The sequence below is a fragment of the Marmota monax genome, unplaced genomic scaffold, assembly GCF_021218885.2.
Source record: "Marmota monax isolate L192 unplaced genomic scaffold, Marmota_monax_Labrador192_F-V1.1 WCK01_AAM20220418_F8-fsc00865, whole genome shotgun sequence".
Taxonomy (NCBI): Eukaryota; Metazoa; Chordata; class Mammalia; order Rodentia; family Sciuridae; genus Marmota; species Marmota monax.
The window spans coordinates 1-72,089 of record NW_026693965.1 but is presented as its reverse complement, the minus strand read 5'-3'; the positions used below and the strand labels follow the sequence as shown (position 1 = coordinate 72,089).

Here is a 72,089-nt window from a genome sequence, read left to right as displayed (position 1 = left end):
ATATTGAGTTACTCTATTCATATAATTTTAAAATTAGAACTTAAAAATATATATCTTTCTCTATTATAAAAGTGGTACTGTTTCTCCAACGTTAGTTTGGTGAACCGTATGAAATAATTTACAAATAGATTAATATACAAGTTTCTATTGTCCTCTGCCAACAAAGACCAATATGAACATTTCATTTTACTTCTGCTCAACAATCCTTTCTAGAAAATTATACTCTCTTTGTAATTACTTATGAATTTAAATTCATAAGTAAACATCTACCCATTAAATATATATATATAATTTAGTCACAATTAATAATCAATAATATTTTCCATACACAGACAATTAATACATGCTTTTATCATTCAATGAATTATTTTTATTCATATATGATCAAATATAAACACATAATGTTATTCATTGAGCTTATAATAAAAACTAACCCTTTCATTATGTAAATAATGTCATGAATACTAAACAATAAAAATGATGAAAACATGGAGGACTGTAGAGGTGGCGTGGATGAATATGTGCAGAAGACATGAAAAGTGTGAGACTCAGTACCCATATTCTGCTTCAGACCAGAGATATAGGAAAGCCCACCCTGTGGGGTTATGTCTATTTGCTTCCTCCATGATGGGTTAAACAATCAATGAAGTCAAAGAACACATCCAACCAAAAGACAGCATGCTCACTTGCCTACTGTGAAGAATGTTGGCCCCAATAAAGAGGATCATAGCCCACTTCATATAGAGAAGAAAGAATAGAATCATAAATAGACTTTCACTTTTTAAAACATACAATTACTTTTGTTTGGAGAGGTAAGAAAGAATAATAAGATAGTTATCCATTAAATAAAAACAGATGGTAAAGAATAAAGATCATTCCAGTAAGGAAGAAAAGAGGAAAAAAAAACCTAGAGACTTCTTTGAAAGAACATAGGAAATTCATTTTAATTGGTATATTCACTCATACATATACCTGTACTGAATTAGACAAAATTCTATGTAGCATTGAAGCTAAGGGTTACTAAATGACCAAAATTTTTAATAAACTCTTTGGAGCTCATACATGAAAGTGAGGGCTTGGATGAGGGGAAAAAAATAAGGAGTCTAAAATTCCCACATGGAATAAGGGCCTCTGGACACATTTGGATCACTGTTCCTTCAAAGCTCACACTACAGTGAGCCTCCTAATATCACAATGAAGCCCAACAAAACACTCAGAAGTGGATGAAGTTTAAAATTGAAAGATTATGCTTAAACACACACACACACACACACACACACACACACAATATACAAGCATACACATGGACATGGGGAAGTTTACTATAATACTTGAGATTTCAATAAAAAACATTTCAAGTCCTTTTCAATACACACTTTTATTGCACAAACACTCTTCTTCCTCAGGGTCATGCAGGATGCGAATCTGCTACCTGATTTTATGGTCTACAGATGCTAAACCTGATTATACTTTACTATATAATTACTCAATTATTGTGTCTACAATGTATCTTTCCTCTTCAAGGAAAGCAAAGATTTCACTGTTTTTTTTTTCACTAGTATGTTTTAGCTTTTAGGAATTTGATGGAAATTGAGAAGGCCAATTCTTAAATATATGTTGGGCCCTTTTGTACTTATAATATATTCTGGAGGAACACAAGGCACGTTCACATCCCAAACCCATTCTTAGGATTTACATTTTATGTAAAAAATGTTAAATGTGACATATCTTTTTCAGTATTCGTTGCAGAGCACATTTCACATCTTTATTCCTCAAGCTATAGATCAAGGGATTTAACATGGGGATAACTAGAGTGTAAAATATGGAAGCCATTTTAACAGAGATGAACGAGTGCCTGGAATTGGGCTGGACATACATAAATATCAAAGTCCCATAGAATACCATGACCACTGTCAGGTGGGATCCACAGGTGGAGAAAGCCTTTCGCCTGCCCTCAGCAGACTTCATCCTGAGAATGGCTAGGAGGATGAGCACGTAAGACACAACAATGACCAGAAGAGAGGAAATTGAATTACTATATGTTAAAATCATAAATATCACTTCAATTTCATGTGTGTTTGAGCAGAGCAAAGATAATAAAGGAAGACCATCACAGTAGAAATGACTGATAACATTGTATCCACAGAATGATAACGTAAATATCTTTATGGTGACCAGAAGAGACACAAATGTGCTGTAGAGATAGGGGAATGCTACCAGTATATAACATACCCTCTGGGACATAATGACCGTGTAGAGGAGAGGGTTGTAGATGGCCTCATAGCGGTCATAGGCCATTGCAGACAGAATAAAAAGCTCACTACCAATGAACAAAATGAAGAATGCTAGTTGTGTAGCACATAAATAATATGAGATTTCATTTCGATTCACCACAAAACTTACCATCATTTTGGGGCCTACAACTGTAGAATAACCAAGATCTGTAATACTCAGGTGTCTCAGAAAAAAATACATGGGTGTTTGTAGGCTGTGGTCCACCTTGGTGAGGATGATCATGCCCAAGTTTCCCAGCACTGAGATTACATAGATGACGAGGAACAGCCCAAACAGTGGAGCCTGCAGCTCAGGGCGATCTGTGATGCCCTTCAGAATGAACTCCTGAACCACTGTGAGATTGTGTTTCTCCATCCCGGTGTGTTAGAAAGCCTACATTTGATAGACACAGTAGGAAAGTCACCATGTTTTAACAATCATCCTATGAAGACTAATTATGCAAATCTAGTGTAAATAAGATATATCCAAATTTTCTAATTTAGAATTGTTGAAAATGAATCAATATTTACACATATAAATACGCATAGATAGAGATAAACACAGAGGTGGAGCAGTGGTTCTCATGTAGGATGAATTTACTCATAAAAGAGCATTTTTAATTGCTGCATATTTTGATTGTCCCAACTGGGTGATGAACTGCTACTGACCTCTAATGGTTAGTGGTTGTTTAAGCTGCTCAATATGCTATATCCAATATCCAGCCAAAGAAATATCTATGTCAATAACTTTATTGCAAATTCAGAAAAATTAACAAATGGATACCCAGGGAATAAAAAGATAGGGATACAGATTCACATAAATAGGTAGAGTTTACAAAGTAAAAATGAATTAAGTTTAAATATTATTATGATATTTGGTGTTAGATAAATTGATGATTATTACACTATTAAGTATTCTGATTTTCATTTCTATCATTATATTTGTATGGTGACATTTAATAAGTACGTTCAAAAATATTACTTAATACATAGTCTAATAATGTGCTTTTTAATGACAAATTTCAAAATTTCAAATGATTTCCTAATACAAAACGTAGTCCCATACATCCTAATATTTCAAGTAGGTAGAGGTGGAACTGCTAACTTCCTTGATAGATATTGGCCAGATGCATGAATAAAAAGTCTATAATAGATTACACTGCAAATATTTTGACATGAATAAACAAAACAGGAGTTCTATGTATGTAGATACAGTTCATATAATATATTAACTCAGTGTATACAGAGTTTAATTTTGGGCAATAATATGTCTAAAATTCTTATTATCACATATATGACAAACATGATCTTGCAGTGTATTTCAAAGGATGAACTATGATTAAGTGATTTAATATGTCCATGCTATTTCAGAATACTTCTCAAATATCATTTTGCTTTTATTTTTAAGTGGTATCAGTAACCTACCTGTGATAAGTTTTCTTTACACATTTTTGTGTACAGTCTTCTCTACAGGAGTTCCACTTCTTTTCAAAAGCTAGAATGAAGAATAGGTAAGAATAAGTCAAGTAGAATACAATATATGTGAATTTTTCCATTCTCTACAATGGAAAGTCATAAAATTCTCTTCTAATACAGGAAACTATCTCAGAGAAAAAAAATATTTCAAAAAATTTAAAATATATTTTTAAAAGTTATATATAATATAAAACATTTATTGTTGTGTATAATATCACAGAAACATATTTAAATAAACTGAAGATGAGATATACATGGATTCCTCTTATGTTTTAGAATCTTATTTGCAATATCTTCATGAGAACTTCTTGTGAATATGACAGCACATTATCCAAATAACATCTGCATAACCAAACAAAATGTATATGATAGTCCAGAGATTTAAAAACCCAGCATAGTGATATATGAATAGCATATTTAAGGCAAAATAATTAATATATCTTTAAAAATTGATAACTAATATTCTCTAAATAAGAAAAAATAAAATGAATTACATTCTAGAGTAAAAATAGTAGTGTAAGCTGTCTGTGTGCAAGCTATAAGTAAACAAAAATATTCATACAACTGTCTGTGTGCAAGCTACAAGCAAACAAAAAAAAATCATACAATTTGCAAAATTATATATAAAGCCAGCTTATATTTACATACAATTTGGTCTTAAATTATATAAATTATTATTTATATGATTGTGGCTTCCTGTTATCCTACCACAGTCCTTCTAGAACTCTTTCTCATATTAAATATAACAAAATACACATCAGATTATCATACTAAAGAAGTCCATTTGATAAATGCAATAATAATATTTCAATATCATTTTTATTGTTTTGCTGTGATTTGGTGTGAAATCATGAAGTACTACAAAGATTTGTGCAGATGATAAGTAACTATCCATAATGCTGCAATGCAAAAAAAATACAGAGATGTTTCCTCCCCTTTGTTTTGGAGTTCAACAGAAATAACTGAATTGTTTCCTCATAGTTTACTAATCTATGTTCATACTCAAGTGTACTTAAAGTTATACTCTGAAAAAAACCTTTAGTTAAATTCCCATAGAAAAGAAAAATCCTTTTATATGACTATCAAATTGGATACATAAAAGTCTCCTGATAACAAAAAAAGTATTTTTATATCTCTATATGAAGGGAAACTCTTCCTTATCAAAAGATTGAACATTCATACAATTGTGCACATAACTTTAAATGCTAATTATGTAAAGAGGATCCCAAATGAGTAGAGGCACTAAATACCTACATATTCAGAAGGACATTAGGATGAAAGAGTGAATCCTTGCTATTTCCAGTTTTGTTTTTAAAATGGGTCTCCTTTTATATGCTTCATCTGCTCTCACTTTTTCATCTGTTAAACATGAGAATCTATGCCCACAAAATTCAATGCTATCTAAGCACACACAATGTGCATGTTTCAAAAATGCTTATAAGCATTTACCCATTCAAGTTGGGTGAAAATATTCCATAATTAGTGTGAAAAATAAGGGAGAAAGATCCCATGGCTATTAAGACATTATGGAGTAGAAGAAAGTGCAGAAATCAAATCAAAAACGTTCACTTATATTAGAGGCAGCAGCTATCGTAAAAATGTGCTCATCTCTGTGGAGACAGGTGAAATAAGCACTTCATTAAACTACCATTGATACTTATAATGAAACCCCTCTCTAGATTCTCCTGTGTATTCCTTAACATGGCATTTTTGTAGAAAATTTTTTTAATTTCTTTTTAGTGTAGAGATTCTCCCTTAGGAGATACCAAGCAATTTGTGATTATCCCTAAAGAACTTGAAACGCTAATGAAATGTCTGCAGGTTGTTGGATAATTATCAGGGATAAATTTATACAAATTTGACTTCACTTGTTTTTGCATTATTGTAGGATCCTACAAACATTGTTTGCATATTAGGATCACAAAGAGATATGAGCACTCTTATGTTCATTGCAGTATAATTTGAAAGAGTCAAATGTGTCAATATATACTGAAGGACAAACACATAAGTCAAATGTTGTCTATGCAACATTCAGACTTAAAAAATTATATAGTTCATAGTGTGATAAAAGGATAAACCAAGAGAACATTAAATAAAACAAACCAGTCACAAAAGAAAAAACTGTTTGCCCTATCTAAAGTTCCTCCATACCTCCCATGCTCCTCCCCATCTCCATAATGAATCAGCATCCTTATGTCAACAAAAACATTTGGCCTTTGGTTCTTTGATATTGGATTACTTTTTGTAGTATTATATAATTTAACTCCATTCATTTACCTATGAATGATTTTATTCTATTTTAATGATACATTGTGTATTTATACCAAAGCTTCCCTATTCATTCATAAACTGAAGGGCATCTGGATTGGTTCCACAATTTAGCTATTATGAATTGTGCTGCTATAAACATTGATATGGATGTGTCCCTGTAGTATGCTTTTTTAAGTCTTTTGGATATAAACCAAGAAGTGGGATAGCTTTGCCAAATGGAGGTTCCTTCCAAGTTTTCCAAGGATTCTCCAAACTGCTTTCCAGATTGGCTGCACCAATTTGCAGTCCCACGATCAATGTATAAGTGTGCCTTGTTCCCCGCACATCTTTGCCAACACTTACTGTTGTTTGTATTATTGATAGCTTCCAATCTGACTGGAGTGAGATGAGATTTTAAAGTAGTTTTGATTTTCATTTCTCTAATTGCTAGAGATGTTGAACATTTTTCCATATATTTGTTGATTAATTATAAATCCTCTTCTGCGAAGTGTCTGTTCAGTTCCTTGGCCCCCAAACTAAAATACTAGGAATAAACTTAATGAAAGAGGTGAAAGACCTCTACAATGAAAACTACAACATGCAAAAGAAAGAAATTAAATAAAACCTTAGAAGATGGAAAGATCTACCTTATTCTTAGATAGACAGAATTAATATTGTCAAAATGACCATACTACCAAAAGCACTATACAGATTCAATGCAATCTCAATCAAAATCCCACTGACATTCCTTATACAATTGTTTAAAAAAATCATGAAATTCATCTGGAAAAATAAAAGACCCAGAATACCCAAAGCAATTCTTAGCAAAAAGATTGAAGCTGGTGGCATTATTATTCCAGACCTTACGCTATTCTACAGAGCAATAGTAACAAAAACAGCATGGTATTGGCACCAAAATAGACTGGTAGACCAATAGTACAGAAGAAAGGACACAGAGACTAACCCACATAACTACAGTTGTCTTATATTAAACAAAGTTGCCAAAAACGTACATTTGAAAAAAATATAGCTTCTTCAACAAATGGTGCTGGGAAAACTGGAAATACACAAGTAACAAAATGAAATTATATCTCTATCACCATCACAAAACTCAACTCAAAGTGAATCGAAGACTTAGAAATTAAACCAGAGGCCTTGTGCCTAGTGTAGGAAAAAATAGGCACAAATCTCCATCCTGTTGGATAAGAACTTCCTTAGTTAGACTCCTATAGTGCAAGAATTAAACCAAAAATTAATAAATGGGATTGAATCAAACTAAAGAGCTTCTTCTCAGCAAAAGAAATAATCAGTGAGGTGAGTAGAGAGCCTAGAGAATGGGATCAAATCTTTACCATAGGCATATCAGATAGAGCACTAATCTCTAAGATATATAAATCACTCAAAAACCTTAACACCAAAAAAAACCAAAAAACAAAAACAAAACAAAAGAAACAAAAACAAAAACAAATAACCAAATCAATAAATGGAGTTCGTTTCTTTTCTATTTCATGGAATAATTTGAGAAGTATTGGTTTTAATTCTTCTTCGAAAATCTTGTAGAACTCAGCTGAGAATCCATCTGATCCTGGGCTCTTTTCACTGCTAGGCTTTTGATGCCATTTTTCGTTTCTTTGCTGGAAATTGATCTATTTAAACTTTCTATCTCCTCCTGATTCAATTTGGGTAGGATATATGTGTATATAAATTTGCCAATGTCTTCATGATTTTTTAAATTTTATTTCAGTATGTATTTTCTAAATAGTTTCTGGTTATAATTTGTATTTCAATAGTGTCCATGGTGACTTTTTCTTTTTCATCATGAATTTTAGTATTTTGAGCTCTCTGTCTACCTCTCTCTCTCTCTCTCTCACACACACACACACACAGAGAGAGAGAGAGAGAGAGAGAGAGAGAGAGAGAGAGAGCTTGGTTAAGTGTTTATCAATTTGATTTATTTTTCAAAATATCAGCTTTTTTCTCATTGATTTTTTTGATTTTTTTAAATATAATTTCATTGTTTTTGGTTCCGATTTTATTTGTTTACTGTTCTTTACTGCTTTGGGTGTTGACTAACTCTTCTTTTTGGCTTTGAGATGTAATGCTAGTATACTTACTTGGTGACTTTTTTTTTTTTAATAAATCAGCTCAATGCATTGAACTTTCTTCTTAGAATCACCTTCATAGTGTCCCAGAATTTTTGATATGTTTTTTCGCTATTCTCATTTAGCACTAAGTATTTTTTTATTTCATCCCTGATTTCTTCTGCTATCCATTGGTCATTCAAAAGTGCATAATTTAGTCTCCAGGCATTACATTAGTTTTTATTTTTCTTATTTTATCATTGATTTCTAATTTCATTCCATTATAACCTGTTAGAATACAAGGAATTATCATGAATTTTTGTACTTACTAAGGGTTGCTTTGTGGCCTAAGATATGTTTTATTTTAGAGAAGGATCCATGTTCTGTTGAGAAGAAAGTGTATTTGGTCATTGATGGATGAAATATTATATATATATATATATATATATATATATATATATATATATATTCTAAATAATTAATTGAACTTTAATTTTTACAGCTCTTTTATTTAGCTTTTGTTTGTAGAATCTATCTAGTGATGAAAGAATTATGTTAAAGTTATTCAGTATTATTTTTTATGTTCTATTTGATCTTGAAATTGAGTAGGGTTTGTTTGATATATAGTTATGATTGTTATGTCTTTTTCATATATATATATATATTTCCCTTAAACAATATGAAATATCCTGATTTGTCCCTTTAGATTATCTTTTACTTGATGTTCACTTTATCTGATATGAGGTTAGAAACCCCTGTTTATTTATGAAATCCATCTAAATGATATTTTTTTACCTTCAGTTTGTGGATAACTTTGCCTATGATGTGAGTCTCTTGGAGACAGAATATTGTTGGGTCTTGTTTTTCTTAATCCAATCTGCAAGTGTATGTACTGTGATTGATGGGCTTAGGCCATTCACTCTCAGAGTTATTACTGAGAAATAATTTTTACTCCCTGAATTTTATTTATTTATGGTTTTTAGTTTGAATTAATTTCTCCTATGTTTGCCTATTCTTTTAGTGTAGTTCCTCCCTTTGGTGGTTGTCAACTTTATTTTTCATTTCCTATTCATGAAATATCTTATTGAGTATGTTTTATAGGGTGAAATTTCTATTTGTGGATTCTTTTACCTTTTTTAAATCATTGGAAGTTTTTATTTCTTCATTAAATATGAAGCTTAATTTTTCCAGGTGTAGCATTATTTTCATCCAGAGCTTGTTATATATTACTTCAAGACCTCCTAGCTTTGAGAGTCTGAGTTCAGAAATCAGCTGAGACATAGATTGATTCTAACGGTGAAATGTCACTTTTCTCTGTCAGTCTTTAAAATCTTATCCTTTTTCTTTATGTTAAGCATTTTCATAATAATGTGCCTTGGTGTGGGTTTGTTGTAATTTTGTATATTTGGGGTCTTGTATGTCTCCTATATTTGAACTTACATTTCAGACTTTAGGTTTGGAAAATTTTCCGATCTCATTTTATTGAAAAGTTTGTGCATCCCTTTGGTTTATATATCGGAACATCCATCTATCCTGATACATCTTAAGTTTTGTCTTTTCATGTTATCCCATATGTCTTAGAATTTCTGTTTATGGTTTCTTAACATTTTTCCCCTATGGTCAACAAACATTATTTTCAAAATTGTATATTTTGTCTTCCAAATGGTCTAGTATGCTGGTGATGCTTTCCAGTGAAATTTTACTTTGGTTCATTGATTCCTTCATTTAGAAGATTTTTGACTTATTTTTCTTCAGGATCTCTATCACCTTAAAGAAGTGATCTTTCAATTTTTTATATTTTCTCTCTGATTTCAATTATTATATCATCTTTTTCATCATAGATTAATTTAAATGAACTTTCTGAATTCCATTTCTGACATTCCCAGTACTGTAGTGTCAGTGGAGTGTGTTGCTTAAGTATTCTGTGTTGTTTTGCGTGGTTGTTTCCTTCTTTCTTCATATTGTTTATGGGTCTATCCATCTATCTGGATGGGTCTGAAGCTGTAGCATTTCTACTTTATGATTTTATAGTGTCCCTCTATGTTATTGGTACCTCACAGATTGAGAGGGGAGCTCAATAATAGCAAAAATTTATGTAAATAATATGCAGCAGTCGCTTTAGTACTTAGTTCCTATTTTTATATTGACAGTGTTAATTGATACAATATGTAGAAATTGTAGGATTAGGAATTTCCATCAGTAAAAACTGTAAATATTATTGAATTATGTCTGACATAAAATCAAACAGTAAGTGTTGTCTACGACTTCTACTATATTAATTGTTGTTGTGGCATTGGTGGTATGGGTAAATGTAATAGATATTAATTAGTATTAGGAGGTGTTAAGGATAGACTTGATTATGAGGGATAAGAAGAAATAGGGCAGTATAAAAATATCTGTAATTTCAAAAAGAAGGTGAATAAGGCACATTCATAAGGTGAATAAGGCTATAGTGTTAATGAGAAACAAGAATATAAAGGAGGAGGAGAGAGAGAATATAATTTGGCTGTCAGAAATAGAAAAGAAAGAGAGAGAGAGAGAGAGAGAGAGACATGGAAGATAGAGTAGTGACCAATACTACATAAACAAAATAAAAATATGCTAATTAAAACCCTAACTCTCAAAATATAGGACTTGAGAAAAATAACACCTTCCTCCCCCCCCAAAAAAAAATAAACCAAACCAAACCAAACAAACAAAGGCTAGAAATTTAAAAAAAAAACAACAATAACAAATGTGTATATATATATATATATATATATATATATATATATATATATATATACACATAGATGTCCTTTGAATCAATCAGCACACATTCAAATAAAACAAAAAACAAATATAGACTATGTAATGTACAACCACAGATATGAAAAATTGTGCTATATATACTTTATGAATTGAAATGCATTTTGCTGTTATATATAACAAATTAGAATAAATTTTTATAGAATTGTTTAAATTAATACATATTATAAGTAGAAAAACAAAAGAAAACCAAAACCGAAATATTCAGTGAGCATAAATGTTCATTGTCAGTGCCCAACTGACTTTTTTCATTTCTTGTTGAGGTGTGAAGTAAGAGTGGAAATATGGGACACAAGCTGATGATTCTTTTTTCTTATGTAACCCAGTTAATATTTGGTGATTAAGGTTTCCCAACTTCCCTTCCTGGGAGACTGCTGTAGGCAGCCCATGCTGCAAGTTGGTTAGCATATCCCCTGGCTGGGGCAGGTGAGCCTGGCAGTGAAGGGGCTGTTGAGCAGACTGAGCTACAGCCAGTACAGCCACTTTTTGGGAGGGTCTAGCCAGCCTAGTCCAAGTGGGCCCAGAAGTGAAATCTTGAGCTGGGTGAATGTTAAGGCAAAGAAATTGGCTGGTTCAGGTGGGCCTGGCTTCAAAGTGGTGGGCCAGGTAGATGGGGCGGTGGTTGGCTGACAGTGTAGCTGGTATGTCCAATGGACCTAGTCATCCTGGGCAAGGAGCATCAGAGGCAGGTGTTGAGGCTTGTGGGCTGGCAGTGAAACTGTGGCCTGGACTGGGCAGGCTTGGTGGTGAAGTGGCAGCCTGGCGGTTGAGCTATGAGCCTGCAGCTTCGTGATGGACTGAATAGGGTGCCAGAGGGTTGGTTGACTTGAGCCTGGGGGTTAGGGGGTCTGGGTGGGTGCCAAACTTCCAGATCCGGTAGGCATCAAGGACTGGGAGACCCAGTAGGTGGTGGATTGGGGAGGGCATCAGGGACTGGGCTAGTAGCAAGGACCCCATGGGTGCTGGCTAGGTTGGGCTCCAATAACCCACTGGGAGTGTTTCTCTGAGACCCATCAGCTGGGCATGTTGAGAGCCCAAGGCCCTCAAATCCACCCTTGCAACTTCTTAACCTTCTGTAGCTGACCTTGTTATCCACTGCAACCTGCAGGACTTACAAGGTTGAGAAGAGCCAAATTCTCTCTAGTCTCTCTAACTTGTATTCTTGCTGGGTGAAATGCTCTCAGTTTCTGATTTTCCATGAATTTGTTAGGCCTAGTAAATCTTTGCTAGGCTCAGATAGATTTTTGAAGACCTGGCTGCAAACTCATGGATCTGGGTTTCCAGTTCCTGTTGATGCTGCTGCACTTTAGTCTCAATATTGCTCCTGTATCTGCTATCTGCAGAGGATTGATATACTCATGCAATATGTATTTGTAGATCTGTTTAATGAGTTGAACAGTCTCTAATTGGCTAGGGAAGTCTGTCCCACTCACCGCCATATTTTTCCCTTTAAACCTTGGGGGAGAAGCAGTATTCCCACTGCTTGAGTTCTGGGTAGCCAAGTTGGAGAAATTCTGCCTCACACTAATACCGCCATCTTGCCCCTGTCCTCTGAATGCTTTATATAAAATATTCAGAATATAAAAATTCTTAAAGATGGAAAACTTGTTGCCAGGAGGTGAAGGACATTAAAAAAATAATAACATGTATTTATATAAGCTTAAGTATTGGATTATTTGGGGGAGTTTCACAAAAAAGCCTAGAGCCATAGAAAAACTGAGTATTGAAATTATATCAATATGACAGGCTGAATCCTAGACGTTTCTGGTTCAGTCAATGGCTAGACTAGACAGAGATGAGGGTTGCATAATTTTGCAAATGTAATGATTGCTCTTGAGTCATTCCCTTTAAAACAGTTGATTTATGACACATAAATTTTACCTTAAGAATTTTCAAATGAACTCTAAATTTTCTCATGTTTGTTATCTGTTTTTTTAGTGAATAGCTTGTTTATATATTTTATCATACACATGTATTCCTGATAATGATATGTGTCTAATCCCATGCAATAATTGTTTTTTAATTAGTTGAAGGTAATTTGGGGTTTATTAAAACTTCAATTCTGACATATTCAAAATAGATTATATCCACAAATTACTCAATTTATATATATTAAAGATATATATTTAAACTATATATTATATTATTATATATTATGTATTTAACATACATAATGCATATAGAATCTATGCTATATGCATTATGTATGTTAAATATATAATATATAATATTATATATATATATATATATATATATATATATATATATATAATTAACCTGATGGTATTATAATAACTAGAGTTCTGATAAATATTAACACTATTAATCTGTGTTTTGTAAAGTAAAACATACTTGTTTTTCATAGTAAAAATTACATAAGAGTTAAACTGTCTTTGTATATTCACATTAGTCCATTTTTATTCACTTTTACTACAAAATATCATATTTTATTTAATTGATACTCTTTCTTAAAACTTCTTCCTATGATTCTTGGTTGTAATCCAAGTTAATTTACTTCTTTACCAGAAGCTATCATTATCTACACATTTCATTCACAAGCACCATTGGTTATCAATAAAATTATGTTCTTATACAAAATATGCTTACAGATGATTGCTATTTGAATGGTAAGCAGAGTGAATAGGAATTTTAAAATTTAAGTAAACCTTAGGTTTTATTTTTCTAAATTTTTAAAGAAAAATGAACAAATCTTAATCCTACTTGTAAATTTTAATATCTTTCTCTAAGGAACTGGTAAAACAGTAATTGATTAAACATTAATTGACAGAAAAACTAAATAACTAGTCAGTGAGGATATTAAAGAAAATTGGAACACTGTTGGCACTTCATTTGGAAAGTGCATGAACTATTGCATACATGGCATAGGTTAAGGGCATCTGAGTGGCAAACCACTCCCCCATGCTAGGCATGTGAGAAGCAAACCACTTACCTTGTTGGCACAGGCCTGGGCATGAGGCTTCATGTTGCAGTCCCTGCCCTTGCTCCATGGTCCATTCCAAGATTGGTCGCTGCAGGCAAAGTTGGCCAGAAATTGCATTGGTGGCTGCCTATAATCTGCTTAGCTACTGCCTGAGTATATATACATGGTAATGGCGCAATAAAATCAGACCTGCTTCCCGCTTGATCTCAGGAGGACTTGATTAGCAACTCCACAGCCACACTCTCCTCTACCTTGTTCTGTGGACCTCCTTGCTGGACAAGAGAGAATTCATGTAACTTCAACCTAATCAATATGCATAAAAATATGTAAAAGTCTATAAAGCAATTCTTTTAAAATTCATAAAGATAATGATATGCCTCATAAAGTCTTAATAAATCTTAACAATGAAAATTGGAAAAAAGATAATGTGACATACTACCTAACATCTTAATTTGCAAATTTCTTTTTTCTTTGGATCAGTTTTGGTATATCCATGTTAATTAATTTAGTGTTCATTATTCTGATTTTTGTGAATATTTGAGGTCATTTGTAACTTACACATTAAATTCAAAGTCTCCATTACCCTTCCACTAGAGGAATAGAAATAGTTCAAATACTTCATCTTCTCACCATTACTTTAAAATCACAAACTCTTAATTTTGTGTCAATTTTATGGGAAAGAGTGTTTCATATGATTTTACATTTGTAATTTTTATAAAAAATGTAAATTGAATAAAATACACAAAATAAATTTAAGTACATACTTTATGCATGAAAATTTTTTTTCTTTGAAAATTTTTGTATGCATACTTTGTCCAGCAAACTTGTCATCTGTAACAGCCTCACAGAGTAATAGGGTCATAAGGAAACAACAAAAGCTGAATATGGACCAAGTTTGGAGAGAATCCCATAATGATGGATGGAGATACAGTTCTGGGTAGAGACAAATTTGCCATTCTGTTATTTATTCTATGAGTGGCGAATTTTATTTATTTTTTAAAAATCTTAACTTTTAAAAAATGTTAGTATAATCTTGAAAAATATTAATTTCTAGTCTTTGTATTCTGTGAGGAATTAAAAATGGATTTTATACCTGTGCTGTGGATTATATGATAAAATAGGAAGAAATTCACTCTCATGAGTCGGCCCAAGGATGACTCCCATAATTTGAGCCTGTTCCCTGTCTGTCTGAGCCTCAGGCTGTATAAGTAGATTCCTGTGTAGACCGAAGAATGGAGCAGATTACTTCAAACCCGCAACTCGATACTAACAACTCCATGGAATATAATGTGAGCTTATTAGAAAAGTTGTTACTCTTTCTACTAGGTCATGTTTGATTAAACTAGTTAGATATAAATATTTTTTTTTTGGTACTGGGGATTGAACCCAGGGTTACTTAACCACTTAGCCACATTCCTAATCCTTTTGGTATTTTATTTAGAGACAGGGTCTCACTGAGTTGCTAAGTGCCTCACTACGTTGCTGAGACTGACTTTGAACTCTTAATCCTCCTGCCTCTGCCTCCTAAACCACTGAGATTACAGGTGCTCACTACCACACGTGACTAAATAAAACATTTTTTAATAAATGTGATGATGTGGCCTAATAATTTGAATTAGCTGGAGATTAAGGAAAATGGGATATAGCAATTTAAATAAAGATTACATAAATATATGCCTGTGCCAGTGTTTTGTGTGTATCTGTAAATATCAGAATTCATGTAAAACTATGTACGAATACACACATATTTTTACAGGAACATTGTGAAAGGCAAAATAAAACCACACTCATAATTTTCTCATTATCACCAAGCTAGCAACAAAAATAGATGCTGATTCTGCAGAGAACAAATCCTGGTCTGTAAGAAAGAAACTTCAAGGAAAATAACATTTCTTTTGGTGTGCCATTGAACTCTATCTAGTCTCAGATAGACAAACATCAACACAAATCTTTTTCTCAAGTGTCATATGCCCCTTAAAGCAATTTTTGAATTTTGAAATCTGAGTAGCAAAGGCGGATTAAAAGGATAGGGACTTGTCATCTTCTGATGGCTCAGAGGTTTTCTTATGGCTGATAAATGATACTGTGGGGAAATCCAGCATCAAGAATAAACAAACAAATGATTTTAAAAAATTGTAAAGGAAGATCTGCTTTAACAGACCAAAAAAAAAAATAAATAAATAAAAAAAAACACACCCAAAATATTAAATCCTTCTTTTACAGGAAATAAATTAATTGAATCACCACCCATTTATTTACCCTCCTCCCAATACAAGCTCAGCAGAGATTAGCTGTTTGAGTGTCTACGCACAGATGCACTTTGCTGTCCTTTTCTGAAACAACTGCCACATCCACCTGTGCATCTGCCAAGATGAAAAGAAATTTACAGTAGGCTGTTGCCATTTTATCCAAAAGTCATTCTCCTGTGTCCTTCATCTTGACCAGACTCATGATGTCTTGTCCCATTGCGCTGAGCAAGTCCAGAGTGTGGAAAAGCAAAAAGAATAGGGTTGGGTGTCAGAACACCTGGCTCAGGTGAGAGAGCTCTTCACTACAGGAGGTATTTAGGTGACAGGCAGAGATGATACGGATGAAACCTAGGGTATCTTCAGCCATCAGAGCCAATGGATCTATGGCAAAGGGTACCTCAGAGGGAAGGAGACCTCAGAACTTCCTCCCTGGTAGTGGTCCCTGACTGGTTTCTAATCCTTCTGCCTTTGGTCACTGGTATTGAGGTGACTACCAAGGATCTGTTTTTGTCGCTACTTTTGCAAATATGAGCAAATTACTAGCCTCATGTTTGTCTTCTTTCTTTCTTTTTTTCTTTCTTTCTTTCTTTCTTTCTTTTTCTCTCTCTTTTTGTTTGTTTTTTTATTTGATATTTTTATTTGATATTCAATGGCTATTAAAGTACACTAATGGGGATTCTGAAAATGGTTAACAAGTAAATACAGTAAATGCTTTCTGTGAAGGAATCAGACAAAATAACAGTTCTGCATGGGACAATGGAGTGGGAAAGGTGTAGGAAATTACCAGAAGGCAACTCAGAGAGCTAGCAACCAGGTGAAAGCAACAGATATTGGGTTTGGGAACAGAAAGGGAACTAACAATAAGAATAAACTGCAGAAGCACCAGGTCTGTGGGATCCTTCGGGGGAGGGAATATCCCCTTATTGACATGCAGGAACTTTGACGCAGTTTGACGCAGAAAAAAAATGCTTAGATACTGTGAAGTGTGCTGGTGCAGGAGAGAGACTTGGCACTTCCCAGCATATTTAATAAAAATGGGGATGCTGTACCAGCAGCATAAAGAGACTGGATTTTCTGAACAGGAGATTAAAAATCCCTGCATTTTCCTTTCTTTTTCTTTTTTCTCTATTTATGTATCTGTGTATTAATGAATGTATGTATGAAATGTTTGCCACACTGGGGACTGAACCCAGGGCCCCTCATGTGCCAGTCAAGTGTTCTAACACTTAGTACATCCCCAGCCCTGATTTTGTAGTTTTGATTGTCTTTTTCTTGTTTTGCTTTCTTTTTGTGTCCTCAAAACCCAATGGCCACTTATGCTCTGCTTTTTACTGGATCAGTGGGGGCCCAAACTGAGTCAATCGGGGTACAGGAGTGAGACTGGCATGGATTTAGGGGCAACTTTGGTTGATGATGGGAGCCACAGCTGCTGGCCTGCATATCTGTAGAGCACAGAACACTCAATGTTGTTTCCTTTTGAAATTCGTGGTCCCACTCTAAGATAAGGAATAAGGCCAACATTGAGCAGAACAGGGCCAGGTCAGTGATGGGCGGAAGCTGCTACCACAGCATCCTACTGCTGGCAAAGGCTCAGGCCCATACCCAGAGTGTCTGGAGTATCTCCTGATGGGACCTGAACACTCCCACCTACCTCCCCCCAGCAAATCTACACACCAAGTTCCTTGGAATAAGGGAGTAGTACGACCTTAACTGGTGAGGATTAGAGGCTTGACCAACAGCTCCTGCCGGAGATTAACCTCCACCTCCAAATATAAAAATGCAGCCTTAAGGAGGGCACATTCTGGTCTGAAATAGACAGGATCCCTCAAAATGTGCTGGCATGCAAGGATGAAGCAGAACTCTGCATGACATCTTCCCTAACATGTTTTCTTGGTTTGGCTCCGAGCTGAGAGCTAACAAACAATACTGTATTCCAAATTGTGTTCCAAAAGCATCCTCACAGCAGGGGGAATTCTGAAATTGAAACCGTGGAAAGAAGTATTTGCTTTTCAAAATTAGATATTGAAACTTTTATCTTTCTCTCTATAAAAGGGTATAATTATTTATTAAAGTTAATTTGTGGAAACATAAAATATTTTAATTAGACGTGTAAAACTTGTAGTGAATTAATGTTTGATTGAGTTTCTGTCTAGCATATTTTCTAGGAAATTAAAATATTTTTAAACCAATTTCTCTAGGTTTGTATATAATTTTATCATAATAAATAGAATTGTATAAACTCTTCAGTAATATTCATCCTTAAATGATTATATGTGTGTGTATGTATGCTGTTATCATTTCAATAAAGTTTTCATTCATATTTAATTGGCGAAGATAATTTTATTATATGATGGTATACTAAGAAAACAGATCAGTCTCTATATTATGTAAGTAAAATAATATGAATGTTAATAAATAAAATGAAAACATAAAGATCATTTTTTTAGAGGATGATGCAGCATAGTTCAGAGCTGGGGAAACAGGTTTTCCTAACATACATGAGGACCTGGGTCCAATCCCCAGCACCACCAAAAAGAAAAAAGTAAAAATAAATACAGCATAGTTCAAATTATAGGATTGTCTGTTTGTCTCCTTCAAATTTGATTACCATCAATATAGTCAAAGAATATTCATATCCCAAAAATAGTACACTGTCACATGGAGCAAATATAAGGCAAATCAGCCACAACAAAGAACATTAACCTTAATTTATCATAGAGTAGGTACCTTGAGTAAGAATAAAATACGGACAGGCTATGACTTTTAAAGAAGAATTTTCCTTTTCATTTAGAGAGGTAGGGAGAGTTACCATCCCTTAGAAAAAAATAGGTAGTTAGGAATTAAGATTAACCCAGTAAGGAATGAGTGAATAAATGAACAAAGAAAAAAAGAAAGACAGACTGATCTTGGCAGCTTCTATGGAAGAATTTTATAAATTCATCTTAAATGGTGCATCTACTCATATATATTTAAGGGCTGGATTAGACAAAACTAGGTGCACTGCTGAATCTATGGGTTACTAAATGGTCAAATAAATTGGTTTAATAGGTCCTCTCAGGCTCATATGTGAAAGTAAGGGTACAGATGAGAAAAGGGAATGACTCTAAGACTCTAAGTGGAGGAGTGGCATTTGTGCATATTCTTAGGACATGTGAATCCTTGTGTTACATGAGCCTCTCTATACTACAATTAAGTTGAACATGTCTATAGATGTGTATAAAGCCTAACAGAACAATTGTGCTTACCCCAAGGGACAACAGGTTCACAAACACAAACATGGGTACTAAACACTATAATAGTTAAGGCTATAAATATGGCTAGCTCAACTCCTAACTGTACATGTTATTCTTTTTTTTATTCTCACACAGCATACACTCTATAGTATAGAGATGATAAACCAATTATATTATACTGATGAATTGCTTCAATTATCATACTACAAATTAATCTCCCCCTTAAAGAAGGCAGTGTTTTTCATCATTTTGTTCTCTTATGAGTTCATAGCATTTAGAAATTTGAGAAGGACTAAGAAGGTCAATCTCTTAGGGCATATTTTTGCTTGCTATGCTATTTTGGAGAAACACAGCACAAGTTTCCATACGAACCTGATGTGTATGACTCATATTGTATGTAGTTTTTAGGAAAAACATTGCATAACTTTTTCCAGGTCCTCTGTAGGGCATATTTTACATCTTTGTTCCTCAAGCTATAGATCAATGGATTTAACATGGGGATAATTATGGTGTAAAATATGGAAGCCACTTTATCAGTGTCAAAAGAGTGACTAGACTTAGAAAGCCAGCTGTGTAGCACACAAATAATAGGAGATTGTATTCTGATCCACAACAAAACATACCAACATTTTGGGGCCCACAACTGTAGAATAACCAAGATCTGTAGTAGCCAGGTGTCTGAGAAAAAAGTACATGGGTGTTTGCAGGCTCTGGTCCACCTTGGTGAGGATGATCATGCCCAAGTTGCCCAGCACTGAGATCACGTAGATGATGAGGAACAGCCCAAATAATGGAGCCTGCAGCTCAGAGCGTGATGTGATGCCTTTCAGAATGAACTCCTGCACCACTGTCAGATTGTATTTTTCTATCTGTTTTTGTTAGAAAGCCTATTCTGGATAAATGCAGTATCAAGGTCAATTGATTACAAATATTTGCAAGAGATTAACTTTTTTTTATGCAAACCTAGGGTAAATAAGCTATGTCCAAACTTTCATATTGAAAAAATTCAAAAAAAATGTGTCTTTACAAATAAAAAATATAAAGAAAGGAATCAGAGATCAACTACTCATTCTCATCTAGGGTAATTTTCTTACTAATGATAATTTTGTGATATCTAGAGATATTTTGTCACAATTGTGAAGGAAACTGCTAGGTTAGAGATCAGGTAAACTACTGAGCATTCTGCCTAAATCAGTGTCTAGATCAACAATTTCATTCTGAGGTTCTAAAACCTTGATAGATAGAGGTAGTAGATAGATACATAAATAGATAGACTTTCTGTAGAAAATGGATAGATACATAGAGCTTGAAATACAGATACAGTTATGTGGATACATAAAGCAAAAATGATAACAGCTTAAACATTTTAAAACTTTGGGCATATAATTACGAATAATAATTGTATTGTTTTTATTTTTATTTGCAATTCTATAATTACAATCACATAATTACAATTATATTTAATTTAATGACATGCCCTCTATGAGGATTACATAGTAAAAACTTCTACAAATTTCATAAATGAATACAACTTTCTATTTTGACATAATCTTATAAAATCTACATACTGCTATTTAAAACTGAAACCCTTAAACTAGTCAGTGTATACAAATATAAAAACTATAAAAATATTACTAGAAGTTATCTTTATATATGTATAAAGAAATATATGTGTGTATACATACTGTCCAAGATATATGTGAGCATATTGATTACAAAGATTATTTTGAAAAAAATATTTTAACTATTATTCTCTTGTACAAAAAAAACAGCCTTTAAAAAGCAAGGTTGTTGAGAATGAAGGGTGATTAAGTGATTCCATGTGTCTACGCTACCTTGAAATATTTCTCAAAGATAGTTACCTAATGTCTTTGTTGTATTGTGGTTTATATATACGATATATACTGTTTATAGGTACTACTGTTATAAAAAGTACATTATATTTATACAATAAATACAATATAACTGTACATTTACATTATAAATTTATAATGTAAATTGTAAATATACTGTCATTTAAAATGTAAATTGTAAATATACTGTCATTTAAAATGTAAATTGTTTATATACTGTCATATATATTCATATATATATATATATATATATATATATATATATATATATATACACATATATATTTAAAATTGTACCTACCTGAAAGAGGTTTCTATTATATACGTAAATTAGCATTCTTGTGCACAGGGACTTCACTTCTTCTCCAGGACTAAAATAATGAATAGATGAGGAACATGTGACATAGGATGAATATACAAAACATCCAAACTCTATTCCATGACCCCATACTTACTAAAACTGGACAGTGTGCTGTTGGTTTGGATTATCTATCTTCTATTTTTCATAACAATTTCAGAAATATTTTAGTGTAAGTCACCTTGATGTAAATTGACTTAAAATGTTAATATTCTCCTGCACCACTGTCCTTATAATTAAGATACCCTTACTTCTTTGTAACAGATTCTTAGTATTTTATGCAAAAATCTGGGTGAAAATGAGGTAATCTAAACAAATTAGTAGAAAGTCATTGGCACTGGTTTTATACAAGGAAGACTCATAAAATTTTCTTTTGAGAAAGAAATACTATATTTCAATGAAAAAAAAGGTTGAAATCATTTTGTAATAAATTTTATAAAGCTCTACAATGTTTAAACATTTAATATGATATATAATACCATCAAAACAATAAAAAGTGACATGGATGAATTGACGGATGTCATTTGAAATATTACTGTCCATTAAATTCATAGAAATTTTTTCAAATCTGATCAAAATTTTTTCAAACCTCTTTCAAATATGGTAATGCATACAAATGTGCATATAGGCAAATGAAAGCTATCTGAGCATCTCTAAAAGACTGGAGATGGACAGGTATAGCATAGGAGCAGATGCATGACATTCAAAGAAAAAAATACTACTGGAATAAAATACTGTGAGCACCAATGTTTTCTAAATAAAAAAGATAGAAATGACACCTTAAATAGTGAAAATTGTCATGACATCTATCTACAAGTGAGGTTCAAGGACATGGAATCATATAATTTGACAACATTAATTATAAACAGATTTCATGCCATGGACAATTAACTTACATAAAATATTGCTTAGATTCACGTGACTACCTGACATCTTACCCTGCTACAAATACACAATATTACTAAATTAAACTTATGAAATATTTTAAACGAAAGATTAAAGGGCTATTTTCAATAAATTCAATAAGAAATAGAGTAATTCTTGTTTTCTGTTGTTAAGGTTTGGTTTCAATTGTAATCATGAAAAGTTTAAAAAGTGACCTGGTAAGTATGAACTTCTATAAGTAAGCAAAGATGAAAAATGTTTGCATTCATCAGTGTTGGAATTCAATTGAAAAAAATAATCTGGTTTTTATGTTCAAATCTTCACTGAAGACTGGAATTTCATTTTTTATCCCTATAATCTAATTTTTTTAGACTCAGATCCTGCTGTAAAAGGAACACTTTACCATCACAATAGAACTGAGAACTTAAAAGTCTCTGACTCTTCACAAAATGCTTTTCATATCTTATTGTGAAGTGGAAACTCCCTTTTGCTTATGAAGAGACAAGGAATGAATTGTATTTATATATGTATTTACCTAATCATTAAATTTCAAACTATTTTTAAATTGTCACAAAAACAGTCTGGATACACTAGTTAGATAATTATGTCAAAATAAGTCCTAATGTTATTTATAACTAAAATAAATCAATAAAAAATCTTTAAAAAAATCAGCCTTATGTAATGCTTTGAACAACCAATAAAAATTAAAAAGAATAAAAACTAAATTTAAAGAGTCAGCCTCAAATCACTAGGTAACTAAGTGTTTGGAAGTATGTCAAGATGAAAGACAGAATGACTGCAATTTAAATGTTGCCATTTCATATGGAAGTAGTTGCTCAGTAGCAGAGAGATTGTCCAGCATCCACAAGATCTTGGCTTGCATCCCCAGAACTACACAATTCCAATTCCTTGATCATTTACCTCCAGTAACTATTGGCTTCAATTGGACATATGGTCCTATTTTTTTTCTGTATCATGGAGTTGAAAGCACAGAACTCAAATAAGAAATGATCACTAATATTAAATGGCAGGACCATAGCGAAATAGGATAATTTCTATAGATACTGGTAGCATACACCCCACATGAAACCTTCTGTCTTTGTTACCTGCAGTGATACCTCTTGTTTGGATTGCCCTGTTTTGTTAGTATGGCATTTGCAAGGACAATTTATGGATTCTTTTGCCTTTGGAGGCTCTCCCTGAGGAGAAGCCAAACAACTATTAGAGTATCCCTAAAGCATTTGGAGATTAATAAACGACCTGGAAGTTACCCAATAATTGTCAGGGACAATTTGTTTTCAATTGTGATTTTGCTTATTAATTGATCATATGAGCCAGTAATCCAAATTCAGGGTTTTATCCAGAAGTATCTTGTATTAGGATCTCAAAAATATTCTAGCACTCTCATGCTCATTGCAGCATTATTTGAATACCCAAAATGTGGGGGGAAAAAAGTAAACATCTTATATAAAGCATTGAAAACACTCTGTAGTACTAGTTATCATTTTTCTTGGTTATCTATGAATGTCTATATCTACAAACACTGTAAGTTTGCAGAGATTTTAAGTAAATTTTGTAATATACCAGTGACTGTCTTCTTCCGAAGGTTTCTTTCTTCACTTCATTATTTGTCTTGGACTCCTCCATGATAATTAGCTAGAGGTTTTTCCCTTATTTTGCCAAATACATAACTTTATTATATATTTGAAATGTTTCCCCAAATAGGTGACATCATCAGTGAACTCTGCCCTGGGTGTAAGGCCCCTTGTTTTCTGCTCCTGCTGGTTCTCACTGCAGTGGACCTGGCCATGAACCCCAAGACAAAGGCACATGCTCAGTTTTATACCATGCTACCAAGCTGATAGTCTTGCTGCCTGTGCTGCTACCCAGGGCTAGCAGAAACATCATGGAAGCAGTTTCATTGTGGCCTGGATTATGAGTTCTAGTCGCTAAGTCTCAGATGTACACCTTCGGGTATTGATCAAAGGACTCTTCCTGTCACTTGGATTTATCTTGGTATGTTCCAAACTGGGTTTCAAGTCTAAGGCCTGACTCAATTCCCTTTTCCCCTTTCACAGGGTAAACTTCTCTCTCCAAGCTTTATCTCAAAGAGTTGGATAAATATAACCACATGATTCCACTCTTAAATCATATTGGATTTTCAAAATTAAATTGTTAAAAATCAACTTCACCTACTCACATTAGTCTTTCTTTGATTTATTTTTATTTTAATGTATTTATGTGTTCATTTATTCATTTATTGGTGCCAGGGCTTGCCAAGGGCAATAAACCACTGAACCACATCCCCAGCACATCTTTATTTTTTAAATTAGAGACAGGGACTCACCAAGTCTCAAAGACTATCTTTGTATTCATAATCCTGCAGCCACAACTAATGGGATTATAGGTATATGCCACTGCACCTAACTTGATTTATTTTTATAAAAAATTTATACTTTATAAAATTGAAGCTTTGTACATTCTGTTATGTCCCTAATAATCATGTTCAATCTTATTAGTTACATTTTATTTTCCCCAAATTCCTATAAATTTTGTACTCCCACTAGAACAGTGGGGATGTTTCTTTTACTCCACTTCTCCACCATTATCTGATAGCCTTATATTTTAACACTTTTTCCATTTTATGAGATTATGTTTTATATATTACTTTTTCACATTATTATTGAAGCATATATCATCATATTTCTTTTTGGTTTTTCTATATATATCTTTTGTTCACTTTTCTATGGCTTTTTGACCTTTAATTATTATTTCTATTTTGCATAATTGTATCTGTTTTCTCCAATCTGTGGCATGTTTACTTTTTAATATGTATTTCCATTGTGTAAATGTTAGAAGCTTTAATGAATAAATGAGTCAATCTTTTAGAATTTTGTTTTTGTTTAAGGATATTTTCTGTGCTGAATCATACACAATTATACACACATATACTCACACAAATAAACAGTCCATTTGTATGAACAAAATGTACTCAGATAATCATTATCAGTGACCAGTTTTAACTTTTGTCATTTTAAAAAATGCTATGCAAATAGTAGTAGCTTTGGGGTTTTTTTTTTAAATATATATCCTAGAGATTAATGCTGTATCTGATATGTGAAGGGTAAAAATTTGCTCCCAAGATGCAGGCTTTCTAGTCACCTCACAGATTGTTTCTTTTGCTGAGAAGAAACTTTTTAGTTTGAATCGATGCCATTGATTGATTCTTGGTTTTAATTCTTATTAAGGAAGTTAATAAGAATTAAGGAGTCTTATTAAGGAAGTTGGTGACAATCCCACATGATGGAGATTAGGGCCTACTTTTTCTTCTATTAGACAGAGAGTCTGTGGTTTAATTCCTAGGTCCTTGATCCACTTTGAGTTGTGTTTTGTGCATGGTGAGAGATAGGAGTTTAATCTCATTTTGTTGTATATGGATTTTCAGTTTCCCCAGCACCATTTGTTAAAGAGGCTGTCTTTTCTCCAATGCATGTTTTTGGCATCTTTGTCTAATATAAGATAATTGTAATTTTTGTGGGTTAGTCTCTGTGTCCTCTGTTCTGTACCATTGGTCTACCAGTCTGTTTTGGTGCCAATACCATGCATGCTGTTTTTGCTGCTATTGCTCTGAAGTATAGTTTAAGATCTGGTATAGTGATACCACCTGCTTTACTCTTCCTGCTAAGGATTGCTTTAGCTACTCTGGGTCTCTTATTGTTTCAGATGAATTTCATGATTTCCTTTTCTGTTTGTCTGAGGAATGCCATTGGGATTTTGATCGGAACTGCATTAAATCTGTATAGTGCTTTTGGAAGTATGTTTAGCATTTTTTTTCTTTACATGACAATATGCATATGCTTTTATTATTCTAGTAACTGTGACTTCGTAATGTAAACAAAATGCAGTAAGTTCTAAATCATAAAACAATGAAGGAAACACGGAGAATTTTAGAGAAGCTCGTGGATGATGTGCAAAACCATGGCATATTACACTCCAAATAGACATAGCAGAGCATGGATCATGGGCTCATTTCCGGTTACACCAACTCAAAACACTGGAAATACAGGAACTACAAACATAGTTTATGATAGAATAAGCATATTCTGCCAAAATAATATTAACTAACAGACTAAGACTTTTTTAAAGAAGAATTATTCCTTGCATTTAATGAGGTAAGGAAGAGTGACTATCCATGGAACCAAAACAGGAAGAAAGGGATTCAGATTGAGCAGTAAGGATAATAAATAATGAATAAACCATGGGAGTCTTTGATTGAATTTGAGACATTAGTCTCAACTGGTGCATTCACTTGTATATACACATGTACTGAAAGAGACAAAATGAGAAACTTCACTGAAGCTACAAGCGGCTACAGAGCTGACTACGCTGAGATAATAGACTCCCTTGAGCTCTTATAGGAAAGTCAGGGTTCCCATGAGAAAAAAGAAGGTGCCTAAGATCCCCACAAGGAAAAGTGGCAGGTTAGCACATTCATATGACTCTTTTTTTTAAATCATCAGATTACACTAAGCCATCTGTTACCATAATCAAGATTGAGTTTAACATAAGCCACAAGAATAAAAATACCAAAATGGAATGAGTGTGTTCATATAAGAAGAGAAATACATACACAAACATGGGCAGTGGAAAGTTGATTGCAATGCTTGAGAATATAACAAAAATATTGTAAATTCTCTTCCATACACAGTACTCATTCTCCAATAGAACATGGGACTCTGGTACATACACTAATAGTCTAAGCACAACCCCAAATCCATTATAATTTATTATAAAATGTAATCATTCATTATGTTCACAATTCATATGTCATGCTTAAGAATGGAAATTCTTTTGCCATTCATTTTGTTTATATGTGCATTCATACCATTTAAAAATTTGGCTAGTACAAAGAAGACAGATTACTGATTATATATATTGAGTCAATTTTTTGCTTCTAATACAACTTGGAATGAAACAGACTGGGTTGTTCTAAAATCTGATTTAAATGGATTTTTTTATATACCTTTAGGAAAAGATATTGCATATTTTTTTCCATGTGCTCAGTAGGGCATACTTTACATCTTTGTTTCTCAAGCTGTAGATCAATGGATTCAACATGGGGATGACAAGGGTGTAAAATATGGAAGCCATTTTATCAGTGTCAAAAGAGTGACTGGACTTTGGCTGTACATACATATATAACAAAGTCCCATAGAATACTATGAGTGCCATCAGGTGGGATCCACAGGTGGAGAAAGCCATGCACCTGCCCTCAGCAGACTTCATTCTGAGAATGGTTATGAGGATGAGCAGGTAGGACATGAGGACAATTAGAAGAGAGGAAAGCAAATTAAAAGCTGCTAAGATTAGAATTATCACTTCAATTTCATGTGTGTTTGAACAAAGCAAAGAGATCAAGGGGAGACTATCACAGTAGAAATGACTGATGACATTGTAGTCACAGAAGGGTAAAGTAAAAATCTTTGTGGTGACTAGAAGAGACAAAAAGATCCCATACAAATAGTGGACTGCCACCAAGAACTGACATATGCTCTGTGACATGATGACCATGTAGAGGAGAGAGTTACATATGGCCACATAGCGGTCATAGGCCATCACAGACAAAATATAAAGTTCAGAAGTAATGAACACACAAAAGAAAGCTAGCTGGGTAGCACATAAATAATAAGAAATTGTATTTTGATCCACCACAAAATTCACCAACATTTTGGGGCCCACAGCTGTAGAATAACCAAGGTCACTGAGAGCCAGGTGTCTCAGGAAAAAGTACATGGGTGTTTGTAGCCTCTGGTCCACCTTGGTGAGGATGATCATGCCCAAGTTGCCCACCAGTGTGCTCATGTAGATGATGAGGAACATCCCAAACAGTGGAGCCTGCAGCTCAGGGCATGAAGTGATGCCCTTTAGAATGAACTCATGCATAGCTGTGAGGCTGGGTTTTCCCATCCAGTTTTTTTTTTTTCTTTTTCTTTTTTGGAAAGTCTGTTCTGGAAAGACATAGTAGCTGAATCAATAGATTTTTCAATGCTGTCATTATGGGAACATTTGTTTTTCAAAGCTATTGTAAATAATATACATATATACGTATATATATATATATATACACACACACACACACACACACACACACATACTTTAAAATGTATAACATTCAAAACTAAACTCTATATATGTCATTACAATGAAAATATATAGAAATAGAGAGAGTTACAGGACGGTATTTATCAACCAGGGTAATTTCACTTACCAAATACATTTTTCAACATCTGTAGGTACTTTAAGTGCCACAGTTGGGAAGTGTACACTACTAGCATCTAATGGTACCAGGGCTGTTAAGCTGCTAAACATCCTACTACATCTAATATCCATTCAGATGTAATAACCATAACAATAAAATTGTTCCAAGGCTAGTAAACTCAGAGAAAAATGATGATATAAGGATATTGATAAAGATATAGACACATAAATAAAAACTAAAAAGAGTTAAACATTCCTTAAACTTTGGGTGTTTGGTAAGTAATTATTGTACTATTAATTTTATTTGTCACTTATATAATTATAATATCATTTTGATATTTATTAATTACATTTAATAAATGATAATGCGGTATGTCAATGACATAATAAATATTTGTAATTATTAATTAAAAAATGAATACAACTCAATAAATCAATCCATAATCCTATAAAATCTATATACTTTCAAGTGATAGAGCTGAAATTCTGAGCACTCTAGGTAAGTGTATGGATGGAAAACTACAACAGACCACTTTAGAAATTGTCTTTGTATAATCAGAATAAATGTGTATCCATTTCCATATAGTCTATGTTATGTGTTTATTTAGTGGTTATAGAGATTACGTTAGGCAAATAATTTTGAAAACTATTCTCATAAACAGAACCAAACAAACTGAAATAAGCATGCTATAGTGATACAGGCTCAACAATGTTTATATCAGTGCAATTTACAGTCACCATATTATGGAACAATCCCGGGTGTCAATCAACAGATGAATGCATACAGAAATGTGGTATATGTGCACAATGAAGTTCTGTTTAGTTACAAAAATAATGAAATTATGTCACTTGCTGATAAATGAGGAGAACTGGAGAATACCATGTTACATAAAATAAGCCAGACTCAGAACATCAAAGATCAAAATTCTTTTTTTCATCTACAGAATCTAGAGAAAAATAAAGAAATGAAAAAGGTTGGGTGGGGGGATTCCATGAAAATAGAAGGGAGATCAGTGCAGTAGAGGAAGGGGATTGAGGGGGAGGCAGAAGGGATGGGGCTAGAGAGGAATTCTGGAATGAAATCGACCAAATTATTCTATGCACATATATGAAGACACCACAGTGAATTATACCTTTATGCATATCTAAAGCACAAACTTAGAAAAAAAATATAATGAAGACCAATAGAGTAGAAGAGGAGAAAGGGGGAAGGAAAAGAGAAGGTAAAGAGAAAATACTGGGGATTGAAAGGAAGTATATTATATTCCTTGAAGTATGGTTATATCAAAATGAACTCCACTATTATGTGTAAATATAATGCACTAATAGAAACATAAAATACAAAATAGAAAAGATCACGTATATATGTAGTTTCATTTTTACTTCTTAGTGTGTGTGTGTATATATATATACACTCTCTCTCTCTCTCTCTCTCTCTATATATATATATATATATAGAGAGAGAGAGAGAGAGAGAGACAGAGAGAGACAGAAACCTACCTTAAAGAAGTTTCTTTTACACATTCAGATGAGCACTTTCATGGACTTCATCTCTTTGTAAGGTCTCAAATGATGACTAGGTGAGGAACATGTCAAGTGTGATGGATTCATGCAATTTACACCAATTCCCGTTCATGCCCCCTCCTCAAATATACTTAAGGAGTAAAACTGGACACACTACTTGCTGTGGTTTATATTTCCTGCCTTTTATCTTTCATAAGTGCTTCAACAATATTTTAGTATGTTACCTTGATATTAATATACTTAAAATATTAAATTTCCTCATGAGGCATTGTCATTAGAATTGAGATATTCTTATTTCTGTGTAACAAAGCTGATGTAAGTTACATGCAAGACCTACTGGAGCATAAGGAAATATGAGAAAATTAGGAGATATAAGGTCAGTGGCATTGAATATAGAATGAAGATTCATCAAATTTGGGAGGCTAAGTGGATGAAACATTTTAAAAACAAATTTTATAAATTTCTGTTTTATAAAACTTTTGCCTGACATAATATCACAGACACAAGACAAAATACAGTGAAGTTGATTCCTAATTGTGATTTGAAATCTTTTTGGTGCTAAGGGCATAAGTACGCCTTCCAAATATGACATAACCATTAATGCATAAAATTTGTGCTTAAGTAAACAAAATGTCTCAGAATATTTCTAATAGCCTGAGGTTTGAAAAATATAGCATAGAAGTAGCTGCATGGCATTTAAGGTAATTATCACTGGTGCAAAATGATCATAAATAGCTTATACATTAAAAATTAGAAATGACACATTTTATAGTGAAAAATTTATTGAGTACAGTGTGTAAATGAGCTACGAGAAAAGAGAATCATGAAATTTTATCACATTATACATAAAGCTGATTATATGTAATTGACATTTAACTAATGGACACTTTTGCTTGCATGGCTGTGGCTAACTGATAATCAACCCTGTCCCAAGCACACACCTTTCTTTAATCATAAGTATGTTAAAGAATATCAGAGTACAACATTCAAGAAATACCTAAGTACAATAAGAAACAATGTAAAGCCTGTCTTTTGTTGTTACTGTTTGATATAATTTCTAATAATGAAAAACTACAAATAAAGAAGTGTACACGATCAGTGTCAAAAAGGTAAGGAAATAAATTTCTTTTATGTTTACTGGATTGGGACTTCAATGGAGATAAAAAAAATTGTGCTTTCATAGTTGACCATCTATTGAATACTGGCATTTTTATTTTTAGTGCTGTTGTTTGAGAAAAGTTTTTTTTTTTTCAGATTCCACTGCAAAATGAACATTTACCACCACCATAAAACTGGAAACATAAAGGTCTCCTATTTTTCATAGAATACCTTTCACATATAATTGTGAATTGTAACCACCTCTTCTTCATCAACAGATGAGGAACAGATGAGATGAGATACATATTTTCATAATTCTTAAAATTTAAATTGATTTTTAAAAGGATCACTGGAAGGGCCTAGGGTCACTAAATAACCAAATGTTTGGAAGAATATCAGAACAAAACACTGAGTCAGGGCTGGGGATGTGGCTCAAGCGGTAGCGCGCTTGCCTGGCATGTGTGCGGCCCGGGTTGGATCCTCAGCAGCACATACAAACAAAACATTGTGTCTGCCGAAAACTAAAAACTAAAAATAAATAAATAAATAAATAAATAAATAAATAAATAAATAAATAAAAACACTGAGTCACTGAAGTTTCACATTCTATCATTAAAAAAAAATCATCATCCTTGAAGGTTTCTCTTCCTCCCATTTTTGGGTGATCTCAGAAATAAAATTTTATGTGTGTGTGAAATTCAATATTTTCTAAAACACACACACAAAGAATGAGTTTCAAATATTCTTACCCTCTCAACTCATTTGAAAATATTTAAAAATTAGCATTCAGAGAACAGAATGGAGGACTTCTTACTGCTCAGACTTCAACAGAGCTGTACAAAGCACAGAATTGAATAAGGTTTGGTCTCTTACATCAGATGGCAAAGCCAGAGCACACTGACCATTTCTGTAGGTATAGGCAGCATACAGCACCATATGACACTTTCTGTGTTTGTTACATATAATGAACCTTCTCTCTTGATTCTTCCAGGTGATTCTTAACATTACATTTATGAGGAAAATTTATGGAAGTTTTTTTTTTTCCATATTTGAGACTCTCCCTGAGGAGGTGCTAAACAATTAGTGGATTATCCCCAAAGTATTTGAAAGCTGAATGAAATTTGGACAATTTTTCTGCTAAGTGTCAGGGACAATTTATGTTCAACTGTGGCTTTATTTATTTATTAATAGATTGTAGGAGCAAGTAATCCAGCTTCAAGGTCTTGTCAAAAAGCCCTTGTATAAACATCTCAGAGATGTACTAGTACTATCATTTTCATTACACTGTAATTAAAACTAGCAAAGATGTGGAATCAACCTAAATATCCATCCAACGATAATGGATATGTAAAATGTGACACCTAGATGTGGTAGAATATGAATTAGATTTTAAAGACAATCTACTTTAAAATGAGATAACATGGATAGACTGGAAGTACATGATGCTAAATCAAATAAACCAGGTACAAAAAGACAAATACCGCATTAAGCTGCTTAATGAGGTATCCAAAATTCTCAAGTTGAATGAGAAAGTAGAATAATAGTTACATGTAATAGAAACTGGGGTAAATGAAAAATTTTCAGTCAATACAAAATCTGAATTACTGAAACTAAATATGCTCTAGAGATCTCTTGTAAACATTGCACATGTATTTAAAATTATTATATTATACATTTAAATACAAAAGTACTGTATTATGCAGTGGAAATATTTGAAGAAGATAGATCTTCTGCTGAACACTTTGCAATAAGTTACAATAAAAGTTGATTTTGATACCATCATTGAAGTGTTTAAAGCTTAAAACAAAATGTTTTTCTTATCCAATAAAGGAAGCAAACATAACAAACATACACACATGTGGATACTGAAAAGTTTATTGTAATACATGAAACTATAAAAACCACAACAAAAAATCTCAATTCCTTTTTCAAAAAAAAATGTGTGTGTGTGTTTGTATGTGTATAGATAGATAAATAGGTAGATGTTTTTTTTTCATTCCCATACAGCATACTATTCTACCTGAACTTTGGATCTGAGGACTTTAAACACACATTACTTTACTATAACATTTACTGATTTATTTTGTTTATAATTAATTTCTTCCCATCAAGTAAAGCAACAATTTTTATCATTTTGTTCACTTACATATTTATAATATTTAGAAATCTGACTAATAACAAAAGACCAATCTTTAAATATATAATGAGTGTACTTTTGCTTTCTATACATTCCAAAAGAATCAAATGCAGGTATTTGTTTATATATATATATATTTTTTTTTTTTATTTTTTTTCTATGTGGTGCTGAGGATCGAACCCAGTGCCTCATGTGAGTGAGGCAAGTGCTCTACCACTGAACTACAGCCCCAGCCCCATAATGCAGGTATTTGTATGACTTGTCTGACTTAAATTCTATGCTACTTTTAAGAAAAAATATTCCACATCTTTTTCCATGTCCTCTTTAGGGCATATTTTTCATCTTTGTTTCTCAAGCTATAGATGAAGGGATTCAACATGGGGATGACCAGGGTTTAAAATACGGAAGCCAGTTTATCAGTGTCAAAGTAGTGACCTGAATTCGGCTGCAAATAAATGAATATCAAAGTCCCATAGAACACTATGACTACTGTCAGGTGGGATCCACAGGTGGAGAAAGACTTGCGCCTGCCCTCAGCAGACTTCATCCTGAGAATGGTTATGAGGATGAGCAGGTAGGACACAAGAATGATCAGAAGAGAGGAAATCAAATCAAAAGCTGCAAAGACCAGAATTATCACTTCAATTTCATGTGTGTTTGAACAAAGCAAAGATAGCAAGGGGAGACTATCACAGTAAAAATGACTGATGACATTGTAGCCACAGAAGGGTAAAGTAAAAATCTTTATGGTGATTAGAAGAGATAAAAAAGTACTGTAGAGATAGGGGATTGCCACCAACAAGAGACATACCCTTTGTGACATGATGACCATGTAGAGGAGAGGATTACAGATGGCCATGTAGCGGTCATAGGCCATTGCTGACAGAATAAAAAGTTCACAAGAAATGAAAAAAAGAAAGAAAGCTAGTTGTGTAGCACAAAAATAATAGTTGATCATATTTTGATCCACCACAAAATTTACCAACATTTTGGGGCCCACAGCTGTAGAATAACCAAGATCTGTAAGAGCCAGGTGTTTGAGAAAAAAGTACATGGGTGTTTGGAGCCTGTGGTCCACCTTGATGAGGATGATCATGCCCAAGTTGCCCACCAGTGTGCTCATGTAGATGATGAGGAACAGCCCAAAGAGTTATTCTGCAGCTCAGGACGTGAGGAGATACCCTTCAGAATGAATTCATGTACCACTGTGAGGTTGTGTTTTTCCATTCAGTTGATTAGAAAGTCTCTTCTGGAAAGACATAGTAGCAAAATGAATAGATTTCAATTATTATTGCAAGGGGAATATACATTATGCAAAGCGAATATACATGAGATATATTTAAACTTTCAAATTTAGATTGCTTAAAAGTAAACATTTCATATTTTATTTTCACAAATAAAATATGAAAAATCAGAGATAAATGTAAAACAGCTTCTCTTAGGTGATTTGATTACTAAAGAACATTTTACTAGCTTAAAGATATTTTCATTTTCACAATTGAGAGTTGGATGGCTATTTTTATCTAATTTTTAGATGTCAGCTAAGCTGCTAAACAATCTACTATATATTACCTCTAGTCCATTTCAATAATCATATCATAACGTTGTTCCACGGTTGAGAATTCAATGAAAAAATAGGCAGACAATGATACAGGTACACTTATATGGATATAGAAAGCATAAATGATGAAAGTATAAACATTTCTAGAACTTTGGATGATAGATGAATGGTTATCCTACTTTTAAATTGTTCCTAAATTTTTGCATTTGTTATTTATATGATGACATGTAGATCTGTATTTATTAATTTATAAAATCATTTATATTCCAATCATATACTAAATATTTCTAATAATACATTTCAAAAATGCATATATTATCCTACTTTAGTACACAGTCCTACAAATTCTTTGTTTGTACAGGTGTTAGTGATAAAACTATAAAACTTTGTAGATGTATGAGTAGAAAGCTGCTACAAATTACATTGGAAATTGTATCTGTATAAAAAAAAACAGAAAAAAATATGTACATAGACAGATATGGTCTATGTTATACATTAACTTAGTGTATATAGTTTACTTTGTGCAAATAATTTAACAACAGCTCTTTACACTCATATATAAAGCTAAAAATGTCTTTGAGGTGCATTGAGAAGGATGAAGGATGACTTACTGATTCAATTTGCCTATGCTATCTGTACATAGCTCTCAAAGATCGTGTATATATGTATTTATGATTTTACTCTTATTTGTTTAGGTGGTGACAAGTACCTGAAAGAAGAATTTTTACATGAGTATATGAATATTGTTCAGCCCACGAACCTCACTTTATCAGGGCTAACATGATGGACGGGTGAATAACAGGCGGAGAAAGATGAATACATGCAAGCTATTCTAGTCTCTGTCCCATCCTACCCCAACAGCCACACCTGTCTAAAATTGGACAAATGGAGCAATGCAGTATTGGATTACTCATCTTCTAAGTGTCACAAATATTTCAGCAATATTTTAGTGTGAGTTGTTTGGATTTAAATTCATTTAAAATCTTAGCCTTTCCCTGGGGGAATTGTCATTATAATTGAAATATCTTTACTTATAGGTAACAAATATGAATTATGTTAAGTGTAGTACCCTAGATAAATATGAAGAAATCAGAGTAAATCAGCAAAAAGAGAGTTCAATGACACTGGTTTTATACAACAAAGACTCATAAAATCCCTATATTATAAGGAGGAATAAGAGGTTGAAATACTTTTATAATAAATATTATAAATTTCCGCAGTGTATAAAACTTTTAGGGTGGTAGACAATACCATAGAGAAAAATAAAATTCCACAATGATGACATATTTCTGGATTTGATTTGAAATTCTCTTGTGCATCATGTTCACAAGAAATTCCTCCTAAAGTTAATTAGCCCATCATGCAGAAAAGTATGTGCAAAGAGCCAAGAAACATATCCAAACACCTTTAATAACCAAGAGATTGAATGGTGTAGCATAAAAACAGGTATAGAGCATGGAAGGTTAGATAATATTTATGGGTATAAAATTTGTGGGCAGCAAAGATTTCTAAATAAAAAGAACAATAAATGAAAATGACATACTTTACAGTTTAAGTTGTATTGAAAAGAGACTGTAAATGAATTATGAGGAAATAATATTCTATAATTTCATAACATTAAATATAAAGCTGATCACATATAATTTACATATAAGAAATATAAAATATTGCTGAATCTGCAGTGGTTAACTTAATTCCACCCTGCTTCACAGTTACACCTTCTTACATTAGATGAATCTTGAAATATACTAGACCACAACACTAGAGAAATACCTTTAATAAATCCAACAATAAACAATATAAGGCTTTTTTTTAAAAAAAATGCTTTGGCTCAGTTTGTAATTAAGATAAATTTAAAAAATAAAGTGGTAAGTATCAAATTTCCCACAAGGTTAAGATTTTTTAAAAAATAGTTTCTTCTTACCACCTTTGAATTTGAATGGAGATAATCAAGCAACTTTTCACCATTATCTGTCTTCTCTGAATACTGATATTTCGTTATTTAACACTTCTCTGAGAAAAATTTACTCAGATTCCACTGCAAAAATGAAGAACATTTCTCTTCACTGTAAAATGGGAACTCAAAAGACTCTGGATTTGCATATAATGCATTTCATTTCTCAATGTCTCAATATGAAGCAGAAAACCCCCTTTCTTCATCAAATTATTTTGAAAGGTTTACAAATAAAATCTAATGTCAATAAATAAGTATTTGGAAGTACATCAAAGTGAAAGACAGGATCACTGCAAATTCTATAATTTAAAAAAATCTGCATCATTTTTTACTTTGTTGCCACTATTGGCTTCCATTAGACATAAAATCATATATGTATACTGAATCAAATATTTTATAAGCACACAGAAATTGCATGTTTCCAAGATGGTTTCTCTCAACCTATTTGAATATACACAAAAATTAGCATGAAGGAAAAAAAAAGTGATTCCCAATTTTGCTAAGGCCTTATGGAACAGTAGAAAGCACAGAAACTGATTTTGGAAATGGTCACTTACATTAAATGGCAAAACCAGGGCAAAATGTGAGCATTTCTGTAAGTATTGTACCATACAGTATGACATAACACCTTCTGTCTTTATTAGGTTTATGATAGTCTCTCTTACTTCTCCTATTTGCTTTTTAACATGGCATTTGTGAGGACAATTTATGCATTTTTATCACCTTTGGGACTCTCCCAAAGGAGATGACAAGCAACTAGTTTAACCCTAGAGCATTTAAGAACTTAATGAAAGGCCTAGAAGTTATCCACTAATTGTCAGGGACAATTTGTGTTCAACCATGACTTACATATTTATTGCAATTGGTAATATGAGCCAACAATCCAAATTCCATTTTTTTTTCTTTCCCTCCCAAAAATGGTGATAGTGTTTCGAGGAAATGTTAGTACTCTCATGTGTATTACAAGGAAATTTGAAATAGCCAAGTTGTAGAAAAAATGTAAACATCCACTTAGTAATGAGTGAATATATAAAGTGTGACAAATAGACATGATGGAATATTAATTATATTTGAAAGATAATACACCTCAACATGTGAACTTATAGATAAACCTAAAAAACATGATGCTAAATGAAATTAAACAATTGCAAAAGGACAAATATTAGATAACCCCACATGCATATACTAGTGAAAATACTCAAACTTTTATAATCTAAAAGTTGAATGGTCATTGCAAAGGGGCGGAGATTGTGGAGAATGAGGATTTTCAGTAGACAGGCAGTTTCAATTAAGCACACAAAACAAGTTATAGATATCTGCTCTGAAACACTGAGCTTATAGTAAAATGCAATGTATTGTACATCTGAAAATTTTAAGAATGTAGATTTCATGTTAGACATAATGAAATAAATGTTTTTTTAAAGGAACAAACTTCCTGTACATGCTATTTTAAGTATAAATATTGAAAATAAATTCAAAGAAGATAGATAACAAGGATTACATTTAGTATGATTTTTTTGAAACATGCAAAATAGAAAAATAAATAAAAATGGAAAACAAATTACAAGGGGCTAAAGGAAGAGGAGACATGGGAAGAAATTTCTTTACAAGTGCTTTGTATCAATGAAAATGCTTTAGAACTATATTGCATTACATTGTGAACATAGTAATTACCACTAAACCATACCCTTGCAATTTAAATACTTTAATTTACAGCATATGAATCTTGCCTTTACAATTATTTTAAATAAACTTAGGTATAATATATTCAGTTGTTTTATGTGTGTACTTTTTGTAGAAATGCCTAATTTTATATTTTGCCTATATATTGTATGCATTCTTGAAAGTAGTTTCTATTACATGAAATAAAAATTGTCTATTTCATTTGTTTATTATAGTTTTGGTGTATGGAGATTTTACTTTTGGTGTGCTCACAGAAGGTTCTATCATGAATTTACCCAATTTTTGAAAGATTATAATAAGCAAAGGGGGTTCTACTAATCTTAAGGGTTCTGTATATAATAAAAATAAAACTACGTATTTTGCTAAACTAATCATTGTTTTCATAATTCTTATATATTAATAAGATTGAACCTGCAATTTTATATTTTTTCTAAAATATTTTCAGTTTTTAATGGACCTTTATTTTATTTTACTTATATCCAATGCTGAGAATTGAACTGGGTGCCTCAAACATGCTATGCAAGCACTCTACCACTGAGTAACAACCCAATTCATTACAATTTTTTATTAGTCATTCTTTATTTTGCCCATAAAAATCATATTTTCTCATATTGGAAATATTTTTATGCTCCTTACTCTTTTTGTGAATTCTGATCCTTTTCCTATCCAGTTCTCTCCTATACCAAATATAAGCAATATCTACCATTTGTCATTGATCAACTATAAATTCACATACTTACCATTTAAATACATAATTAATTTGAGGGACCTCAAGTCAATTTTTTTTTGGATCTGCACAGATAATGGATATCAATGTCCATGACTTGGTTGTGACATTTGAAGGAAGACATCACATGATACCTAAGGACAGAAAACCAATGTAATGTTTCTCTTCAGGAATATATTATGGAATGAGATGCTTTTTGTATGTAGTTTTCTTTAGTTTTATTAACACCACTGGGGGGAAAAACTTATACACTCTATGTACTAGAGATATTGCTGTGCTATAATTAATGGCTAAAGGGAAACACCCAGGGAGATAATGAAATCACAGTATATAATTTAAATTTAATAAATGAAGATGAAGGAAGGGGGAAAACATTACCACTGAAACTGAACACTGAAGGAGACATTTCTGCACTAAAAATGGTGTCCGTGGGGAGCAGGAATAAACATGAGCAGAGTAGATATCCTTTTCTGATTATCTTAACTTTCATTTTTATACTTGGGCCCTCAGTAAGGGTGGCATGTGCAAGAGCCTCACAGGAATTGTATAAGTCAAAAGAAAACATCCAGAAACTGAGCAGGAATGAGTGCATGCCTGTGCCAGGTAGTGTAATAAAAGAGGAAGAAATTAACCTTCATCAGTCAGTTCTTAGATGACACCCAGGATTTTGTGCCTATGTGACTGAACCACAAGCTATGGTTAGACTGCTGCATAGATCTAAGGATGGGATAGATTACTGGGAACAGGAATCAGGTCCTTATGTCTCTGTGAAGAATAGTCTAGGCCCACAGTGCTAACTTTTATTAGAACTTGATAGTATTTTATCAAGAAATTCAGAAATAAATATGTACTTCCTTATAATTGCAATTATGGGAGCTTCTCAATTCGATGTGGATGAAAGTCAAAGAAAATCAAATATAGCTTTTTGAAATAAAGATTAAATAATTATATACTTTTTGTGTGCATTTCTTTATATATTTTGCAATATCAGCATCTATTTAAATGTAGTGTATATACATGCATTAGTAGAATACATTTTTAAAATGCAAATATTTTATATGTAGGGTTGCAGTTCAGTGCAGCTTGCATGCATGAGGCCCTGGGTATGATTCTCAGTAACAAATAAAAATAAATAAATAAAATTAAAGACATTCTGTCCATCAACAACTAAAAAATAAATTTAAAAACATACAGAAAAAGAAAAAATGAGCCAGGTGCACTGGTTCATAATTGTAATCTCAGTGACTTTGATGGCTGAGGCAGGAGGATTGCAAGTCCAAAGCCAGCCTCAGCTATTTAAGGAGAAATTGTCTCAAAATACAAAGTGGTGGGTATGTGATTCAAAGGTTAAGTACCCCCGAGTTCAATCCCTTATACCAAAAGGGGTAAAAACGAGCAAAGGGAAGTGATGGTTATGACTTTGGCTGTAATTAAAAGTCTCCAAGAGAATAATTATAGTAAACAAAACCAACATTTAAACATATGACATTGACATATGCAACACCACTTTCATTTTTTAATGTTATCTTTAGTGTGAATAATATACTTTACTTATACACTGATATTTTGCAAGTACTTCCTATTTTTTTTCCTTTGTATCTTAGCCCCTTAAACTATAGATGATTAATTTCAAAATGGGAATCACAAACGTTTAAAATCTGAACACTATCTTGTCAAGCTCCAAAGCATAACTGGAACATGATCTCAAATGAAGAAAAGGGTACTACATAAAGCAAACATTCTAGTTAGTTAAGAGCCATATGTAGAAAGACTTTTGCTTTCCCATATAACAGTGTATCCTCAGAATATCAGACAGAATTAAATCATAGGATATCAGGATGATTATTATAGTAGCCATCTCAATGGACCCAGCAAAGTACCATGTTGAAGCTGGTTTGTTTGAGTAGCAAAATAAGAATTTTGGAGAAGAAGAGAGTTATCAGAAAAATATCTAATTTCATTAGATGGGCAAAAGAATATTCTAAAATTGCCCACTGTGTATATAGTAGAATGCAGAGTTCCACCAACATAGGATACTAAGATGAGTTGGCTCATAGACTCTGGGTGACATTCTCATTAAATGAAGAAGTCAACTGTAGATGGGTACAGAGCAATCAGAAGTCCATGATGCCAACAGAAATCATTTGGTGGTTCCAAACTGACAGGAAGAAATTACTGAGTTGCACATCCACAGAATGAAAGTACTTTTCCTTGTGATACACAGTCTACTAACATACTGAAATGATAACTGAGGAACAGCAGCCATCTACTCAAGACTACAGACTCAGAATACATTACATTGGATTGTGGTGGCAGGAATCAACAGTGATGGATAAAATAAGTCCTCTATTTATGAGTATAGTTCAAAGATAAATTTCTAGAAACAGAAAGCAAAAGATGATATATAGATTAATTATTTGTGAATCTATTCAATAATAATACAGTAACATCATTGACATTCTCCATGATGAAATTTTGTGGAAGAAAAGAGAAGATAACCACAATTTAGAATTCCTACAACTATGAAAGTTTGAATAATACTATGACTCTAAAGAACATGAAGTACACATACATCTACAAATATGCATATATTTGCAAATGTGGGTGTCTGTGAGTGTTTGTATTTATTCCAATGTGCAATTTCAATGCAGTGGATCAGAAGACATTAACGTGACAGGGTTTCCAGTGTTAGTGCCACTCTAGAAGCAAGTATATGTGAGGGGTGTTTACACAGTGCTTGAACTCCTGCCAAGAAACTATGGGATCAACTACTTTATGTGCAATGAGTTCTATTGTTTCATTTCATACCAAATCACAGTATAATCTAAAGTGGGTGACTAAGAACAAATCCTTCTGACATTCAAACACACGAGACATTTTATCAGGGGACACAACAGTAGAACAGAATCAGAATTCTGGATCTGTCATCAATAGAATTATTTGCTGTAATCCACTCACCTGTATAATGAGAATTTTAGTATTTATTTTACATTATTGAAGTAAATATTGAAGAACAAATTATGCTAAAAATTGAATGTTTTAAATAATTTTAATTGCAGAATATGCTGAACTTGCTTGGTTCTATACAGTAGACTATAAGGAATAAACTCAGTGAAATGTCTTTTTGGGTTTTGATTACTTCCTTTGCCAATGCTATGTATAGCCAAATTGTTTTTTTGGAGACTAAAAACTCTATGAATTGTGTGATTGTTTGAAAATATATATGTGTGAATATATGCAAATTACCAGAATTCCATTTTCCACATTGCAATGAGTTTACTTTTGCTTTCTGCAAATGAGATGTTTCAGCAAAATATCTCTTGAGCAGGCATTAATATTAAATGCTGATAGAAAAGTTTAATGGATATGAGTAAGAATATGAATGCACATTCAAGGGATTCAGAGTTATCAAAAGGAAATAAGATTTTTAAAAACTGCATGATGTGGGATCAATGCATAAAATTAATAAAAATCTATATGAATAGAAGATAGAAATATCCAAATGTCTTGGACTTTGCAAGAAAACCATACATTTGGAGAGAGAGAGAAAGAGAGAGAGAGAGAGAGAGAGAGAGAGAGAGAGAGAGAGAGAGAGAGAGAATAATATCCACTTATTCAGCACTTGCTGTAAAAATGGACAGTTAGGAGCATTATGTTATTTCATATATATAACAACTTAAATAACTAATAATTGCTTGTCACAATTCAATCTCACATTTCAGAGTGCATGCTTTACTGCCTCCTATTACACCTTGGCTTTATTACACAACTAGACACTACCCATACCCTGAAGTTTATTGTTCTTTTATTTGGTTCATTATAGTTATAAATAAAAATGGAATGCATTATGATATATTCACAAAAGCATATAGCATAAGTTGGTCAATTTCATTCTGCCCTTTTTCTCCTTATCTATCCCTCTTCCCTACCAATTTTACATCAGCACATTTCACAACAGCCAAGTTAGGGAACCTGTTTGGTATCCCTCAATGATGTGGTATATATACACAAGGAGTTTGTTTCAGCCATAACAAATAGTAAAATTATGCCATTTGCTGGTAAATGGATGGAAATACAGATCGTCATACTAAATGAAATAAGCCTGACTCAGAAACGCATTTGTGGAAGCTAGAAAGAAAAACAGGGGTTGGTAGGAAAGTGGGACGGGTATTATGAAAATGAAAAGGCAAAGAGCTTTGTTTGTTTTGAAAATTGCCTTTGATGATATGATTCTTTCATTATTGCTAGTGATTTTCAGGGTTGATTTTTTAAAAATTTATTTAAATAAAGCCAGTGGAATTTTAAAATAATTGCATTGAGTCTGAAGATCACTTGGGTTTCTATGGAGACTTTAAAATACAAGTCTAAATCACAATGGAATGTAATCATGGCAGCCAGGTGGAGCATTAACTGGATTCTTTCTATCTTTGTTTTCCTAGCTCAGCTTTATACTTATTCTTCTTAGTCATTTTCCTTTTGATTAACCTCCTTCGGCCTCAACATTCTCCATGTTTTCTTCTTTTTATTTTAGATTGCAATCATTTTTATTTGCCCATTTTTTCCTCTTCTCCCTTTTTCAACCCTTATGTATTATACTACCAAGTTTAATAACCAATTACTTAACCTATTCAAGAACAAATGTTCATTGAACTAAAAGAAGATATAATGAATGAGCTACAGTAAGTGAAAGACCACTTCACTAAAGAGAGATTCTGAAAAAGGATCAAATCTTGGAAATGAAAGCATCAATAAATCAAATTAAAAATTTTAGTTGAAAGGATCATCAATAGATTAGATCACAAAGAAGACAGATTCTCAGGCCTGGAAAACAAAGTATACAATCTCAGAAATAAGGTCTAAAATAAGGGAAAGGTGTTAAGAGACCATTACCAGCATATTCAAGAAATCTAGGATAATATTAAGAGGACAAATATAAGAATCTTTGGCATAGAAGAAGGCACCAAAATAGGAATAAAAATGCACAAACTTTTCAATGAAAAGGTATCAGAAAAATTTCCAAACCTTGGAAATTCAAGTACAATAGTTGTTTAGAACCTCAAATATGCAAGAACAAAAAAGATCCTTTCAAAGTCACATTATAATCAAAATGCCTAATAAACAGAATGTATATTTGTTCTCAAACATACAATTTATAAGGCTATAAGAGAAAATTAGTAGGTCACATTTAGAGATTAGGCAATTAGATTTTCTAATAATTTGTTATTCCAAACCCTAAAAGCCATGACAGCTCAGAATAATAGATACTAAGCCCTGAAATATAATGAATGCTAACCAAGATTTTTATATCAAGCAAAACCATTCTTCAGAACTGAAGATGAAACAAAAACTTTCCAGGATAAGCAGAAACAAAAACAATTTTTAAAAAGAAATAATGAATTATTTTACACAGAAGAAATGAAAACAAAATATCAGAGTCAGCATAAGTTAAATATCATTAGAAATATACTCAATTAAGGGAGAATTAAATCCAAATTAAGCATTAGAAAAAAATAAAAATGACAGGAAAGAGAAATCATCTATTGAAACACTGAATTTAATGGTGTAAACTCTCCAATAAAAAGACAAAGATTGACAGAATTTATTTAAAAAGAACTTTGTTCTGTTAATAAGAGATTTAAATTACTGGGAAAGATATCCACATGGTAAAGGTGAAAGGAAAAAGATATCCTATGTAAATAGAGTTTTAAAGACAAAATTAATCAGAGGAGACAGAAATCAAATCATACTGGTTAAGGGAACTATCCAATAACAAGATTTAATGATTATAAATATTTATGCCCCAAATATCAATGCACCTATATACATTAAACAAACCTTTGTCAATATAAAGAATTAAATCAATTCCAATATGATAAAACTGGTGATTTCAACACATATTTCTCACTACTAGGTAGGTCATCTGGACATCAACTAAATATTCTTCACAACTAAAAAATATTATCAATCACATACACTTAACAGACATCTGTAGAATATTCCATTCATAAACAATTGAATTTATGTTCTTCTCAGTTGCATACGAAAACTTTTCTAATATAGACCCTGTATTAGAACACAATATATCTTAGCAAATACAAAAAAGGATAGATAATCCTTGCATCCTATCAGATTGTAATGAAATAAAATTAGAAATCAATAGCTAGATGAAAAATAGAAACCATTTTAATATCTAGAAATTAAATGATACTCTTTTGAATGATGAATGATTAATATAAGAAATTAGGGAAGAAGTCAAAATAATTCATAAGTAACAGATGAAGGTAGACATACAGCATATCAAAATCTCTGGAATGGTATGAATACTGCTCAAAGAGGAATGTTTATAACATTGAGTGCCTAGTAATTTAAAAAAGAAAACATAAAAATCCCAAATAAATATGTTAGTGGTATATACCTTAAGGCCCTAGAAGAGAAAGAGCTTACTAAATCCCCAAACTTGGTTGTTCTATATTTACATCTTACAAGCAGACTATGTAAATATTGTAACTTTAATTTTCTATTAAAAATTTATTCGAAAATTTTCTATTCTGTTGATTTGACTCTCATGGATTTGGTGCTTTTTCAAATAAACAGTAGAAAACACTTGTTAATTTTCACAAAAATACTTTTGAATAAGGAAGCATTAAATCTATCAATAAATTTAAGATTGAACTTTATACATAGTTCAACATTCAGTTGATAGTTAGTGTTGATATTTATTAAATAATTCTGCATTCTGTCATAAGTTATTTTTATATTATTTTGTTATATGCATACTTATAGGATTTTGATAAAGTTCATATGTTAAATTCTCAGGAAGAGGAAACTGGATTTCAGGGAATATCTGCATCAACTCAATAGCACATAGATAATTAGAATCAGAGCTGGTCGTAGGTCCTATCATCAGTTGGCTTTTCCACTGAGGGATCATTTGTTTAAACAAGGGCCCAAGTAACTTCATGTCATCATTTCCATTATGTTATTCATTGTTATATTTCCATTCACCTGCTTATTTTGGAAGAAAAAAAAATTAGCTTGTTGCTTTTCTATCCCAGAAAAGAATCAGTGTTTTCCTCCTTGGGGCATACCTGTGGACATTAAAAGGCTCAAGCAGTTAGTACTAGAGTCCAAATGTACAGTGTTCATACTAGTCTATACCTGAGAGAGGGGTTCATTTCACTGGTAAGCTAAAAGACATTTCATCACTTAGAAAATATTTTAGAAGCTATCATCTTGAATCTGAAACTAATGTATAAACTTGAAGAGTTAAATCAGAGAGAAGGGGGATTCTAGTTAATTCAAAGTTGTATTAGAAATTGAAGAGTAAGCCTTCCAGTGAATTTAACAGAGAAAAATAGGAAGGACTCTCTCCATATTTCAATCAATAGGACTGTAAATTAGAAATTTACTTTTACTTTCATGATTAAAGATAACAGAAGAGATGCAGTAGAATAATAGACCATATTTAAAATATAGGAAAAATAATTAAATGGATACAAAACTCTCAACCAGCCATTGAGGACATTTCATTTTGGAATTGTTGTTTTCTCCAAATGGAGAGAAACCAATTTAAACTTATTTTACGAGTTAGCCAATTGATTTAGAAGCCATTGAGTGTTTTAAAAATAATTGTGGTTTATTTAAACTTAATTCCTTTAAAAGAAAAATTTAAATAAGCAAAGGCCCTACCTTTTATTATTTCTAGTGGATGATATCTGCAGAGTTAGGACATGTCACATTGACTATAATAGGGTTATATAGAAATAGTTCAGAATGTGGAGTCAGAGGGATGTGACCTGGAGTCCTGGCTCTACTAAAAACTGTGTGACTAACAACTCTTCCAGACTAGGTGGGCCTTAGCTTTCTTGTCCACATAAGGACACTGGGTTGTTTAGATTTTAAGTTACTGGGTGGATGGAATAAGATAATGTACACTAAACGTGTAACCCCATGTAAACATGAAATCTAAATATGTGGCTGTTGCTATCGTAACTTTTCATTTCATATTGTAACTTGACATTGTTAGTGATGCTGTTCTTGTGGGGTTCTGATTTATGATTTTTGACAATAAAACTTGAACTGATTTTATTTTCATTTTTCAGTTAGGACATACTTTGTGAAAATGAAAGATCTATACTTGGGTCTTTCTAGCCTCTCTCTATTAAAAAAATAACTAGTCATAAATGCCACCATTTTTAATTTTCTAAAATATTTATTAAGAAGAATGCTGTTTGAAGAGTAGCTTGGATAAAGCAACTAAACCTCATGTTATTTCTCTGCCATTCCTCCATTTAAACTGTGAAGTATATGAATCCTCTAATGGGACATGTTTTGAAATAAAATAAATAATGAACAAACTACATTCTTATTCCACAGATAAGATCAAACCTATCAGATGATCCCAGAACATTATACAGACAAGAGTATAAGGTAAATTAAGTAGACATACTATTATTTTACTGACATGGCTATAAGTAGAAGAGTGACAGTGTCAAATCACAAATGTGTGTATAATTTAGAAGACAAACCTTGCTTCTGGTTTTCAAAGCTTCATTAAAAATTTTGATTATATATCTCTCAATTTATTTTGTCATCTAAATAAAATTTGAAATTCATATCTCACATCTGTGCTTTCTTCACACATAATTAAAACTTCAGGTATTCAAACGAGCTATGTATGAGAATTTTGTCCAAACTTAGTTACACTAGAAAGTCAATAGGCTCTAAATCTTTAATTATAGGTCTTTACAGTCCAAATACAATTTCCATCAGAAAGCAAAATGTAAAATTATAATTTGTCTGAAATTTCTGTAATGTATATAAGTTCAAATATAGTTTATGGATTCTTTTAGAATACGATTAGTATATTCTTCCCAATTTGCTCCCATACTTTATTTGTGCTTCTTCCCTATCTAACACCGTTTTAACCCTCATCTCTATTGTAAATAATTTTGTATGATCTATTGATTTTTATGCATGTTTGTGAAAGACAGAGGGTGATAGAAAAGTTTACAGGAGAAAAAAATAATATGAAATTTTAAACAGGAAAAATTTTGTGATATCTAAATCACACATTAATTCATACTTGTACTATTTATTGACTTTTAAAAACTATATTATCATTATGACATTTAAGAAAAACTATGCATCAAGACATTTATGTGTTCTTCTGAATAATAGGAAAGCTGTCTGTATTTAGAAAGAAACGGAATCTAACATAGCCTTATTTCACTATCAAATTTTTAAAGAACATGAAGAGCATATGTTTTCCTGTTCTTCTCTATCCCCACATTTACAAAAGTATTTGTTGTATATATTAGCAAAATCTTTCCATTAGAACAGTGATGTTACTTGGAGGATAATATAAACATGGGGCTTCTCTTTCTAAACAGTAGTTTTATTTATTTATTTCTTTAGCATGTGAATGTCTCAATATAATCAAACTATAGCACTTGTCAACTCATAAATTATTTGCTCATCATTTGAATTTAGCTTGGACCTAAGTGCATTGTGGTCTCTCATCTTTGTAAAATCTTTTCATCTACATATGCTAAAGAAAAAAACAGATTTCTCATGATAGAACCTTCCTTCCAACTTCTGTAGGTCCAGTATGTAACATATAACATGTTTTTCAGTAACTGAACTGAGGCTCTCAGTATAGAAACAGATTCATCTTTGACTATTTTTGCTGTTGATGTTGGAGTTGCTCATGTATTTTCTGATTTATCATTCACTGAATGAGAAAGACAGTAATTAGGGAAAATGCTGAGAAATTAAACACTAGCAAATATAGTGATTTTATTATTTCAGGAATTGCTTCTATTCTAGCTAATAAATATTTTTATTGGCTATTGTCAAGTGACATTTATTTCAGAGTTACTTTTTAAACTCCATTAAAAACTATAATATATTATGAATGGGAAAGATTTATTTTTGACAAAAATATATCTAGAGCTAAATTCAGGGACATTGCAAGTAAAAGGAGAGACAAATTAGGAAACATCTTACAATGTCATTAAATAAAATTTTAAAAAACAGTAATGTTAAAATTAACTATCAAGGTAAAACATGAACAAATTAGTGAACCATATTTTGGTGTGACAGAAAACAAAATAACTTATCACTGTTTTTATTTTAAAAATCAGGGGCATGTATCTCCAGAATTTTATTGACTGTTCCATTTATTGAAATAAGGAAATTATCAAGAAGAGTAAATAGCATGATTTTGGTAAAAATCCAGCATGACAACTTCAAATACAAGTGTATCCCATTTACTAGTCATCTGCAAACTTTCAAAAATAAAATAATGTAGACATCTTTTTTTTCTCAATTCTATTTGACTCAGTCTTCTGTTGTGTGCTTCATTGCTGCCCTATAACAACTATAAAAATTAAGAAAGAAATTCTCATGTACTTTGTAGTATAGCAAGGACCTATATGCAATTGTGTGTTTACCACAACAACAGTTTGTATTTTAAAAAATGTTTATATTAATTTGTCTTCATGAAATTTAAAATGACATAATATCAGAATGAATGGAAAAAAAATTAACACAAAATTAATGGAAGCAAAAGCAAGGAATTTTGGCATAAGAAAATTTTAGCATGGTAAATTCAGCCAACACATGGCTTAAAACATTTGTCCTTTTCTTTATACAGCAAAATGTGTCCATTTGGGTCAAACTTTCCTAAAACTATTTATCACATTGCACTGAGGAAATCATGAAACCAGTCTAAGAAACAAACATGAGTATATAATTGGATGCACTCTATCAATTCAATAAATTGCATATAGAACTAGTAAATAATCATAATTCAGAAGGCTGTCATCAGACATGGATACACACAAAATTCAGTTGAAGAATATAACAGAAGTCACCATGTTTGTATTGATGGGCTTTACGGATGATTTTAACTTGAAAGCCTTCCTATTTTTATTATTTCTTGGCATCTACCTTTTTACTTTGGTAGGAAATTTGGGACTGGTTGTGTTGGTCATTGAGGATTCCCGACTCCACAACCCCATGTACTACTTTCTGAGTGTCTTATCATTCTTGGATGCCTGCTATTCTACAGTTGTCACTCCAAAAATGTTGGTCAATTTTCTGGCAGAAAATAAATCCATTTCCTTTCTGGGGTGTGCCACACAGATGCTTCTCTTTGTTACATTTGGAAGCACAGAATCCTTTCTCTTGGCTGCCATGGCTTATGATCGCTATGTGACCATCTATAACCCACTTCTGTATTCAGTGAACATGTCACCCAGGGTCTATGTACCACTCATCATTGCTTCCTATGTTGGTGGCATTTCACATGCTACTATACACATGGTGGCCACTTTCTGCTTGTCCTTCTGTGGATCCAATGAAATCAGACATGTTTTCTGTGATATCCCTCCTCTCCTTGCTATTTCTTGTTCTGATACTCATACCAACCAGCTTCTCCTCTTCTACTTTGTGGGTTCTATTGAGATGGTCACTATCCTGATTGTCCTGGTCTCCTATGGCTTCATTCTGCTGGCCATTCTGAAGATTCATTCTGCTGAAGGGAGGAGGAAAGTGTTCTCTACCTGTGGCTCCCACGTGACTGGAGTGTCCATTTATCATGGGACCATCCTCTTCATGTATGTGAGACCAAGTTCCAGCTATGCCTTGGATCATGACATGATAGTGTCAGTATTTTACACCATCATGATTCCCATGCTGAATCCCATTATATACAGCTTGAGAAACAAAGATGTAAAAGAGGCAGTGAAAAGACTATTTGGGAAATATTGTGTTGTAAAAAACCTATGTATGTAATACTCAGTAAACCTAACATTAATGCTGGGATCATTTTTCTATGGTCAGAAACTAGTAACACAAATGTCCCATTTTAGTTAATAATGCAATAGATCCTAGAATATAGATCCTAGAATTTATATTTAAGGGGATCCAAATTAAATATTTTTCCATAAATATATTTTTGTAATCATTGTGTGTTTGATTTTCACTTACTACAACCTTATTTTTTTCCTCAGAATTTGATATATCCTCACTTTTTTATACTAAATCATTAGCATTAATTGTGATGATACTTCCAATTCTGCAATCCCTGTGAAGGTCATCCCAAATGTTATTTATTTTTTCTTTCTTGTACCTTGGTATGCTAAGATACATCCAAGCTTTTTGACATGCATTCTGCCTTATTTGGCTTACATCAATTATTGTTATTCCTTTATTAAAATTTTTCTCCATCACAGATATTGCTCCATCACAGACATTGAATACAACTATTTTGCAACTACTTTTAATATAATGAAAATAGATTTTAATATTTATTTAGTGTGTACTTATGAATGTGGAAAAAAAAAGAAAGGTATGACTTTGAAAATAATCTCCCACTATATTGGTAGAGATATTATGGAAAACAGTATGGACATTCCTCAAAAAAACTAAAAACAGAACTACCATGTGATCCAACAATCCTATTGTTGTAAAAACATCTGAAGGAGTTTGAGTCAGCATGCTGAGGACATGTCATTGCTCCCATGTTCATTGTAGCATTATTTATAGTAATTAAGTATGGAACCTAAGTGTCCATTAGGGGATGAGCAGATGAAGGGTATGTGACAAAAACACGCCAGAGAACAATATTTAATCTTTAAGAAAACAAAATTCTGTCATTTAGGACAAGTTAGATTAATTTAGAGGACATTACACTTAATGAAATCAGTGAGGCACGGAAAAGCAGACACTACATAAACTCACAGTAGTAGATTCCTAGATTGTACAGTTTTGCAAGTTACTCACTGAAAAGTTTCCAGTTCCATTAGATGTTTCCAAATAGAATGAATCAAGGTTTTAGGGTGAAGATTTATCATTATATAAAATCATATAACAATTTATGTTTTATTTAATTTTATCTCAAATATTAGCATTATATTGTACTTTTTACATATTTACATATTTAGTACTTTAAATTGTTTTGGAAATTCAAATTATTGTATGTATTTATTTATTTATATAGACTATAAATGCATGCATGCATGTATGTGGTTTATTCTGTCTCAAAAGTCTGTAGTAAAAATGCAAATACTTGTTCTGAAGAAAAAAAATAATAATAAAATAATAATAAAATAATTTTCCTTTCAAGGTATTATGCTTGTTTTTATGTTGTTAATTATGTACTTATTGATTATTGTACTTATTGAAAGTACCACTAGGTGACTAGTATCTAAAAAAATAAGTATTTCATGAAGATCAGTAATTTAAAGTATTAATAAAAATAAGCTCTATTCGCAGTTAGGTTTAAGTACTAATAATATGAAAGAAAAATAATTAGAAAGAATTTAAAGTTAAAGGTAATAGAAAACATACTGCTTTCCAAATAGGCTGCACCAATTTGCAGTCCCACCAGCAATGTACAAGTGTACCCTTTTCCCCACATCCTCGCCAACACTTGTTGTTGTTTGACTTCATAATGGCTGCCAATCTAACTGGAGTGAGATGGTATCTTAGGGTGGTTTTGATTTGCATTTCTCTGACTGCTAGAGATGGTGAGCATTTTTTCATGTACTTGTTGATTGATTGTATGTCCTCCTCTGAGAAGTGTCTGTTCAGGTCCTTGGCCCATTTGTTGATTGGGTTGTTAGTTATCTTATTGTCTAATTTTTGGAGTTCTTTGTATACTCTGGATATTAGGGCTCTATCTGAAGTGTGAGGAGTAAAGATTTGTTCCCAGGATGTAGGCTCTCTATTTACCTCTCTTATTGTTTCTTTTGCTGAGAAAAAACTTTTTAGTTTGAGTAAGTCCCATTTGTTGATTCTAGTTATTAACTTTTGTGCTATGGGTGTCCTATTGAGGAATTTGGAGCCCGACCCCACAGTATGTAGATCGTAGCCAACTTTTTCTTCTATCAGATGGCGTGTCTCTGATTTGATATCAAGCTCCTTGATCCATTTTGAATTAACTTTTGTGCATGGCGAGAGAAAGGGATTCAGTTTCATTTTGTTGCATATGGATTTCCAGTTTTCCCAGCACCATTTGTTGAAGATGCTATCCTTCCTCCATTGCATGCTTTTAGCCCCTTTATCAAATATAAGATAGTTGTAGTTTTGTGGATTGGTTTCTGTGTCCTCTATTCTGTACCATTGGTCCACCCGCCTGTTAGAAATGGATGGCATTAGAGCAGATTATGCTAAGTGAAGCTAGCTAATCCCTAAAAAACAAATGCCAAATGTCTTATTTGATATAAGGAGAGTGACTAAGAACAGAGTAGGGTCGAAGAGCATGAGAAGAAGATTAACATTAAACAGGGATGAGAGGTGGGAGGGAAAGGGAGAGAGAAGAGAAATTGCATGGAAATGGAAGGAGACCCTCAGAGTTATACAAAAGTACATACAAGAGGAAGTGAGGGGAAAGGGAAAAATAATACAAGGGGGACAAATGAATGTCAGTAGAAGGGGCAGGGAGAGAAGAGGGGAGGGGAGGGGAGGGGAGGGGGGATAGTAGAGGATAGGAAAGGCAGCAGAACACAACAGACACTAGTATGGCAATATGTAATTCAATGGATGTGTAACTGATGTGATTCTGCAATCTGTATATGGGGTAAAAATGGGAGCGCATAACCCACTTGAATCAAAGTGTGAAATATGATATATCAAGAACTATGTAATGTTTTGAACAACCAACAATAAAAAATTTTAAAAAAAAAGGTAATAGAAAACAAATCCCTGTAGAGTCCTATGTTTAAGTAAGTTAGTAGTCAATGAATTGTCAGTATATGAATTTACATTTTTAGTTATTTGCTCACAATATAGCACTAGTTAGTAGACAGATTTTATTGATTGTTTATTAAACTATTTTTTTTTCATATTGACCTATAGGAAACGTGTCAGTTTTGAGTACACATTATCCACTGCAAATAAAATGCTATATACATTGATCAACTCATAATGTATCTCAAGCTGCAGTTTTGATATGTAGACAAATTCTATCAATAGGAGAGATGGCCATTTGGGTTAGAAATGGTGGCGAAAAGAGAAGAAAATCACAATTTTCTGGGAAAGGTAAAGTCAGGATTATCTAGAAGAAATAAGTATCAGAAGAATATATTTCTATAGAAATTTGGAAAAAATAAAGGGAAATTACATAATGAATACTCAAATGAAGTGTCAAGGAAAAATTTTGGGAAGCCATATATATGTATTTTAAATAAAAAAATAGAATATACACAGTATTCTTTACTTAAATACTTTTTAATATCTTTAATACTTTAAAATGCATTAAATAACTAAGTCCTTTAATGAATTTTAAATAACAAAATGTATTTAGTTAAAAAAAATATTCAGTGTATAGATAGAAACCCCCTCCAAGTGCACTTGTTTTATTTCTTTCAAAGTGCTATGGGAAAATTGATACAAACTTTATCCAAAAGAGGTAGAAAAAAATATTTTATGCAGATGATATAAAAACAGATTGGAAAGAAATAATTAAAAGAACTTTTATGAGTGTGATGAGATCAATCTATTTAAGTGTAATTAGAAGTAATTTGAATGTCAACACCAATACAATTCTTTCTATCAGTTCAACAACATACTTGGTCCAAAGATTTGAGGTCTGAAAAGGTGTTATCACTAGCCTTGATAATAATTAAGAGCCATGTATGTCATTAGACTTTCTTTCCAAATTGTACCTCTCTTTAAAATGTCAATAATTAAAAATTTCCAAGTAGACATAGTAGAGTACAGATAACAAAATAATTAAACATGTGAATTAATATGCCTCTTTTTATTTTTGGTTATAAGTCTGAGATACCTATATAAGTGAATTTCTTTCATCAGTTGTGTTTTTTCCAAAATTTATTGTTTCACAATCTAGTACTAGAATTAAGTCATTGAAAAATGCATGTGTCCACAGCTGTGAGCCTAACATTTTATTCATTGGCAATATTTAATATGTTTACTTTGTGATTATTAATTTATGTTTGAACATTATTTCATCACACTAAATCTAATGAGTATTATTACAGTTTTTACTTTGCTAACTCTTTATTTGTTTCAATTGGTGAATAAAGAAGCTTTATGAATTGTGAACTATGTTGATACACACCCCCATAAACACACGAGATCACCACAGTCCCATTTACTATATTACAGTGGTTTTGTTTTGTTGTGGGTAAATAAGGTAGTGAAAAAAAATGCAATGCTAAGCATTTTCAAAAAAATGTGTTTCAAAAGCATTGCTTCTTCATATGCTAAAGAGAAAATTAGTTTGGATATGGCTAAGTGAACATGCACACATATTGAAAGAATAAAAATTAAAAAGAGAAAATGACGGATTCTTGAAGATTTGCTTATGTAAGATCAAATGTAAAGCCACTTCTATGAATGAAACTGGAAGAGAAAGCAAAGAATTGAAATATTGTGGGCTTAATGATGAAACAAATTTGCAAAGAAGAAGAAAATTTATAGCTTATGCCTAATAAATACTTATTGCAGAACTGAAAATCTGTGGCTATTCATTCATTGCATCTTTATATCTTCTCTCAGAAATAATAAGGGTCAGAGGCAAGATTCAATTCCAGGTCTCCCTCATCATAGTAAACACCCTTTTCATTGTTTTCCTATTATTCCATCAATTCATTCTACACATGCCTCCTGTAAACTTAAACAAAATATTTCATAACATATTTGGATGATATTTAAGCCAATAAAAATAGGAAAACAAATCTAAAGTAATCTAAAGTGATTCTTAGCTTACATAGGTATGTGAAACAAAATACAAACAGATGGTTTGACAAATTATATTTAAAAATGTTCATTAAAACTTGGAAAAGAAAATATAACTTGAAATTTTAAAACTGAAAGCATCCAATGGCAGCAGAATATTGTTGGGGTCAGCAATTTTGTTTCAGACACAGAATTAGCAAGGAAAACAAGTTAATAACAGGACCTGTAAGACATGGAACCATGAACTTTCAAAACCCATAGCTAAAAAGAAAAGACAATTTACCAACTGAGAATCTCAACAAAATCATATTGAAAAGAGAGAAGAACCAGCACAGGTGGCAATTTACAGGTGAATGACCATGCCCACTTGCTCCCAGACTCAATGCAGCCAGCCTCAGCAATTTAGGAAGGTCCTAAGAAACTCAGTGAGACCCTCTCTCTAAATAAAATACAAAAGAGGGCTGGGAATGTGGCTCAGTAGTTAAGTGTCCCTGAGTTCAATCCTCAGTCCAAAAAAACAAAGTCAATTGATTTTGACAAAGTTCTAAGGAAAACGCATAAACAAAGGATTTTTTTAAGATATCAAAAAATTTGACCATCCTAATGCCACCAAAAGAGAAACTGACTCATTGTTTACACTGTGTATAAAATGTGTCTCAAACAAATCTTAAACCTTAAAATAACATACATATGTTTTGCAATTTTTTTGAAGAACTTCTTATATATACAACAATAAGCTAGTCTGTGCATTAGTATATTTGATCCCCAAAAGAAGAAAAGATGCTGTAGAATTCAAAAATTTGACTTTTATCTCTGTCAGACCTCTAATATTCTAAATTTTCATTGCACAGAATGTTATTGTCTGTAAACTGCCCACACTTTCATATCACTATATCCTATTTCTGTATTCATTGTTAATCTCCTCTATTAAAGTCTCAATAAACATAAATCTATTTCACCTGCCACTTAGAAGTATAGTTAAAAAGGCAAATGTTACTTTAGAGTGTACATTCTCTCAGAGGGGATACTTCTGCATTATTTTCATTATGTGCATGGTGATAAAATTTTCAGATATTTTGTAGATTATATTCCCAGTAAAAGGAAACTGATTTTCACAGCATTTAATTAATCAATTCAAAGGCACTTAGATAATAAGTACCAGATCTAGACTGCATCTTATATGATTAGATTTATTTTTACCTGAGGGATTTTTTTAGCAAAGACCAAAATTCAATTATGTTATCATTTTTAACCTTATAATTTCTTATTCTAGAAACATTCATTTGTTTACTAATAAAAAAAGTCACTGGGATCCATTCTGTCCCAGAAAAGAACTAGTGTGTCCTCACTGGGAACTCCCTGTGGACATGAAATGTTGAGGAGCTGGTATAAGAGTCCAGATGCATAGCCTTCATGGTATTGCGTAATGAAAAAGCAGTCCATCCATGTACATAGGTAAGAGAAGGGATTTTTCTTAGGAAATATTTTATGTTATAGTGAACACCAAAGTATATGCCTTAATACTTAAATGTAAGAGAGAATATTTCAGACTCTAAGGTATGCTGCCAGTTGAATCACACACTTTTCAGGTAATGCAGGGAGAAGGAAAATAGATTACATTGTAGTTAGCAATTTATTGTGCATACTGTTTTATCAATAGAGCTGTAATAGAAATGTGCTTTAATTTGCTTGATGAAAGATAACAGAATAGGTGCAGTAGTATAAATTATTATTACTATTGTTTTTACTACACTTACAGTACTGAGGACTACTTAACTAAGGGTTTTGCACATATTGGCAAGTGCCCTACCACTAATCCCCAGCCCTAAGAACTACCTTTATTGTTAATTATTAGATGAAAAGAAAATTAAATTTAATCCAGTCAATGTAAATGTTTCACTTTGGGTTCAAGTTTTCTTATGTCTTTTAATGTGGGAATTCAATTTTTTTAATTTATTTTGCTAAGTTAGTAATTGATTTAGAAGCAATTCTAGTTTTTTTTTTCTAATTGCAGAGTCTAAATTTAACATCTTTAAAAAATTCAACTACAAAGCAATGCTATTTAGTATAAGTTCTAGTTGATACTCCAGAATTGACATGTCAAAAGGGGTTATAAAATGGTCGAGTAGAAATTGTCAGAGAAATCTGACATTCTGTTTATTTCTATTAACAAACAGTCTGAGAATGGTAAAATTGTATCTAGCTGGACCTCAGTTTTTCCATGCATAAAATGAGGCTGCCTAATTTATTTTTCAAGTTTTTATTCAGATTGATTAAGATAATACACACACAGTTCCCACCCCCTTGTAGTAGCTTCAGAACTCTGAGGGGCTTCTATTTTAACTCCCCATGTATCTTATCTACGTGTTTATAGTATTGTTGTCATGAATCTGTGAGAGTTGAGAAGTTATTTTCATATGTTTTAGTTGTTTTTTTTTATTGAGCACATTGTAGTTAGCAATTCAGTGTGTATACTTTTTGAAATTTAGTGTATATATTAAATGACATACACTCATCATGAGAACAACCAATTCTAATATCCTTATATATAAGTTAATAAAAAATAGCTGTTCAAAGTGCATCTTGGAAAAAAAATAGTCAGATTTCATGTTTTCCTCTATTATTTCTATAGTTTCCACAGAGAAGTAGATAAATGTTACAAGAAGACATGATTTGGAATAAGTCATACTCACTTCATAAACCACCTTCTTGTTGTACATTCAGAATAAACACATTAAGATTTGTTAGGAAGTTATTGACAAAGTATTAGAAGAACTTAAGTGAACATATTATTATTTTATTAACATGTCCACAGGCAGAGGGAGTGACAGGTACATAGCTAAATTTCTTATATAACTTAGGGTTTTTGTATTTAATCTTATGGAAAGTCAAATTCAGAATGTGTATACTCCAACATACTAGAATTGTAATGTAATTGACATTTCTCTTGTATATGACAGTCAACAGATATTTTGTAATGAATTCTTTTAGCAGACTCTTAGTAATATGTTTCAACATTTAGTTGAATGCTTATTTCCTTATACTGTCAATCTATTTCAAAAATTGTACTTTGTCCCTGATTCTCTGCACTAAACATTCCTGCATATATTTTACTAATTCTGTTGCAGAAAAAGAAGAAAGTAGGGGAGAATAGAATCAGAATGGAAACATTTTAAACAGAAATGTGTCTTTCTGAGCCCACAAAAGTAACATTAGCAAGTATTTACACAATTTCTTGATGACTTTGCAAGCTATTTTATGAACGTAAGACTTCAAACAAAATTATATATTAATATATTTGTGCATGTTCTTATGTCTAATATGCAAATTATCTGAATTTATATACCAGTTGTACTTTAATTTCATGAGGCATTTTACTATATCATTTTCTAAGAAAAAAATTGTTTTGTTTTGTAATCCCACATTTAGGAAGTTACTTATTCTATTATTAGAAAAACAAAACCTTCCACAGAGATTTTTAAGAACATTTCTGATATAATAGAGAAATATGACTTCCTTCTCTTTCTAAAATTTAATCTTACTGTTTATTTTTTATGTGGGTCATCTTAATATGTCAAAAATTCAACAAGTTCTACAGTATGAATTATATGAATTATGAATTACATAAATTATGAATTATAAGTTTTGAATTCACCTGTACTTATTTATGGGAGAGTTTATAGAACTTTAAAAAAATTTTCCATGTTATATTATTGGTGCATTATATTTGCACATAATGATGGGATTTGTTGTAACATATTTGTACATACACATAATATAATAATATAATTTGGCCAATATCACTACCCACCATTTTCCCCCTCCTTATGTACCTCCCATTCTTTAGTCCCTTTCTTTTACTGATCTCCCTCTGATTTCTAGGAGATCCATCCCCACTTTTATTTTCCCTTTCTACAAATGACAGAAAACTTAGTACATTTAACTTTCTGAGTTTGAATTTTTTCATTTAACTTGATAGTCTTTAGTTCCATCTCTTCTCCTACAAATGCCATAATTTCATTTTTTCTTTATGGTTGAATAAAACTCCATCGTGTATATATATGACATTTTCTTTAACCATTCTTCTGTTGATGAATCAATCTGCTGTTTCCATAGTTTGGCTACTGTGAATTGTGCTGCTATAAATATGGGTGTGCATGTATCCCTATAGTAGGGTGACTTTGGGTCTATGTCATGCTAAAGTTCAAAAAGTCACTGTATAGAAATCACTCCCATAACTTTCAATGGCTCCAATATTTAAATCTGTGTCAACAACTGATACTTTTAGCCTAGATACAGGTAGCTCTTTAAATTTATGTGTTTACTTTTTTTCTTGGTCATGCACTTCCTTTCTTTTCTTTTCTTTTCTTTTTTCTTTTTTTGTAATAACTGAATAGGAATGACAACTTAAGGGGGGAGGGAGTTCAGAAAACAAATTCTGCTTTGTGGCAAATACACTGACTTTATTTTTTTGGCAATAATTTGTACCAAGAATTTTATTAACCCATACAGGGGACCTTTATTTCATAGTTATTTCAGAAATACCATAAGTAATTAGTCCTGTTACGGAAAGCCTAACCTGATTTCCAGATTGCTGGATTCTGCCCCCAACCCAAAACAGACAAAAGATGGAAAAAGGAACTACACACAGTTTTGAAGTTTGATCAAACTGGAGAGAAGAAGCTATATTGCCTACCCCAGAAGCAGTTACAATTCATTACAAACAATATGTGCTACATGTATGAAGATAAATCTGGCCTGAACAGGGGCAAAGTGGGACCAAAAAAAAATGCAGAAAATATACATATTTAGATTAATTTAGCCTGTCCTAAACCAGCCCAGGCCAGGGCAATCAGTGCTCTCAGCTTCTTGGAATCCCTCAGAGGCCATCGAGAAGAGAGGCAGCAGTCCTTCACTCTCAGCAGAGACAGTTCCTCTATATTGGCATGGGGAGGGCAAGTTCATTCACTTTTAATAATATATTAAAGGTATGCATAGCCCGAAGAGGTGGTGCACACCTGTAATCCCAGCAACTCAGGAGGCCGAGGCAGGAGAATCACAAATCCAAAGCCAGACTCAACAATTTAGCAAGGCGCTAAACAACTCAGTTAGACCTGTATTTAAATAAAATACAAAAATGCTGGGGATATGGCACAGTGGTAGAGTACCTGAGTACCAAAATAAAGAAGGAAAAAGGAAAATAATGTATATTAAAAGAATTGTCTCCAAGGAATTTGTAGGAATACATAAATCAAAAATCCTCTCATTACTATTGTTAAAATTTGAAAGAACCAAATTGAAAACTAGATACTGTATATTTACAGAGGAAAAATCCTAAAACAAAGCACTTGGTATTGTCTTGGTTTGCAAAGAAAGTGCAACTATCCCAGAATAAAGATTCCTGTAGTATTTAATGGAACAAGGAAATTTCAGAAAAGAGGACATGACATGGTTTCGTTTGAAAAGAATGCCCATAAAGCAAGTTGGAAAGTCAGTGTAACTATTTTATAAGAAGTTATCTGAAAACATTTTAGAGTAAACAACTTTGACATTATGTGTGTCATCTAAATTTACCTATAAGTTTAGCTTAGTGTCTTCCATATTACAAAGTATGAAACATTAAGGAAAGTGGTTTCATGTACTTTGTAGTAAATCTAAGACTTCAACTCAACTATGTGTTTTCCAATGAAACATTTTTGGATTTAAGCTGAGCTATACTAATCTGTTTTTTTTTTAAATTTTAAGAGGATGCAATATATATACAAATGGCAGAAAATTCATTCAAAAATTAATTGGAAAATAAAAATCACTTTAATTGCAGGAATTTCTAACAATGCATTTAGCCAACAATGAGTTAAATTATTTCTTTCCTTTTCTTTTTTTTTTTTTTTTTGCCTTATATAGTAAAAATTCATGTGCTGCTGCAGTTCTATGTCACTGGCTATGTCATTACTACCAAAGAAATCATTATGCCCTAAGAACCAAATTGGAATATAATTACACAAATTCTATTAATAAAGGATATTTTTCAATCTTTTTGTAAAAACTAAAATGGAAAAGTTGTCATCAGATATGTATGTTTACAAGATTCAGTGGAAGAACGTCACAGAAGTCACCATGTTTGTATTGATGGGCTTCACAGATGATTTTAACCTGCAAGTCTTCCTATTTTTACTATTTCTTGGCATCTATCTTTTTACTTTGGTAGGAAATTTGTGACTGGTTGTATTGGTCATTGAGGATTTCCGACTCCACAACCCCATGTACTACTTTCTGAGTGTCTTATCATTCTTGGATGCCTGCTATTCTACAGTTGTCACTCCAAAAATGTTGGTCAATTTTCTGGCAGAAAATAAATCCATTTCCTTTCTGGGGTGTGCCACACAGATGCTTCTCTTTGTTACTTTAGGGACTACGGAATGCTTTCTCTTGGCTGCCATGGCTTATGATCGCTATGTGGCCATCTACAACCCACTTCTGTATTGAGTGAACATGTCACCCAGGGTCTATGTGTCACTCATCGTGGCTTCCTATGTTGGTGGCATTTCACATGCTACTATACACACAGTGGCCACTTTCCGCTTGTCCTTCTGTGGATCCAATGAAATCAGACATGTTTTCTGTGATATCCCTCCTCTCCTTGCTATTTCTTGTTCTGATACTCACACCAACCAGCTTCTCCTCTTCTACTTTGTGGGCTCTATTGAGATAGTCACCATCCTGATTGTCCTGGTCTCCTATGGCTTCATTCTGCTGGCCATTCTGAAGATGCATTCTGCCAAAGGGAGGAGGAAAGTGTTCTCTACATGTGGCTCCCACCTGACTGGAGTGTCCATTTATCATGGGACCATCCTCTTCAGTTATATGGGACCAAATTCCAACTATGATTCAAACCATGACATGATAGTGTCGATATTTTACACCATTGTGATTCCGATGCTGAATCCCATCATCTACAGTTTGAGAAACAAAGATGTAAAAGAGGCAATAAAAAATTGTGGAGAGAAGTTTCTTTCTAACTCATCTAACTTTTTGATTTGAGTAAAATTTTAAAAATAAATAAAAGTGGATGTCTGTTCATATCTGTATGGCAGAAATTGGTGACAAAATGTCCTTGTTTAGTTAATAGTGCTATATATGCTAGACTCCTTATAAGTAAAATAATCATCAGCTCTCCAGTACAGAATTTCTCAAATTGAGATAAATTGTGTCAGCTATATGTATATGCCTATTATTTTATCAAATACATTTATATTATACATTCTGGGATGTAAGGCTACTGATATTTTTGGTTATAGAATTGAGTTTCGTTTGCTCTAACTAGAAGCTATATCCTCAGAATTCTATAAATTAAAAAAACAACAACAACAACAACAAAAAACAACTCCAGGGCTGAGGATGTGGCTCAAGCGGTAGCACGCTTGCCTGGCATGCGTGCAGCCCGGGTTCGATCCTCAGCACCACATACAAACAAAGATGTTGTGTCCGCCGAAAACTAAAAAATAAATATTAAAATTCTCTCTCTCTCTCTCTGTTTTAAAAAAAAAAACTCCAACTACTTATATCAAATCTTCAGCATTTATTATGGAGTTAATTTCCCATTCTAAAATCTCTATGCAAGAATCCCCAAATCTTATTTTCTAAACATTTCATCACATACTGAGATCCATTCAAGCTGTGAGCATTTCTTTTGTTGTTTTTCTGTTTCTATACATTATGAACATTTTTTTCCTGTTAAATTTTCCCTGGCCTCTTTTATTTACGGAAATGGATGATCCATTTTGGAACTACCAGAAATATACAGATACCAAATGTGGATATTCATTGAGAAGTCTTTTAAGGTTTAAGAAAAGCAAAACTTTAGACTAGGAAAGAACTATTTATAAATGACTGTCCAAACATCTGCCAAATTAGTCTACCTTAGGGGTTTATGTCAATTCTAAATTCTTCCTCCAGTTCCTAGCTCCACTTTCATTACTTAGTATCAAAGAAATCACCTCCCAACATTATCATTACTCAAAATTTACTTCCATGGAAGAAGGGCACAGAATGGACGTAGTCTGACTTCACCTCTGTTGACATCTGCTTCTACTTCAAAATTATGCTTTCTTTAGTTTTATTCTAAAATTTATTTGAAGAGGTATTAAGGGCAAAAATTTACTTTTCTTTCAATGAAACACTGCTTTCTGTCTAAGCCCATTTTTACTGTAAATTCATCAATCAGAATACAGTAACCAAAACTATGTTATTTTTAAGAGTTAAATTTGCAGTGTGAGTTTGAGATGCATACAAATAGTTTTCAGACATGATTTTTCTTACTTTTTTTGTGCCAGGGAATGAACTTAGGAGCACTCAACCACTGAGCTACATCTCCAGCCCTATTATTTTATTTTCTTTAGTGACAGGGTCTTGCTGAGTAGCTTAGTGTCTTGCTGTTACTAATGCTGTCTTTGAACTTGGGATCCTCAAGCCTGAGCCTCCCAAGCTGCTGGATTACACAGTTGGCACCACTGGGCCCAGTCAGACATAAATTTTTAATGCAAAAACAATTACTTCAAAAATATTTCCTGCCGGCCAGTTGGCACATAATTCCAGCGGCTCAGGAGACTGAGGAAGGAGGATCTCAAGTTCAATGACAGCCTCAGCAACAGCAAGGCACTAAGCAACTCAGTGAGACCCTGTCTCTAAAGAAAATACAAAATAGGACTGGGGGATGTAGCTCAGTGGTTGAGTGCCCCTGAGTTCAATCTCTGGTTAAAAAAAAAAATTCTAAATAACTGCCTGCAAAATTCAAAATGTCCGCAGTGTTCCGGAATCATTTTGTTACTGGAGTCTACCATTCTATTAGGAAGTTTAAATTGGTTAGGCACATGTTTAGTAAATATTCTCTGATGGATTTTTGTCCTGTTTCTTTTTATAAATTGTTGAGGCTGGCCTTGAACTGAAAATCTTCTGCCTAAATCTCCCAAATTGCTGGGAACACAGGAATGTTCCACTGTGTCAGGCAAAAAAATAAATAAGTAAAATAAAATTCTTTCACTTACTATCTACATGGGGCCTCTTTTTTTCATTACTTATCACTGTTCTCATTTAAAACATTTTGGTGTACTTAGTTGTCACTGTCTACCAATATTTTCACACTGTACCTTGTATAAAGACAGTCATGGTACCTATGTGTCCTCAGAGTTATATCCCCCAAACTGTAAAACATACCTAGAACTTAGAGTTTACTGAGAGATTATTTATTAAATAGTGAGTCAATGAATGAATGAGTATTACCAAAAACTGAGAATCATATGCAGCTTATTAGGTTAGGTACTAAACAAGAACATAAATGTCATGTACGTTCACACACACACACACACACACACACACACACATATATATATATATATGTATAAAATTGCATAATTTATATATATATATATATATATATATATATATATATATATATTCTTTGCATTCATAACAATTCCAAGAAGCAGGTGTAATATTACTATTTATTATAGATGAGAAAACAACAACATACAGACTTTAAGAAATTTACTTGATGTCACACACAGCTCTTGAGAGTACCAGAATTTAAACTAAGCTGCCTAGTCACAGAATTCCAACTTTGCAGCAAGTTATCCATTTAGTGAAAGAGTAGACATATCTTTTCACCTTACCACCTTCATTGCTTATCTTTTAGATGATATTTTATGAATGATTAAAGATCTTCATTAAAACAATAGAACTAAGAGTAAAATTATTGCATTTGGAGTATTGGCAATGTGGCTTCTGATAAGGTAACAGACAGATGTGAGCAATAGGAACATGAAGTTAAGGGAATGAATCTAAAACCTGGCCCACTGTTTGGGGAATAAAGAGGTGAGGGAAAAAGGATATTCTGGAAAATTGTATTGGCCAACTTATATTGTTATATTTTGTACATGTATGAATGTTGAACAAATCCCACCATATGTATAACTATAATGCACCAATAAAAATATGGGACATAAAAGCAATTTCCTTGCAGGCCTACCTGGTTTAAATCAATAGAATATGTTATATTCCTCAGCAAACTTGTTAACTGCAAGATAAATACAGGAAAGTCTCCACCCTGACAAGTTTCCCTGGAGCAGGGTGACTTGTAAATCCCTCACATGGGCCAGATTCCAGAACTAAGGGAGATATGAATAACTTCCCTTAGCAATAAAATTTGCATTAATAAGTTCCAATTAGAACTGGTCAGCATGGGTCAAAGTGACCTACAGATTTTTTGGGATCTTCACCATGCACAGTAGGGATTTAAAGGTCTGATGCAATCCTGCTGTCAGTTGAGTCAAGAGGCAGAACTTGGCAGGACTCTTTGGAAACTTCCTTGGGACTCCCAATAAAACAGGAAACCAGATGGAATGTGACATCCTTCTTTTCTTTGAGAGTACCCACTGTCTCCCTTGAGAGTATCCCCATTACCTTTTCACATCTTTTTTAAATAAACTTTGCTATTCTTTTACTATATCTTATGTCTTCCTAGAATCCTTTTAAGCAGGAACACAAGAGTCAGGGATGGAGATTTCTATGGCTGTCTCCCTTAGGCTTTGCTGGTGGGTCTATGCAATGGTTGCCACTATAACTCATAATCCATTGCATCCCTTGACCTATGTGGAATTTATAAGGATTTAGCCTACATAATCAAAAAGGTGGGAACAAAAATTAAGTATCTCTAATACACAATAGGCAAACAATATTAAATCTTAAAGCTGGGGAATAATCTTTTACTCCATGTTCCACCTCCTGAAACATACTATGGCAAGGGATTGGAGACCCACAACTTTCATGGCTTGGCCAGGTGAAGTTAAACGTGTCAGCTCTCATGCAGTGAAGTAGCAGGCATGTAACTTTCCTAGGAAGGTACTATATTTTGATGGGTCTACAGTCCTCTGGTCTGACGGTGGCCCTGTCTCCATAGCTCTAGTATGCATTGCCCCAGTAAAGACTCTGTGTCATGGCCCCAGCCCTGTTTACTTCCTGCACCCTGAGGCTACCTAGGTAGAAGAAACCATAACTCCTCAACACTTATATTCCTCATGAGGGGCTGTAGTTCTACAGTTGTTCACTTTGGAGTGATGCCTGTACATCATGCAGAACCATCTGTCAATCAAGATGGAGGATTCTTTTACTCTGAAAACTCATGGTAGGAAACTCCAATATAGCCATTTGCTCAGATGGGGAGAAAGAAGGCAGTGTGGCAGAAACATGGACCATGGACCATGGGCTTTTAGAACACTTGGAGAGCACTTAGTGCAACTTACTTTGGTTTTTCAGAGCCTGCTCTACACTGATCTCATGATGGAAGGCTGCTCAAAATACCACATTTTATGGATCAGTGGATTAGATAATACCTATTTCCTTGATCTAGGAACGTAGTTCAGTGGTACTTATCCAGATGCCCTGAGTTTAACCCCTAGTACAAGAAAGAAAGAAAGAAAGAAAGAAAGAAAGAAAGAAAGAAAGAAAGAAAGAAAGAAAGAAAGAAAAGAAGGAAGGAAGGAAGGAAGGAAGGAAGGAAGGAAGGAAGGAAGGAAGGAAGAAAGAAAGAAAGAAAGAAAGAAAGAAAGAAAGAACAAGACAAGACCCTTTTCCTCCTGGGCAACTTGAGTTACATGGCAATTTGAGATCTATTGTTGAGCATTCATTCAGTATCTGCTGAAGTCCTGTAGCCATCATTTATCTGTTTCTTAAAGATTAGTTGTCCATAGAGGGTGGCAGGGTTCTTCAAAATCTGAATGGCCTGCACCTTCGGGATACTCTCAAAGGCTTCATACATCTTCATCTGCCAGTGACATTTCATGCACTGAGATCTATTGTTTCATATGGCTCAAGTCTCAGAGGAGCTTGCAGGGCAGTCTGAACTGGTTGAGGCTTTGTTTTTGCTGGGTTCCAAACAAAATTTCAGCTTTTCAGTTCATGCTGCATATTTTCTGGAGTAACTGACATGAAAAGGGAATATGCTGTTCCACCAAAGTTCAAAGAGGCTCATTAGGCATTATGTCTCTTTATAGCTTGAATTAAAGGAAATGAAAGAAGCTGTCCTTCATCTTTAAAGGAATAGCCCAACATGCTATGGCACTTGACTCCCAGAAATTCTCAGGCAGAAATCCATGAATTATTGTCAAAATTTTCCCCTACTCTCTAAGCAATCAATAAATCTAGAATAATTGTTGTTTTTTGTTCAGTAATTGTCTTTAACATAGTGAATCAGCATGATGTCCTGTGGGTTGGAAAGATGTGTGAGATCTCTATAAATTCAGGGGTGACATAAAGCTGAATAGTTGATATACCACTGATTATGACAGTGAAGGTGCAAGGTTCATCCTCCCAGATAGATCTAGCTTCTTGTACTGACAAAGAGGGGTCATCAACATTTAGGATCAAAGTCTTGAACTTCATCAGTGTCCTGCCACATGTTATCATTTTAACTTTCACATTATATTCCTTTGCAATCTCCTCTCACATTTAAATTAGTCACCTCTAAGTATTCAATTTGTATTTTATGTCTGCCACCCCCAGACGAGATCTGGGTATGGTTTTCAGCAATGTCAGCTCTGCCACTTCAGGAGATAAGGGTCTTGTTCAGGTCTGACATAGAAGATTTCAGTTCATTTGTATGTTTCTTTTTTTCTTAATTAGTTGCTCAAAACATTACAATGATCTTGACATATCATATATTTGATTCAAATGGGGTACGTAATCTTATTTTTCCACGTGTACAGATTGCAGGATCACATTGGTTATACAGCCATGTTTATACATAGGGCCATACTAGTGTCTATTGTATTGTGCTGCCCTTCCTATCCCCCCTCCACTCCCCTCCCCTCCCATCACCTCTTTCTACCCAATCTACTGTGACACTTTTCTCTCTCTCTTTTTTCTTCCCCCTCACACCATCTTATATGAAATTTTGTATAACAATGAGGGTCTCCTACCATCTTCCTTGCAATTCCCCTTCTCTCGCCCATTCCCATGCACCTCTTGTCCCTATTTAATGGTAATCTTCTTCTCATGCTCTTCCTCCCTGCTCTGAGTCACCCCCTTATATCAAAGAAGACATTCTGCATTGTTTTTTAGGGATTGGCTAGCTTCACTTACCATAATCTGCTCTAATGCCATCCATTTCCCTGCAAATGCCATGATTTTGTTATTTTTTAGTGCTGAGTAATATTCCATTGTGTATAAATGCCACATTTTTTTTTATCCATTCATCTATTGAAGGGCTGCTGAGTTGGTTCCACAGTCTAGCTATTGTGAATTGTGCTGCTATGGACATTGATGTAGGTGTGTCCCTGTTGTAAGCTCTTTTTAGGTCTTTTGGGTATAGTCCAAGAAGGGGAATAGCTGGGTCAAATGGTGATTCCATTCCCAGCTTTCCAAGGAATCTCCATACTGATTTCCAAATTGGCTGAACCAATTTGCAGTCCCACCAGCAATGTACAAGAGTACCCTTTTCACCACATCCTTGCCAGCACTTGTTATTGTTTGACTTCAGAATGGCTGCCATTCTTACTGGAGTGAGATGGTATCTTAGAGTGGTTTTAATTTGCATTTCTCTGATTGATAGAGATGGTGAGCATTTTTCATGTATTTGTTGATTGATTGTATATCCTCCTCTGAGAAGTGTCTATTCATATCCTTGGCCCATTTGTTGATTGGGTTATTTGTTTTCTTGTTGTTTAATTTTTTGAGTTCTTTGTATACTCTGGAAATTCTCTTACTTAATAATCTTCCTCTAAGAAACACTCCCAGTAATAGTAAGTATTATCAGTGTTCTCTATAAAATTAGTACACTAGGATGTGCATGTTTATGAAGCTATATATAATATCATATATATTAATTATTATACACCATATAAATATTATAATATTATACATATTAATATTATATATAGAATACATACACACACACACACACACACAGAGAGAGAGAGAGAGAGAGAGCAAATTGATTAGGAAAAAATTGAGTCATGTTATTATAGAAACTAGAAAGTCCAAAATTTTCAGGATGAATTACCAGTCTCCCAAGAGTGTCACAGAAGAGTGGGGAGATGAAGCTCCAAACCTAGGGTCTGTGTTCAGATGAAAAACCAAAAAAAAAAAATAAGTCAAACATCAAAAACCAAGGAAAATAATTTTAGTATGAATAAAAACAAAGTACGTCTCAAGCAAAGAGCATTCTCAAGAGAGACTGGGTCACCTCCCAGCAGAGAGCAACAAAGGAAACGGAACTGCTTCCAAATCCATTGCTGTTTGATGTTTGTCAGGAGAACTCAGCTCTGCCTTCTGTAGTCTTTACCATCACTATTTATCTCCTCCTTCAAACCAGCTCAAGGAATTTTTGACTGTAGTTCATCTTCTCCATAACTGTCACAGTTACTATCCTATTCAGGGAGCTTTGTTTACAAGTCAATAATATATTAATGCAGGTTCTGGGACCAATGACCAGGCAGAGTTTATCTTAGTCCACCTGTTCCATTAGTGAAATTTCCCTTCTGAAATCCAATGAAAAACCCATGGCCCTAAATCCTCATTTTTACAATAAACTCAGTAGACCTGTCAGGAGTTAGCCCGATGATATTCTCTTTTTTGATGCATTTTAAATTTTTACCCCTTTGTTTTCACCTGTTTATTCCCAGGGTTGGTATTCATGTTGTTGTTCTACAAGTTGATTGTTCACTAAAGGCAATTCAAAGGAACCCAGTAACCCTGCTATGTTATGTCTGCATACCATTGCTCATTACTAGCTACTGCTTGTTTTCCACTGGAGTCCAGAGGCAGTCTTCTGTGGAACCAGGAAGAGCTTCTCTTGGTGATTGCATAGAATTTCTCTGGGAAATTCTCTCTTCTTTGTGGGAGAGTTTCTTTATGTTCTAAACAGGCTTTCAACTGATTGCATGAGGTTCCCATGTATAATGAAAGCAAATCTGTTTACTTAGATTCCACAAATTTAAATGTTGATCTCATCCAAGACAGTTTCACATAAACAATAAGAATAATGTTTGTCAAATATCTTGGCATCTCACAGTCAAATCAGTTCACATCATGTTCACCATCATGGATAAATACAAAAGTAAATCAACCAACCAACAAAAAATACATAGACTATTAAGTGTCACTGATGAATTTGAGCTAAGTTAAAAAAAATTCAGAGGAAGATACACATTACATATGGAAGAAAAAATGAAAGAATTTTAGCAGCTATTATTAGAAATGTTATGCACCAGCAAATAATGAAGGTATATTTAAAGTGGTAAAAGAAAAAAAAAACTGTTCTGACACACTCTTTTAATTTCAGAAACTTAGGAGACTGAGGCAGGAGGATTCTTGCTCAAAGTTCAATGCTAGCCTCAGGAACTTAGTGAGACCGTGTCTCAAAATGAAATATGATATGTCAAGAGCTTTGTAATGTTTTGAACAACTAATAATAATAATTTTAAAAAAAAAGGTGTGGGATGTAATTCAGTGGTTAAGTGTCCCTGGATTCAATCCCTGGTATTAAAAAAAAATCATTTTCCACTAAATTATTTGAAATATATTTCTCACATATAGGCAAAATAAATACATTTTTAGGGAAACATGCTTTCACACAAAAATAGCACACATATATGAAAATGAACACTAAATTCACAGATACTTAAAAAATTTAACAGGCTTGTGCTACAAATAATTTTTCAGGTATGGGGGAACATGGTAACAATAGAACATGTATAAAAATATATCATAAAAAATGCCAAAGATGTAAAAATGAAGGTAAGTGTACCAAACAGTATTTTAATTTTAATATTAATTGCTTCTTAAATAAAACTGCCCTGATGCAATGTAGGACTAAGTAATAAATAAATATGAAATTAATGAAAAAATAGTACACAAATGGGAAAGTAGGATATATACTATTTTAAGAATCATAGGACAAAAACTTTTTAAAACATTATTTTAGTTAAACTATATGATGGTAAATATGCATTTTATAACTCTGATGGTCACTACTGAC

At 32.9% G+C, this 72,089-nt stretch overlaps 4 protein-coding genes and 1 pseudogene across 4 annotated transcripts; 2 read left to right on the top strand and 3 right to left on the bottom strand.

Annotated features, from left to right (window-relative positions):
* Positions 1–1,713: 1,713 nt before the first annotated feature.
* On the bottom strand, positions 1,714–2,649 carry LOC124106381 (olfactory receptor 8K3-like). The gene has a single exon (XM_046463988.1). It carries the CDS (start codon positions 2,647–2,649, stop codon positions 1,714–1,716), a length of 936 nt encoding a protein of 311 aa, XP_046319944.1.
* Positions 2,650–27,432: 24,783 nt separating this feature from the next.
* LOC124106379 (olfactory receptor 8K3-like) lies at positions 27,433–28,374 on the bottom strand. Its single transcript, XM_046463986.1, has one exon. It carries the CDS (start codon positions 28,372–28,374, stop codon positions 27,433–27,435), a length of 942 nt encoding a protein of 313 aa, XP_046319942.1.
* A 5,444-nt stretch (positions 28,375–33,818) lies between these two features.
* On the bottom strand, positions 33,819–34,547 carry LOC124106382 (olfactory receptor 8K3-like). The gene has a single exon (XM_046463989.1). It carries the CDS (start codon positions 34,545–34,547, stop codon positions 33,819–33,821), a length of 729 nt encoding a protein of 242 aa, XP_046319945.1.
* Positions 34,548–43,987: 9,440 nt separating this feature from the next.
* On the top strand, positions 43,988–51,148 carry LOC124106373 (olfactory receptor 5T17-like). Its single transcript, XM_046463980.1, has 2 exons — positions 43,988–44,028; positions 50,167–51,148. Exons 1-2 carry the CDS (start codon positions 43,988–43,990, stop codon positions 51,146–51,148), a joined length of 1,023 nt encoding a protein of 340 aa, XP_046319936.1.
* Positions 51,149–62,092: 10,944 nt separating this feature from the next.
* Positions 62,093–63,100, top strand: LOC124106384 (olfactory receptor 5T3-like; annotated as a pseudogene).
* Positions 63,101–72,089: the final 8,989 nt, after the last annotated feature.

Coding starts and splice junctions, on each gene's coding strand:
- LOC124106382 (XM_046463989.1), bottom strand. CDS start 34,547: ATGAGCACACTGGTGGGCAACTTGGGCATGATCATCCTCATCAAGGTG.
- LOC124106373 (XM_046463980.1), top strand. CDS start 43,988: ATGTTCATTGAACTAAAAGAAGATATAATGAATGAGCTACA. Junction 44,029..50,166: donor GATATAATGAATGAGCTACA/GTAAGTGAAAGA, acceptor ATCATAATTCAG/AAGGCTGTCATCAGACATGG.
- LOC124106379 (XM_046463986.1), bottom strand. CDS start 28,374: ATGGGAAAACCCAGCCTCACAGCTATGCATGAGTTCATTCTAAAGGGC.
- LOC124106381 (XM_046463988.1), bottom strand. CDS start 2,649: ATGGAGAAACACAATCTCACAGTGGTTCAGGAGTTCATTCTGAAGGGC.